This window comes from Neolamprologus brichardi, chromosome 14, assembly GCF_056152115.1.
Source record: "Neolamprologus brichardi isolate AB-2024 chromosome 14, ASM5615211v1, whole genome shotgun sequence".
In the NCBI taxonomy this organism is placed as follows: domain Eukaryota; kingdom Metazoa; phylum Chordata; class Actinopteri; order Cichliformes; family Cichlidae; genus Neolamprologus; species Neolamprologus brichardi.
Window position 1 is genome coordinate 35,114,254 of NC_142117.1, and position 58,200 is coordinate 35,172,453.

The 58,200-nt window shown below is 40.7% G+C and overlaps 1 protein-coding gene across 2 annotated transcripts; it reads left to right on the plus strand.

Moving 5' to 3' along the window:
* The first annotated feature begins 5,858 nt into the window (after window positions 1-5,858).
* On the plus strand, window positions 5,859-48,361 carry pak4 (p21 protein (Cdc42/Rac)-activated kinase 4). Of its 2 annotated transcripts, none has more exons than XM_087851227.1 (11): window positions 5,859-6,017; window positions 30,888-31,115; window positions 31,295-31,500; window positions 32,944-33,148; window positions 33,700-33,933; window positions 34,159-34,617; window positions 35,466-35,599; window positions 37,104-37,230; window positions 43,371-43,496; window positions 43,583-43,717; window positions 45,514-48,361. In XM_087851227.1, exons 2-11 carry the CDS (start codon window positions 30,915-30,917, stop codon window positions 45,667-45,669), a joined length of 1,983 nt encoding a protein of 660 aa, XP_087707353.1. In that variant the 5' UTR covers window positions 5,859-6,017; window positions 30,888-30,914; the 3' UTR covers window positions 45,670-48,361. The 2 variants fall into 2 exon arrangements, with proteins under 2 accessions (XP_087707353.1, XP_087707354.1); XM_087851228.1 differs by lacking the exon at window positions 5,859-6,017 and adding an exon at window positions 18,616-18,862.
* Window positions 48,362-58,200: the final 9,839 nt, after the last annotated feature.

Sequence of the window (58,200 nt, forward strand, 5' to 3'; positions counted from 1 at the left end):
GCTTCTTCCCCCAGGCTATTCGGGCCCTGAACCAGGTGTAGGACTGGACTCTCCCACACACATCACATCACCACACGCACTCTGGTTTTTCTTCTTGCACACGTCCTATAATATATAATTTCTTTTGACAAATAACATCTTACGTAAACTGTTATTTGCACATTTTTACTGTAAATTTCTAAGTTGAAGTGGTAATTTTTTTCTGTAAATCTTACTGTAAACCTACTGTCATTTAATGGTCGGACACTGCACAGCTACAAGCGTTTCACCTCATGTCATACTGTGTATGGTTGTGTGTGTGACAAATAAAATGTGAGTTATTATAACACATTGGAAGCAACTGGGAATGACAGCAGCTCAGCCATGAAGTGGGAGGCCACAGAAAATGACAGAGTGGGGTCAGTGGATGCTGGGAGCGCACGGTCCGCAGAGGTCGCCGACTTTCTACAGTCAGTCGCTACAGAACTCCAAACTTCATGTGGCTTCAGATCAGCTCCAGAACAGTGCATAGTCATGTGATGGGTTTCCATGGCTGAGCAGCTGCATCCAAGCCTTACATCACATGTTGACTGCCACTGGACTCTAGAGCAGTAGAGACGGATTATGGTGTGGAGTCGTTTCTCAGGAGTTGGTTCCAAACAACTTCATGCTCCCAGCTTTGTGGCAGCAGACTGTGCACCAGTGCACCAAGCAAGGTCCATAAAGACATAGACAAGCGAGTTTGGTGTGGAAGAACTTGCCTGCACAGAGTCCTGATCTCAACCTGATGGAAAGCTTTTGGATGAATTAGGGTGAATACTGACAGCCAGGCTTTCTCCTCCAGCATCAGTGTCATAAATACGCTTCTGGAAGAACGGTCAGAATTCCCATAAACACTTCTCAACCTTGTGGAAAGACTTCCCAGAAGTGTTAAAGTTGTTATAGCTGTAAATGGTATGCTGATAACATATGAAACCCTGTGGATTAATAATGGGATGTCACTGAAGCTCATATGCATGTGTAGGCAAAACATTTAACAAATACATCCTTCACAGTTTCAGTTGTGTTTTTAATTGTGCTTCATTGGGGCATTCTTTCTATTTATTTAAATATTTAGCAATATCACCTCAAAATATTTCATTAGTGTCAGAAATAAAATTTTCTGCTCTTTGTTTTGATATATATGCTGTGGGTACAGTATTGTGTTCATTCATCATTTCTTTATATTTTGCCTCCAAGTAGCCAGACTTTCTTGAGGAACAGATCTCCAGGCTTTCAACAACAACAACAACAACAACAACAATATTTGAAAAGGTCTCAATATGCTTTTTGAACTCAGTAAAAGGTTTGGATTTTAAAGAAATATTTCAGGAGCATTCTGAATGTTTTATCTTTTGCAGTATTTATTTTGGATGTATGTGGATTAGCATTTTTTTGCTGAGTTTTTGTTCCTTGTTTGCTTTTAGTGCGTGTTTCATGTTATATTTTTACTTTTGATTGTTTCTTTTCTTACCTTGAAAAATCTTTTTTTTAAACTTTTACACCATAACCATTTCTGTTTTACTGCACAGGCATTTTTCAGAGTACAAATGACAACAATAAATGTCTGATTTTATGGTTTTGCATTTACAGTCTACAGGCAGCTAAACCTGAAATTTGTGACGTGTTATGAAACAGGCCAGACTACATTTTACATTTCATCTTTGTCCAATATACATTTGACCCCCTGTTAAAGTAATTAAATGCCCAGTGAACACTGGAAGGATTGATGATGAAGTCCTGCTTTGTACCATCCACTCAGGGCTTTCATTGCCTCATAAGAGGATGTAAACCAGCGAGGCGGCTCGACAAACTGCTGAGCTGTGGATTCATTTAAGAAAGCTGTTTGAGCAGCTTCACATTTTAATCACAGAGCCCAACCTGCAGTCCCTCAGATGTTGATGCCTTGACTTTCCTCCACACTTCTTTAATGCAGTGAAGCATGAGAAAACCATCTGTTCTCAGTTTAGAAAACACAGCTGAGATCTCGTTAACTATATCTTTTCCCTAAGAGTTAGAAACCACAATGAGAGGAAAAGCAGGAATTTTAAAGGACAAATGTGATTTCGCTGTATAAAAGAAATTAGTAAATATAGATTTATCGATACATGCAGAAGCAAAGCTGGAAAAGAGGAGCATGCTCAGCAAACACACATCGCCCAGGACAAACAAAGCCTGTAAATAAGCTGGAGAGACACCAGAAAATGTGCAAAGTATTGATCCAAATCTGCAATGAGACAAAAAAAAAAGCTGCTACTTAAAATGTAACAAATTTGCTTCCACTGCAGAAATAAATGATCAAAATCTCGCTGAAAGAAACCTCTAGTTATATAAATTTCTCCTAAGGCTGCAAGTGAAGTTATAATCAGCTGATTGCCATTAGAGGTTAGCAGGTTAAGCGATTAATGTAGGTTTTTCCTCAATATATTAATACAGTAAGCAAGACTATCTAAATGGGAAGATGTTTCCACCGAGAAAAAACTCTCAAAGGTGACCTTACCTGCTCATTTCCACCTCGGTGTGTTTAGGTTTCAGGGACATTTAATATGATCACCAACTACTGTAACAGTAAATATATGACAGAAAATAAGGGTGACGTGATAGTTTCATCTCCAGACAATGAAACCGGGAACAGAAGAGGTGTATGTACTTAGTATTGGCAGAAGAAATCTGGTAAATGCATCATATGAAAATTTGCTGTTCAATAATAAAACATTCACAGAAACGTACGTCTTTGAGAGTAAAATAAAACTTCACAGTTTAGTTCACAAATTTCATTATTATTTTGATCATTTCTGAAACTAATAATGACATGACTCTATTAGTGTGTGGGGAACAAAAAGAAAACTGTTCCCTCTCTCATCAGGCCTTTTTGAAAGCCCCTCACCATGATGAGGACGCCACAGAGCAAAGCTTGACAGAGCAGTGTGTGCATTTGACCACTAGGGGTCAATGTTGTGCAGATGAAACTGCAAAGAGACTGAGGCAATATCCTGGCTTTGACAGTGATGAGGGGAATGTGGTTAATGACGTAATGGTGCCGTTTACTTGTTTTTAAACAAGATTACAAATGTTTTTAAAAGTTGCAATTAATTCTTAATGTTAAGTAAAAAATTACATACATTATAGATTTACATTTTTCTTTAGTAGCTAAAGTTGAAAAGTGATACTGCAGAAAAATACGTTCTTCCATCCATCCATCCATTCTCATACAGATCAGCCTGATGCTGGAGCCTGTCACAGGGTGAGAGGCGGAGTACACCCTGGACAGCTGGCCAGTCTATCACAGGATTATTATACATTATTTAATCATTTTATTGAGTTCTGCTTCACTGATGTTGCTGGTTGAGGTCAAGCTATCATAATGTATTTTACCCTGTTGTGTAGTTTAATCTGTAGCAGCACAGGAAATTCTGATGAGATCATCATATACATGGAAACTAATAACTTGCTGCTGAACCATGAGTTTACATGGTTCATGGAATATTTCACTCTTATCATAGACATGATTTTACGTGGAATCAAATATGATCAATCAGTATATACTAGAAAAGATCTGTAATTGACAGTATGTTGTATTTTCTGAAGTAAAACCATTAACTTTATGTTTGTATAGTCAAAAATGTTAGATTTTTTATTATATATAAACTACTAGTTTAACCAACTGGTTTATTTGTGTAGTAAATCGTTTTTTTCACATTATGTATGGACTGAAAATACAAAATATTGCATAAATTACAAAGTAAAATTCAACAGTACTTTTCTATTTTAATTGGATTAATTATTTGGACAGTATTTGAACTTATTATTGGGTGATATTGTTGTTTATACAAATTTAAACATCTTTATTAAATATAAAAAGAAATCTGTAAAAACAGACATTTTTCATGTAACTTTAAAACATCTGTATTTTAATTTACATGACTTTATTTTTTTTAAATACAACAAAAATTTGATTATTATTGTATATTAATTATTCTTTGATTAATACAAAGAGCTTTTTTTGTATCACAGATGTGATATAAAAGCTTAATTTGTTTTTTAAAAGTCTCTGTCTTCAGATGGCAACATAGCAAAATCAGGGCTTTCAGTGGCAGATTAATGAATATGGTTGTTTATGCAGTTCTAATTCATCTTAATGCCAAACAGAGACACCTTCTCTGGGTCGTTCTCGCTGCACTGCGGTGCTGCTCGGCATCACTGGGGTGTTTTTTTCTGGACGGTAAGCATACTGTTGCAGTCCCCTTTAACAAACTCGTGAGCAGCTCTGAACCAGCTGTGATGAAAGTGGGGAATTCACAGATCCCCAGAGTATGCAGATGTGTTATTCTGGGCTAAGGTGAGGATGTTCTGTTTCAGACACAGCTTGTCTGGGCTGTTCTCACTGCAATGCGGTGCTCAAGCTCAGCAGAGAAAAACAGTTCTTCTTTGTGAATGTTTAGCAAACATTTGCTTTAGCTGCTCTAAATTATCCTGAACGATCCCTCTGTTGCCCTGAAGCTTCTTATGGATGATCACCTCCACCTGCAGACTGTCACATATCTGCACTCCTCACTGTGCAGCTAGCTCTCTCCTATCTCTCCGCCCACCTTCCTCGCTTTCCTCATCTCCTACAGCAGCAACAGCTGCAACGCGATGACTTGTCCCTGAACTTATACTGAGGAATGATGTCGCTCCAACTTTGCCTGGCACAGAAAGTCAAATTGCATCCAAATATCTGTTCTCAAGGCTGTAGTCCCACCTATCCATCACCACCTCTGCATCACACAGGGCCCAATAGGAGCCTGGCGCTGTATCAGCAAGTTTTGTTCCCGTCTCTCCCGGTGAATCATCAACCAACCCTATTTGCTGCAGTTTTATTTACTAAAGTTAAGATAAAACCTACCATATGAGCTCATAGTGAGGTTGTTTGTCCCTGTTATTGATTGAATTGTCTCTGTTTTATCGGAATTTACTGCATATTCTACATATTAATGCATGTACGTATGTGTACCTGCATTGCTTGGACATGGTAGATTAAAATAACAAAACAAAACTAGCCACCCCCCAAAAATATATTTGACAACAGCATGGTAAAACTGGAATTTCTGTTTTTGGTGTGGCACCCCAGTATTTTTAGTGGCCCCCTATGAAAAAATTCTGGAGGTGCCCCTGTATGAGACTCCATCAGTCCCACAAATATGACGATTGGCTACATTTGCAAAACAGACTGTTTTGTACCACTGTGTTTAGTCACTGTAACATTAAAAAAACACTCTACTGCCATGAGATCAATACATTTCTTCTGTTACTCCAGCTTCCTCAAACAGTCCAAAGACATGCATGTTAGGTTAGCTGATGATTTTAAAGCAGCTGGATGTAAGGTATATGGAGAGTGCAGAGCAAATCTTTGTCATGCCAAGAAGAAGCCATATGTGATCATATTATTGTGTTACAGCAGCGGGATAAAGAATAAATAGTGCAGTCTACAATAAATAAAGAACAAAGTTAAAGTGCCACAGGCGCATAGTGACGGCCTCTGAGATAATGGAAAATGTTTACATATATAACAGTGATTAAAAAACAAAGAAAATAAGAATAAAAAAAAATAGGTTAAGTTAAAGTAGAGTAAATAGTGAGACTGAGATTGTAAAAGAGAGTAGTGTGATTTGCATTAATAAATAATACGTGCACTACAAATGTAAGAAACAGCTGGGAGGAAGGTACAGTATTAGTCTACCGGTGGGCGGTAATGTTTACCAACCACAAAGAAGAAAAAAAAAAAAGCCGAAGAAGAGTCGTCTCCCGGTAGCCCGTTGCTAACTCGGTTTCCATGGAGATTGGTTTCAGTTTCCCGGATGTTCTAGTTTCCTCTGTTCAACATGGCGTCGGGAAAGTAAGACTTCGGCTAATATCACACAGTTTGCCCTGAAGTTAGTCCGCTCCCGCCCTTCTGATTTTTGGAGAGTTTCCAAATACGTCGCGGGGTCGGCAGAAAAAGTTTTCCTGGGACATCCCTGGTGAGTATCCCCGCGTGGCTCTGACTTCGGTTACCGGACCGTGCTGTGGGTTAGCTTGTGGCGCGTCTCCGCTCCCCGCTGAGCCGCTAACGGAGGCTAGCGTTAGCTGCGCTCTGGTCGGTCCGGCCAGTCCGGGTGTGAAGATACCGGAGCAGCCTCCTTGAGTCTGCTCTCCTTGTGTTTGTGTGTTAGCTGATGAATCACTCAAAGCGTAGACTAAAGCGAATCGTGTCTGAGCTGTGAAAAAAAAAATCTGAGGGCCACTTGTGAAAGTTGTTAAACAATTAAAATGTGAAGCTAACTTTAGGTTCAAACTGTCTTCCTTTTGCTAAGATCTCATAAGCTCACAGGATGGTTCATTTGCACACTCAGGAGACAAACGGGTTCTGGTAACTCTGAGTCTGCTAGTCTGCTTTCCGATAAGTTCAGCTGGTTCCTGATAATCAGGATCACGGTGAACTTCCGTTTTCACCTGTGAAGGAGGACTGAGTTGTTTGTGTGGGCAGGCTAAAGCAGGAAAAGAGGATATTAAGCTGCTCCTTCTCTCTCTGTCGTGCATGAATGAATTCTCCTTTTTAGTCTCTTCCCCCCCCCCCCCGCTTCTTTTCCTCTTGGCTGGCGGATGTCATGTTATGGATTGCATTTGTGTTGTGCTTCATGAGTGTGCAGTAAGAGGAAAGGGGGGTTTGTGTTTGTAAGGTCGTGCGGTTGGTGCTGGGCACACCATACATTCCTGGGATGCCAGAGAAGCTGTATGAAAGGGTCATTCCTCTCTCTCACATATGCACCATTCCCAAACAGCAGCGGGAGCATCTACATCATATATGGCAAAAAATTCATCAGGAATATTCACGTGTTAAGTTGCGAGATGGGATGCAGCTGCAAGACAGCTGATATCCATCTACTAGTAAGTAAGATAAACAGTTAAGTTTATCTGCTGGAGAGTTCAAAGGCAGTGTAATGAAAAGGTGAAAGTCTTTTAAAAAGATGTTAGTGTTTATAGCACAGAAGTGGGAACAGATAACAAGAAAAGTACATTTAAGTAAACTGTGGGTACATGAGGATAGGATTTAGGCCAAAGTCTTTTAACAGTATCAGCTCAGAATTTCACAATCAGTACAGCCATATTGAAAAGTTATATTTTTGTTAGATAGTTGCTAACTGACTAATATCTGTAATTACGACAACTACTACAACTAATGTAATTACAACTAATATCTAAATTACAGCCTCAACTGAATCTGAAAGAAACAAATGGGAAGTTTACTGGAAAAAATTGGAAATGTGTGTGTTTTCTTTGAGTGATTGTTCATTGTGAACAAAAAACACAGCATATGTGCTGAATATGAATCTAACAGTGTTGAGATAACATGGTTTTAAAATACCTTGTTAGGTCCCTGATAATTTTAAAATTATACAAACCAAAGCCCAAAGGGACAGGTGAAAGGAAGTAATTAGCTTTTCTAGCAGAAAATGTTTAAGTTCTGTTTACTTTTTCGGGTTTCCAGAACAGCTTTAATAAAAAGCATCTTCTTCTGTCTGCTGCTAGTTGTAGAAACATTGGAATTGTCTGCTCTGTGGTGAAAAACGAAGAGCCAACTGAGGTAATCAAACAGGAAAAACAGGCTGGCAGGTTAAACAGTGATCCTCACTGACATGATATGTGGACCAGATAAACCAAATCCATGCAGGTCATAGAAGCAGCAGACAATCAACAAGTGGAAAAATAAACGACTTTGTGTGGCAGACAAGGGGCATATAGAGAGTCTGTTGGGAAAGGAGCATAAAGTGTATGCTGCTGTTTGGTTTTTGTTTGTTTTTCCTTAAAGTAGGATATCAGTATTATACTTTATTCTCATCCTGAAAGGAGGCTCCAGTTAGCTCTCCCTGCAGGGTAAAAGAGGGGGTTTTGTGGTACCCTGGAGGTTGCTCAAAAAGCCTTCATCCCAGTATAAATAATCAAAACTGGTCCCAAAAGATGCCGCTTAGTGTTTATTCTGCTTGCTGGCAGGAAACTTATAATACTACCTGGCAGGATAAACACATTTAACAACACTTTTTTACTTTAATTTTACTACTTCATAATAATTTCCTTTGGCTAAGACAACAATAAACCACAATGTCTGTGGGTAGAAGTCTGTTGGGAACCTTTGCTGCATCCATCTCTCCTTCATTTCCTGTCATTTGCCTGCTGGCACTATGTAACAGGGCCAAACCTAAGAGAGCCCTGCCAGTTTCAGTTACCGACTAGCAGTTTCACTGGCTGAAAGGAAACCTGTTCCTGAATTTATTCCCAAGACCATATGATTTATCGAAGTGCTGTGACTCATTACTGATGATGATTGAAATGATGACACAGATCTTTGGGGGGTACAAAACAAAACTAGAACTTTTGGCCTATGGGTCAGAAATGTGTCTGGAGAAGGAAGAATGAACCGACCTATAGTAAAGCATGATCATGGCTCAATGATGTCAGAGACTTCTTTGATTCCTCAGGTAATGCAAAAGCCTACAAAGTACAACAGGCAACATGTAGTAAGTAAAATATCAGAAATCCTGGAAGAAAATGTAATGCTGTCAGTGAGGAATCATTGATGGACCTTTCACTAGTAGTACAGTGACCCAAGCATACCTCAGAATATTGGCTTCGGGTTTCAGAAGAAGTCCTAGATAGTGGCTATCTGAACCATTAATATGGAGAAGCTGTGGTGGGACTTGACTAAGGTAGTTAGAAAGAAGTGTAATTATAGTTACACACTTTGAGGGGCTGTTTTATGCAAAATTTACTAGACAAAGCTAGACAAACTTCTTCCATAATAAAGGCCATTTGGCGGCTATTTCAGTGTGCAATGTAGGCTTTGGTGATAAACCTGCTGGACACTGAATTTATGCCAACAAACCTAATACACAATGGGGCTAAAGATTTTTTGCTTCTAACTGTATTTAGCAGTAAAGAAGAGGCATTCAAAAATATGTCTGATCACTCACTATATGCTACTTTTTTCAAATTCCTCTGCAGTTTCTGTATTTCCTTTGCTCATATTTATAAAGCAAGCTGCAGTACCTAAAATCTACTGAGTTTGAAGGATTCACTCCAAGCAGATTTAAGAGTTTTTCTTGATTCCTGGCCAGTTTTTAGGTGAATCACAGCAGAGGAGTCGAGCCATAAAGGTGGAAATGATCAGAAATCACAGATGACTGTTGACAGATGTGTCCAGCAGGAGACAGAGCTGCTGGCAGGAGGGATGTTGTCATTGCTTTGATGCGAACTGACCAGAAGGGCCCGAATGCAGCTGCTGTTCAGGCTTCTTCTGTAAAGTCCAAACAGCTTTCACAGCGATGTACAAGGTGATGGCTGGAGGCAAAAGGGCAATAACAGGCAGGAGCATGAGGTGTGTAGGGGATTTGTTATTGAGTAAGAAAATGATGGTGTTGGGGGAAAAAAAAATAAAGAAACAATTTTCTGGTGTGGTCTGAGTAAAGGGCAACAGGGTGTCTATTTCAAAAAAGAGATCAGAAAGTTGCAGCCACTATGTTTCCATGTATGAAACTTTGAAGACATGACGGCTGTCTGACACATTTGATTACATTTGACTACAGTCTGCGATGCACGGTTTTCCTTTTTCACTTAGTTCTGATCCTGTGTGATGACTTGAGGTGGAAAAATGAACTTCTGAGCCTTTGAATAGTTGAATTGTAATCAATTCAAATTTTTAAAATGTAGGAAATTAATTTTCTTCATTCATAAATAATCGTGAAGTTCATTAGTCACCAACAGCAATTAAAGCCTCTACAACCCCACATTTTAGTTTGTAATATATAAGAATAATGTGTTAATAAAAAACAACAGTTTTGACCTTTAGTCAACAGAGATAAAAATAGGATACACTCCTCTTATCTTATAACTAATACTATGGCTCAGGCTCAAATTAGCAGAAGAAATGGTTGCCTAAATGTTTAATTGGGTTAAAATCTTTACCCGATGAAATGTACCATTATAGGCTGAGCTTTATAAGGCCATTGCGGAATATAGTAAGTGGAGTAAGTGCCCCCTGTGAAACCAGAAGCCTATGAGAGTGGGAGGTCTTGACTATTTAGAAGTTCTTTGTTTGTATCCACATGTGAAGTTGCAATTACCTCCATTTTCCTTCTGTCCTGTTTGCGTCGTTGCTTGTTGAGTTGATGCTGTAGTGGAAACATTAAAATCTGAGTTTTCTCATGGGGCCTGATCGCACAGATAAAACTGTGTGTGAGAGAGGAATCAGAGTTTAGTGAGTAAAAAGAGGGAGAAAAGGGGGGGGGGGGGGGTGTTTGTGGAGAGGTGAGCTGCAGAGGTAACGGTAAACCAGATTTAGCTGCAGGCTAACAGCCAAATGATCTACCCATACTGAGAAAAAAAAACCCCCAAGACTTTAAAACAAGATCGTTTTAATTCATTAATTTCTCGTTTATAAGCTCTGTTTTTTTGCAAGTATATTTTATAGATCACATTTTATAGATAACAACCACATGTAAAATTTTTGAAACCAAGCTTGAAATCGTGACATCAAGCTGCCAAAAAAGCTTTGGAACAAAAACCTACTTGTATGTAAGGCTTACAGACAAGTTTTTACTCCCTAAACATAACAAGTTAATTTTTTATTAAAAATCTGCTCTGTGTAGGACTCGATCAGCTGTTTGTGGTGTGCTCCACATCCAACTCCAACCACCAAATGCAAATTATCATCTTTAAAAGTGTGATGATGTGGACATTATCAGTACATATGACAGGATTTAGGTGAAAAATCATGTTCAGGGGTGGAAAAAAAGGAAGGGAAGATGAGGGATAGAGGAAAAACAGAAATAATACACTTACATCAGATATTGTAATTCTCGCTGTAACAGGGAAAGAGGTCCAGACTTATTGCATTAGAGGGGGGGAAATCCTCTGTGGAATGACTGAAGGAGCCAAGATCAACAGAGCCCTGTAGGTGCTCAGGAACAGAGGCAAGAACACACGAATAACATGAATAATAATAATCGTCGTCATCATAATAACACAAAAAAAATCAGTATTAAAAAAAATAAAGGGCTCATTTTTGACAGTTTTTGGCGTTCTGTGTCTGTGTCTGGAAAAATTGAAATACTTTACTGTGAGTTTGTTTTGCAATTGATATCATCATTTTTTATCTTTTACACTGAGTGAAGCTTGAAATCTGCATTCTTAGCCACAGTTGAAGACAAAACAGGACTTTAGAGCTTCTTATATCGAGTCTTTTAACCATGGTCAAGCAAAGCGAGTCAGTTTCAGCACCATCTGGCATCATTTTCTGACAGTTTGTTGGTTAAATTGAATTGAATCCCAGCATGCACTTATGTTTGCTCGCACAGTTGTCCTACTTTAAGCTGATAAGGCAAGCTTGCTTATATAGAGATTTTACAAACAATACTGATATTTGTGGATTTTGGCTGTTTTTTTTGTTTGTTTGTTTTTACCTGAGTTGTGCTGGTGTATGGCAGAAGTGCGAGGGCAGACACAAGGGAAAAGCAGATTTTTTTTGTTTTGTTTTTTTTGTTTTTCCACTTGCATAACTTTAGATACTTGGGTGTGTAACATGTTACCTTTGCCATATATGTGATGAAAAATAAGGATAAGCCTGTTAAATCCCATCAAGATGAGAAAACTACATTAGAAATTTAAAATTTGATCTTTTTTAATACAAAGTTTTGAGTTTTTCATAATCCCTTCAGTGGGATTTCTGAGGAAACCACTGAATGTAACTGGAATGCTTTTTTGGCATGGAAATGTCCAAGCTGTCCAAACGTATTATTGGGAGCCTTTGCTTGATTACGGACTACACAGTGGTAACTGGCTGTATTTTCACAGCTAGCGTTAGAAGGATATTTGCCAGCTTCTGATTGCAGTTTCTTACCTCTGCTGAGTTTGGCGGGCGGCTCTCTCCGGTAGACCGTAATTCTTGGATCAGATGAAAGCCGGTCTCGCTAAAGAAAGAGCAGACTGGCATGAAGTTTGGCTTCTTCAGCACACCATCATCTCATTGCCTCTGTTTTCCACAACATGTCGTCATTATGTAATGATGGTGCTGTTCTGAGTCACATGCTTTACACTATACCTCAATGTTTAACACAGCTCTAACACTGAAACAACGCTTTTGTTGATGGGACTGTAGCAAGTTATGATGAGAGTAGTTGAAGCAGAACTATCGTGCTTGCTGAGTCTCAAAGAAAAACACAACGTTCTTAAAAAACTTAAGAAGCCACTCCAGGTTGTCAGACTAGTTGTTAGTAAGCAGTGGTTTTGTGTGTGGTGATCTCTTATCTCTCAGCTAGTTCTGCAGCATAAGTCAACAAACATCAGTGCTGTCTGTACTGCAGGTGCTCGATAGTTTGGGCTCTCGGGAGTTTGCAGCGTGGTTCAACCCTGCAGGCTCTTTGTCACGTTCTGCTGCAATTGGGGAGAAGAGTTAGTGTAAGGCCCTCTGCAACAAAGTTTTAGGCAGCTGGTACATAATCAGGATTGACCTGTTGGGGGACGACTACAAACATGAGTATGATTGGTGCAGTAAAGGCAATAAGTCGTTAACTTAATTTACATCATTCATTTAATTTTTCAGTTATTTCTGATAATTCGATAAACAAAAAATAATAGTAATAAAATAATAGTAATAATGCATAAGTAAATAAAATGTCAACATAACTAGTGAAAAAAGAATCTAATATTGATTGGTGATGATAAGTGTGGTTGGCTGTTTATTAGCATTACTCAAAAAGTTTGGATTAGTGTTTTTTGCTTGGTGGGTCTTGGCTGAACTGGATTAAGTTTCATAGTTGATCGGGATTCCGGAATTTTTTAGTCTTCTTCACCACGATGAGATGAGGCTAAATTGGACATTTTGTGTCATATCTTCACAAATGCAGATGAGATGTGAATAGAGATCATCTTAATGTTAAAAAGAAAATACCACAGACTAATCCCGATCCAGCTATCCTTCTGAATCCAGAAGGATCCTGGATTCATTTTTCTTTTCTTTTTTTATCTGGTGGTCTTAATGAAAAATTTTCATGATGTTGGAACGAGGTTAAATTTTCCTAAACTAAGCTTCCATAAACCTCAGCACTTCTGCATTTGTCAGTGTGTGCTTAGTGAGCAAAGGTCCTTCAGGTGAGTTCACAGCCAAACTAGCTCGTGTTCACAGTGTGTTTGTGCTGGGAGCTAGCTGGTGTGCTCCATGTAGCGCTCTCTATCTCTTTATCATTGACCTTTCCACATTCCACAACCTGCCTCTGGAAGTCAGCCCTCATTGGCTGCAACACTGCATGCTTTGTTTGAAGTTGCTGTCGGGATTGGCAGGTTTGTATGTTCCTGGATCTGATACGTTGAGTGGACTAGTTCCTGCTGTATTTTTACTCTCTGAGGAATGTGCCTTATCCTTATGGAGGCTGACACTTTGTAGTCTGTTGGAAAGCTGATAAAGTGTTGGCTTCACAGCACTCTGAGAAACTCCTGATATAAACTGATCTTGTCTTCTGATGGATAAATGGGTCATGTTATTATGAACCAGCCAACAGACTATTGTCTTGATGCATGCTAAATCATCCAGGTAAGTAAATCCCAAAAGGTTGATTGTGTTGATCTGGACGAAGCGTGTTCAGTGGGAGAAATGCTTCGTCACTCATCCAAGTGACTTCTTCAGTCGCAGCTGACTGCAGGTTTCCCTGTGATCAGTGGTTGTTGATCAATGGTCATGACAATTTGCATGTTAATGATCAAGGAACTGACCTCACAGCCCATTGTTCATTCAGTGGGCTAGTTTCAGTTACTGTGCAAATGTACTGTTTATAAGGTTGAGGAAACTTGCAGTCAGCTGAGACTGAAGAAGTCACTTGGATGAGTGACGAAGCGTTTCTCCCACTGAACACGCTGCGTCCAGATCAACACAATCAACCTTTTGGCAATCGAGTATTTATTAAACTACACACCTTATAATTTCATGATTTAATTGTTCTTAGCTCTGCGCTGATACTACAGAATGCACAAAATAATCTACTTTTAAACTATCTAAATTAGAGTTACATTGTGAAGTCATGGAGGAAAAAACTGTTTCAAAAAGTAAACTGTGTAACGATCAAGGGCATAAACCTGTAGGGTAGTTGTGACTAGAAACTCAAAACATATACATAAAAAAATAACATGATAAACAATGATAAAACTGAGGTTTGACTCTCAGTGTTCATGACAAACTTGTCTTTATTTTTTTTTTCAGTTAATTGTTTTCTTTTGTTTTATTTAGTCTTTGTTTATAGTGATTTAGCTATAATAAAAATGTTTCCATGCAGAATATACTCTTTCAATGTCCTCTGTAGGCAGAATAAATTGTTTATGCTTATGGCCATTTGTTGGCCCAATAATCTTTTAAATTAGCGGGTTATTAAAAAAAACATATTAAAGAAACATATTCATTCAGTTACTAATTACCTTTCATTTGGACTAAAATAACTTGTGCTTATATTATTAGTCATTATTTAGTATGGCAACAAGGCAACCATAAAAACCTGTAGATCAAATTCAATTTTATTTGAGAGGCCGTGCACTTACTAAAAAGTAGAACAATGTGTCTGTAATCATTTTCAGATTTGCCCATTTATGTTCTCGCCCTGAAATCTGTTTATTTCCGTCTTTTGAAACTAAGCAACCATATCACAATTTTTCTATGAGCAGCTTTTAAACGTGTTTTTAAGCAGCAATGTTAACACAATACATAGACAAGATTTTTGTTGAGTCTAAGATAATGTGTCTCATCATGTAGTCTTGACATACTCGGCCTCCGCGAGTCCTCCATGTGTTGATGGTTCTGTTGACATTAGCAGGCAGACGTGGTATTTCGTAGCAGGCTGGACAGCACTAATTTAAACCATACTGGCAGGTCCTGCCATGCCAGAGTGACTCATATTGTCATGTGACAACAAACAACAACAGAAAGAGCATAAAAGTTTCAGCCAGGAAATAGCTCATCGTTCATCCTTTGTTTTAACTTTACTTGGTATTTCAGAGTAAATGAATCCATTTTAGGGCTCAAAGATCATTCAAACTATAGATTTACAATAAACACAACTAATACTTTATTGATTACTTGAGTAAATAAACAGATTAGTTGTGACTGTATGTTGTGTTGACACCAAACACAAAGCCAAGTTTTCACACAGCACATCTGCACACAGTAGCTTTGCAATGAGGCAGACTGAGGTGGACTTCAGCTTCATGTGATGTGAACATGGGCGAATCTGTTTGCGTTAAAAATATAATGCTAAAAAACAGTTAAAGGAACACTTGAACAATTTTAACACTGAGGGCTGGACTCAAAATCACGCCAAAAGGATTGATGATTTTGGTTTCTTGGTGACTTTTTTTTAAATTGAATATTTCATTCATCAAATCCAATCTGAGATTTAAACATTTCCTTTTTTTTTTACAAGTATAGTACAGCTTTGAATATTTTACTTCAGTTTGATTCTTTTTGAACCACTTTTGTGGGCAGATGGAGCGGTGTAGTTCAACCTCACTTTTAAATAGAGAGGATGAGAAAGGAGGGGGCCTGGAGAAAAGTAAGTGAAATTGTAGAACTTCATGATAAGGTCTTCAAATTATGTTACTGTAACTTGATTCCAGCTCTTCTTCGTCCCATTAGCCGTTAGGGGGTTTTATGATTTGATTTTATGGAGCCGGGCCAAACAGTAGTTCATTTTAATCCATTATAATCAGAAAGGCTGGCAAAAGCAGGTAATACTCACTGACCAATGATGTGTGATTTTACAGGTCCTTAGCATAAAGATATTGCACACAAAGTATCCTCCTGTCATCCTTTCTGTCACACTTCAGGAATCTCCCGCCACAGGTAGGGCTGGGCGATATGGCCTAAAATTCATATCGCGATATAATTTGAAGCATGTGTGGTAAGGATATATATCACAATATATTCTTTTCTTCTGTATAACGTATTTTCCACACTATAAGGCACACTTAAAATCCTTTAATTTTCTCAAAAATTGAGAGTGTGCCTTATGTATGAATTCTGGTTGTGCTTACTGACCTCGAACCGATTTGGGCGTGCAGAAATCTGTTAAAAAATGTTTTAGTACAACTTTGGTAAGCCGCACTGCTTGATGGATTGTCAGAGCATTACGGCTGCCGTAGTGAGGAGCTTTGCAGAGTAATCTGGGTCCAAAACTTCGTCCCCTTCAGGCCCCAAAGTCAAACGAACACTAAGAGTTAAAAACGGTCTAAATTCTTTCATCTTTAATTAAATAATCAGCATTGCTGCTTTATCAGGTGTAACAATTAAGTTTTACATCCATGCGTCCACGAAAACAGAATTTATTAAATTTAACGGAGTTAGAAGTTAACAGGAAGTTAGCTTGCTAGTTTCCACCTAAACATTTCATACCATGTTCTGACTGAGAGATTTTTGAAACTAATTAAAACGTACAGCTCTGCTGTCACTTCCAACATAAATGAAGACAGAAAACTAAACAGCAGTGGCGTTCGCAGGGTTACTGAAGTTGGACTACCTGGTATATAATGTTGTGTTACGTGATTGCTAGCGACACAGCTATGTTAGCATAACATTAGCACAGTGAAGCTGGAGGATCAGTGTTGGGGAGTAACGGAATACATGTACCGCCGTTACGTATTTAAAATACAAAATATGAGTAACTGTATTCCGTTACAGTTACCGTTTAAAAAGGTGGTATTTAGAATACAGTTACTTTGTTGAGATAAATGGATTACACGGCGGTACTTCCCTGTTTCATATTGTGGCGGGTCAGGACTGTTTGGGTTTTGTTTGACAGCTACGTTCTGTTGTTCCAGGTGGCAGCGTTACGGTTGCCATGGTTACAGGGTGACGCTCTCTCTGCGTGTTTCCTGGGTGAGAGAGGCCTTTTTGTTGTTGTTGTGCTAAGCTAATAGGCAGAATGCTACCGGTATAGCTCTAAAGAATGTAGCATCATAGGGAGTGTAGTCCGTGCTGCAGGGAGAATGGACTGCCATACCCGTTATGTGTCTGTGAGCACGAGGAGGGAGAAAAAGGAAAAGTACGAGCTGTCATCGAGCAAAAAACGGGAGCTGGAAGCATGTAAATATAATAATAACCACTGCAGCCAAGAAGAGAGCCTGAGGAGCCCAGTTGTAAGTAAGCTATTAAGACTCGACTGTACACCGTGTTCGTGTTTTTCTCTGAAACAGTAAGTTCAGTTGGAGCAGCCTTTCTCTGTCTCTCGCTAGCAAAGTTGACCCAGACAACAAAGTAAAGCTAGTTTTCGGCTATGAGCTGCGGACCTTCAGTAATAGTAATAAATCACATTCATGTAGTTGTAAACAGCATGATAATATATTAAGTAATCCAAAGTATTCAGAATACGTTACTCTCATTGAGTAACGTAACGGAATACGTTACAAAATACATTTTGGGGCATGTATTCTGTAATCTGTAGTGGAATACATTTTAAAAGTAACCTTCCCAACACTGTGGAGGATGAACGCCAACGTTTTATCCACTCGATAAAAGTTAACGTGAGGGATTCTGGTGGTTAGGGACAAATGCAATCGCATAGCAGAATGCTATACACGGGGCAAACTTCAGTCAGGAGAACAACTGAGATTATTCATCCACGATACGAGGTTAGTTATTAATATACTGCAACAACATGGGAATAGAGCAGCCGCGAGAGAATTCAACATTAATGAATCAATGTTACGGAAGTGGAGGAAGCGCAATCTTTGGCTTTCCCCATATTTCAAAAGTGCTTCATCTCTTTGCTATGACTGTCGCCCTCCATAATTTGCAGATGATAATGGTTTTAGCCGCTGCAATGCTTTCGACCAAAACAGGCGCAGCTTGATGACATCATCAACATGCGATAGAGCGATATAGTCAAAATCTCTATCGTTGGCCAAATTTATATCGTTTATATCGCCCACCCCTAGCCACAGGCATATCGTTACCTGTGCTGTCACATGATGTCACTCTGATTATAACAGCACTTGCCCAGTTTCAGCTCTAACCGGTATGACTGCGTTTAAAGGAATCCAGTAATAAAGGCAAACCAATTACCAACATTTAATCTATGGTTTCACTAATAAATACCACATAGTTTACTATTTGAAACTGTTGGTATTTTAAATGATGAACAGTAAAGGTGGACAAAAGAAGATATTTGTTAAACTTTGAAGTGTTTATGGGTAAAAAAACAAGATACTTAAAGTTGAAAAAAAAAAACCCTCGACGTTTGAGTTCAGACTTCCTTGAGTAACAGGGCTTCTGCATCACGTGACACCTCAGGTAACAACACCTGTGACAGCAGATTCCGTGTGTGTGACAGGAAGGAAAGCGTGGGAGTGGAAGAAAAAAGGGGCATTAACGGCTTTTATTTAAAAGCAGGCAGGACATAAAATTGTGAATAGATTCGAGCTTACCCGTGCTAATCTCGCTCTCCCTCTCTCCGTCTCTCTCCCCGTGACGTCATGATACTGGGCCGGGTTTGCTGAAACCATAGGAATGCGACACATTTTGAGTTTTTACGGCCGGGAGCTACAGCGTTCCTGTGTTTGTGTGTGTTTTCACGCTGGCGCTGAGTGTCTTCACTCGTGTCCACTTCGCTGTGTCTTTAAGTAAAGACACAGAGGCGCTTCCTCCGTGGAGCTGAGCTGGATTTCTCCGCGGAAGTAACTTTGCGGCTGCTGCAGGGATCCTCTCCGTGTGCTTTCCCCTCGTCCTCCGCTGCGTTTCCGACATGAGATCAGGTGGATAGTGTGTCCTGCTGGATAAACGGAGTACCTGTGCTTTAAAGTGAGTATCCTCCGCTCTGAACGACGTGTGAAATTTTACGTTTATCGCGTGAAAAGCCACTGAATAAGCGCGCAGCTCCTCGCTGGGTTGTTTGCGCTGGAAAGTTAATCCGAACAACGAAACTCTGTTGTTGAAATCTCCCCGCGTGGATTAACTGTGAGTCAGGAAAAAAGCATAATAACTTTATTGTTTGCCTAGTGAGGAGGGGAGGGGGGCAGTGAGAAAGCAAGCAGCGAGGGATGATTTCCCCCCCCACACACACACACACCACCCGCTGCTCCCATTCAAACCTGTTGCTCACCGCTCATGTTTGCGGCTGTCAGGACAGCTGCTGGACCCCGCTGTCCCGCTCATGTGTCTTTCTCTGCACAAGTGTTGGTGACACATGGAGATAAGAGGGGGAGGATGGCGATTCATTGTGAACCTGTGTTTAGCGGGACCTGAACACAAAACGTGAGGTGCAAGTATAATTTTAGCACTGTTTTATTTTTATTATAAAAATATTAGGCTCCTTCACAAGGGGTAAAATAATGAGTAATAAAACTGTAACTGTAATACAATTTAGATTGAAGGTTCAGGATAAGCAGTTTTTCCCACATGTAAAGCATTTAGGCCTTCCACTGCAGGGAGCTCAGTGGGACTGTGATTTTTAAGGCTTTTTTCAAGTGGGGTTTATATTTAAGTTTAAAATGCTTCTTTCTCTATCACATAGCCAAAAATATCAGGGAAGTGCGGGATTTCTGGTGAGAAAGGTAACCCAGCTGCCTATGTATTTTTCAACTGGAATTATAATTTATTTTCTGTCTTTCTTTTTTAAGTTTGTCCAGGACTCAGAGCCTGACCTTACCTCTCTGAAAGAGAAGCATGAAAAGCCTTAATAATAGTTGTATTAACCTGTTTCAGTCATGGTCTCAAGGTTGTATGGAATTTTGTGCATTTCAGCCACTTATTCTGCTTTATGGAGGGCAAAAAGTGCTACAATAATAGGTGCATGTTCAACACCTCTGTTGCCCCTGCGGTGATGCTGAAGTTTAGACTGTCGTATATAAACTCTGTGTTATGAACAGACTGACGCTGTGAGAGCAGTCAGGAGCTCCAAGGTCACAGTGTGTGCTGTGTCTCTGCACTGCATTTGTAAATCTGAGAAACTTTGGCAGAGAAGTACTGTCCTCTCTCTATCTGTGTGCGTGTGTGTGTGTGCAGTAGTGAGAGTACAGGCTATTAGTTATCAGCCCTGATTCTGCAGAAGAAAGCTAATGAAAGCACACCACAACAACAGTGACAACTACCAGCAAACAGCAGAGGTAATCTGAACCCTGCAGTTCGCTTTTTGGTGCTTCACTCTTTAACCCCCCCCCCCCCCTGTTTTCCATCTCACTCCAGAGTTGTTACCTGTGTATTCAGCTTTGGTGATACAAGGCGTGAGAAATTACCGCCTGACAAACATTCGGGTGAGTTTTTTGTTCTTGCCTGGCAACTCTGTACTCCACCATTTGCATTGGCAGGTTACCAGGTATCATTTAGAGATCATTTAATACCTCAACCCTAGAAAATGTGCATGGCTGTTAAATTTAAAGCGTTTATCAGTCATTGTGGCTTCATGTAGACATGAGAGTTTCTGTGCTTTAATTAAACATATTCCCACGGTCCAACTGCTTTAAGATAGGTCAGCAATATTTGAAGGGGCCTTCAAACTTGTGAAAACCAAATAAAAATATACAGAACTGATCTGATATCTAATTATTTGTAAGTTTTTTTGTTTGAGGGTTGTTGTTTTTTTATAGATTGAGGGACTTTTTTACTCCACATTAGCAAAACTGAATGGTCTTACTTGCAAATGTAACTTTCATATTTTCAGAATTTATTAACTGCAGCACTTTTTCCTTCTTTGGTAAAGCCAGCGAGATTGTGACATTGTTATACATCATTATATCTGCATTTGTGCTTATTTTTAAGTGTTTTATTAATGAAAATAGATATTAGTCTTTAGTTGGTGAAAATGACAATACTGGTTTCTATGCAGGAAGGTCACTGACTAACAAGTTATTACATGGGGTGATGAACATCTGTGCTACTTGGCATAATAGTCTAATTTATAACCCTGCCTTAAAGGTATAGTTTGACTTTCTGAAGTTTATCAACACCTGAGTGCCGTAAGTGCATCCTTAGAAAGTTAGCTATGTGAGGTATGTCTGAATGGAGAAAAACAATTAGCTTGGAGGGAAAAAACTGTAATGCATACAGAGCAGGTGTCCGTAACTAATTATGCCTTTGACTTTCACTAAAGCTTTAAAACGAGGTGGGCCTGCTATAGTAAGAACATGTTAAGGTTAAGGTGTTAACTCCTCGGTTATCTCCTGAGGTCATGTGTGTCTTCAAAATACATTAATTTTAAACTAAGAGGTTCATTTTTTTAACCATTGGCTCGCCCAGAGGTTACCCTTTTTGTGGCATTTTTAAAGGTACTTTCTGTAATTACCCTCTGGGAAAAATATAACATTCACTGGCAGGGGGCAGTGTTTTACCTGTAGGACTGGTGATGTTTCTAGATATGTGTTGCTGGGTTGTTTTGTTTTGTTTTTTTATACTTCTGGTTTCATCTCAGGGAGGCTTTGCATTTTCTTAAATAGAATGAGGTGTTAATGATTTGACTGCTTAAATAATGATGGCATTACCTTGTTTCATCATCTTGTGGTGCAAATTGGTATTGCAGCAAAGTGCTAGTGCGTGGTTGTACTTGATATCTGTTCTTGATATCTCCTCAAGTCATAGTGGCTGTTTCTTCACACCCTGTTGATAGCTTTAGTTAAATTTAGAGAGGAAAAGAATAATACTAATAAAAATTAACTTTATAGTATCTTTCCAATTCAGAATGGTACGAATGTTTCACATATAGGCAAAGCAAAGAGTCGCTGCTACCTGATTAAAAGCAAAATAGACATTTTTGTGTTATTTATGATGAAAAGAAATGCATTTTATACGCAGTAACTTCTTAAAAATCAAAGTCCTGGTGATTTTCCTTTGATCAGGAAGACTTGAACCTAAAATCTGTTTCAGGTGCTATTTAAGATTTTGCTTTATCTTAAATAACCCCTGAAAAATCAGGCTTTTCATAGTGCTCCATCATAAATGGACTGTGACTGCCATTTAGCCAACTGATGCTGTTATAGAAAGAGAGAAGAAGAGAGACATTTGTAAGTTAAATAGAGCCACATCAAACGTATGTCTGCAGTACAATCAGAGGGATCATTCCTAACAAATCCCTCTGTGTACTGTATATTTGGATCTGGTGCCAGTTCAGAAGCAGCCTTTCATAGTGCGGTCCCCGTCATTACACCGCCTCTCGATGTCTCTCAGAGTGCAGACCACCCATGATGTACAATACGTGAAACAGGCCGGAGGACAGCAGCTTCGTCCAGAGCTCATCAGCCCGGCTCTGCCCCACTGACCAGACAGGCTTTCTCACGGTTCAGCCAGGCATACAGCAGAGGAGGTTAAATTAAGGAGGGGGAGGAGATGGAAAACGCTTAAAGGGAAAAGGAGAACAGGGAGATGGAGATATTGAAGGGAATTTTGGGAGCAGATTGAGAGCTAAATGGCGGGTGGTGGGGAGAGAGGATGGTGAGAGATGGATGTTTTATTTTTTTTGCAGTAGGAGGGAGGGGAAAATACAGGGGAGCTGTAACTACACTGATTGTTGTGTTTAGGGAGGGATGTGCTTGTTTTGCTCAGAGAGGACAAATTATAGATGTTTGAGGGGGCGATGCAGTGCAGTCCTGTCCCCCTTTTACCTATTTGTGACAGCCAAACAATCAAGAGCTCAACCAAGCAGAACACTTCCTATCCAGCCCAGCTGTGCCAGCCAGAACACAGTCAGGTCCAGAAATACTGAGCCTAAACAGTTGATGCAGAAAGTCTGGACTTTGTTTTAAAGTCAACTGTGGTGGTGGACAAATATTTATGACCGCACCACGTGCTGCCTAGATGTTAGTTGTCCAGTTTATTTAATCCATTTGCACATGTGAGATTGTTTTGGAGTGATTCAGATCTCTGATCAAATAGGGCTGTGCGATTTGACCAGAATCTCATATCCCGATATATGACATCGATAACGATATAAATCACAAAAATTTAACATGTTCTGTAAATTCTGTGAATCTCGGGCAGCTCCACTTGCGTGAAGTGTTTCCAGCTGGGCGTCGTGTAGCTGGAGTCGAGTGTTTTAACCGATGCATGAAACTATACATTTTCAGACATAAGTTGTAACGGACGCCGTTTTCTTTGTAAGCATTTATTACACGGCGTGCTGCGGGGAAAAGCCTGCTCTAACGTTTGAGTCTAAGGTTAATTTTTTTTTAGCACCTGACGGCTCTTTTTGGCTTCTTATCTGTAAACACCCTGCATACTCTTTCACATGATTCAGTTTATTTTGAAAAGTCTCAAAAGGATCTTGAACTTTATTGTGAAAGGTTTATGTGGAACATAAACAAGTGGACACGCGATGGTTTTACCGTCGTTGTTGCTAACGACAGCGCATAAAAAAAGGAGCTTGTCCGTCAGTAGTGTGGTTATATTAAATATAACAGAAAGAGAGAACTTTAAGAAATTAATATAGCCACTACAGTGACCATCAAAACGACGAAAAAATATTGCCGCAAATGTTTATTTTGCGACACCACGAAACAAACGATAGCGTAAAATGAAACGATAGACGTTTTTATATCGTCATCCGATATATATCGTTATATCAAACAGCCTTATGATCAAACTTGTTGGCAGATTTTACTTGCATACAACGAAATTGCTTTTCAAGCTCAGTTAAAACTTTTACTCACTTCTGGAAAAAAAAAATGCTTGGCTGCTAAATTATGCAGAGCATTCAGTCACTTAGTTATGTTAACCTCTGGTTGAAGTTCATATCTTTTATATATTTTCTGTATTCTCTATTTCACTTTTTTTTTAAACAGTAAAAGCTAGAAGAGTGGTGTGCGATTTGACCAGAATTTGGTCTCCAAACACATTAATTTATATGTTTGTTTTGAGATCAGTGGGCTTTTATAGGCCCAGATGTTAAAGAAATATGCAAAGAAAAATGCAACTTCAGAGAAATGTTTTTGTTTTTGTTTTTTTACTAACAAGCATATTTATTTTTGTGCCAATAGTTTGAGACCTTTTATGAATAGTATAACAAAAATTTTTAATTGTCACTTATGACTTTGTCTTCCAGCATTCATGAAAAAAAGGATAAACAGTCTTTTTTCATTAATTGTATTTATGTTCTTGTTGTTGTTGTTGTTTTGACCCCTTCCTTAAAGCTAAAACTTGTAGTTTAATTCAGATCGTGTCTCTGTGACAGGAGGAGATCCTTCCATCAACAAAATCTGTCAAGAGGAGGTTAAAGATTTCAAAAGGTGAACATGAGGAACAATCTTTCATGGTTTCACCTTCGTCTTTGGAGTTTTCTCCTTTGGTCTGATTTTGGCAGCGCGTAGCTAAGGTGTTGGCAGGCTGTCAGCTGTCTGTCTTGTAATTTAGTTTAAGTTCAGATCCAGTCAAATCAGCTGTTCACTGATCATATATAACAGAAAGTGTGGGTTAAGGCAGTGAGCCTGTATCCCCTTACATAACAGTAGTAGTGTTTTTCCATCAATTTTGGCTGTTTGATAAACAAAAATGTACCCGGTTATTCTTCAGTTTAGTGCACTTGAATGGACCGTTTTTAACACGCTCATTCTGTGTTGTGTGCTGGGATGAATGAGTTACTGACTCATCTCTGTTGTTATTTTGTCCTGACAGGCTCGTGCAGTTATAATCTCCTGATTGAACTGCATGCCTGGACTCACTTGTCCTTTCATGTAAACTTTGTCTTTGCGCCCGTACACTTAGGTTTGTTCATGCAACAGTGAAGCAACCTGTGAGAAGAAGGTTTGCTCTCAAATCAAACGGGATCTCTGAGGTCAGAGCTCCATAATCTGTTTACTGTTTGCCACTCGGCCTTCGATACTTATGAATCTTATCATTTCTTGGCTCTTGAAGGCCGCAGTAAAATCTTGTTTTTTACCCACAGCCATTTGGCTCGGAGCTCCGCATATTTCCAAATACAAGAGGAAGAAAAAGCAGAGGATTTGGAAGCCGCAGGGCTCTTTGATTCAAGGCCAGACTGCCACAAATATGAGATGCTCAATGTCATTATCAGCCCTCACATGTGTTTTTTTGTACTGATTTCCTGTATGTAACAAGCCCCTGTGCTTTGTTGTATATTACAACTTAATCCGTCAGATAACTGTTTGTATTTAAATGTAGGAGTATAAGGTTTGTGTTACTGTAGTGTAGTAATCCTCCTCAGTCTTTTGTCATAACTTTTTATCCTTCCTTTAGGCAGTGCTTTCTTTCAGTTCCTTTCAGTTCAGATGCATTGACTGACTGTTTTGTTGTCTCAGCCCAAACACTAATGATAGGCCTCTGTGGTGATTTATTCTCCTCTCCCTGTTGTCACCAGACTCATTATAACTGGAAAGAGGCATTTATCATCCATGTTGTAACTGTGCTGTTGCAAGTCAGTTGCGAGTCTGTTCTGCAAATGGGAATTAAATCCAGAGTTGGGAGCTGGGTGGGGATTCCAGGGAAAGAAACTGAATATGTGTTCAAGTGTGAAGCAAAATTTTTGAACTGGTCAAAAAAAGTCTGCATGCTTCAGCTTTGCTCACTAAACCTAAAGCAATAAGAGTGGCTGTTGTCACACATGACAGATGCTGTTGTTTGTTTTTTAGCATTATTAGCATTAGCACCAGTGTTAGCTTTCCCTGTCTGCTTGCGAAATGCTGACTTGTTGACCCCGTTTTAAGGTTCTGCAGTTCTTCATGTCGTGTTATTTGAACAGAGGCGAGCTCCCAAAAACTGTTTACTCGGCCCCTCAAAAGTTTTGTGATCAATATTCATGCGTAGTAGGTCTCACAGTTTTCAGTGTGGACAATAAGCTTCCGAGTAAAACAAACCACACAGCAACATATTAATGACAGCATTTGTCCATCAGGGACCCTCAACAGGAACTTTTATTGAGAACAGTTTAACCCTCATCCCACTTTCCTGTTCTGATGTGTTGATATTAGCCTAACCACAGCTCTGTAGTTAGCTAGTCCAACATCACTAACTCCTGAAGTGATCATTTTATTGGAGCTGAAGAAATTTGGACCATTTTGTATTTGTTTACTTTTAGGAACTGAATCAGCGTTTGGAAATGGTGATAGCGACAGACTTCTAATCTAATTCCTCCTGACTTTCTCCAGTCATTCATACAGAGACATAAACATAACAAGCGCTTCTTGTACAGATGTCACTAAAATTCGTAGAAGAGAATAAAAAAATAGGTTAATGACCTTTACAGTTTACATTTTTATAGCTGTCCTGTAACTTCAATGGTTGTTGATATAAGAGATGATGAAGGAAAAATACTTGAATTTAAAGCAAGGAAATATTGACTAAATATAGAAAAACTTAAATTATTTGATTATTTGTGAGATTTCACTGAGCACTGAAAATTATTTCATAGAAATACAGAACAGAGTTTAATTTAAATATATATATTTTTACTTTTCTCTTAAGCTTTGTTCTTATTTACAGTATGAACTGTTAATAAGTCTGTATCTTTCTGTTTTCATCTTAGTTCATCTCTTTTCCAGTGGACTCTGTCTTTGATAATCCTGTTGAGAAAACCGAGAGAACAGCTTTGCATATATAAATCACAGCTGATCTGTCTACCATTCATTTCATTCGATTTTTTATCCTATCAAGAGGAAATAGCCTTTTTCAGACACGTTCATATTACTGGAAATACTTGGTTTGTTTTAAGGGGAAGCTTCCTGGATAGAGTGCAAGGGAGGCAAAACACATGACGCTCGTTTACTCAACCGCTATCTACGCTGTTCTCATATGCACCACATGTCAGGAGCTGTCAGCTTTAAGATCTGCTGCATCCCATCTGACTGTGTTGGGAATTCACCTACCTCAACCTCTCTTAAATAACTGCATACTTGTCCTTAACTTGTGACTTAATAATAATAATAATAATAATAATAATGGATTGCATTTATATAGCGCTTTTCGGGGCCCTCAAAGCGCTTTACAATTCCACTATTCATTCAGTCTCACATTCACACAAGGGTGGAGGCAAGCTTGCTTGGAGTTCCCACTCAAATTCATTGAAGTTTATATTTGTCATGAGTTGCATACATGGCTTTTTGATGGTTGTAATTATCTCTTGTCTTTCATGTTTCTCTTGCTTCCTGCTTCACTTGTCTGACCTCTGGTATCATGCTGTTCTTGACAAATATCCTAGAGGTTATTCTGCAGGTGCCGGGGGTGGGGGGGCGCGACGGACAATAGCAATAGTTTCCAGTTCCTTTATAGCTGTGCTTCCAGTCCAGATGATATATAATCTCTTCAGCATGTTTGAGATTTACCTCAGGGTCTCTCCTAGTTAGACCTCCCCGGGACCTCCTTAGCTTGTTTCTTCTGACACAAAGGAGCAGTGTCTCTACTGCGAGCTCCTCACCCGATCTCTGAGGATTAACCCAGCAGACTCGTTTCTGGTAAACTAACTGGAGCTCATGACTGGGGATACACTGATCCAACTTTTTCCAGTTGAAATGTGATACCAATACCTTGGTTTTGATTATCTGCTGGTACTGACTTCTGATCCAGTGTTAATGTTGAATTAATAAACTTTCTTCCTCACTAGGAGGAAGAGACTGTGAGTCTTTCACTAGGGTGTAAGGAAACATCAAGCTGAGGTTAAAATTTATTTTCCTAAGTAGGTAAAATAAAAGGTATTTATTAATAAAATATTGTAGTAACAACAGGACCAAGAGGAAGCTGCACCGGTTTCTCACACTCCATCTTCCCATCAGTTGTGAATATGATGCTGAGATACTTGAACCTCCTGTGTTTACAGCACCCGCTCATGCCCGGCACACAGGGAACCGTCAACAAGAAATAAATGTTCAATCAACTAATGATTGAACATTTGAAGATCATGAGCATTTCTACTTTGATCCATCATTTAACATTTGCCTGCGCCATTCATCGGCTGCTTTCGCACATCTGGCAAATCGAGTGAGGTTTTAAGATTTGACTGGAATACTTTTTTAAGTCTTTGGGTTTTCCTTTAGTTCTTGATTATTTATATTTTAATTTTGTGTGCTCATTAAAATGCTTACTTTGTAGGTACAGTTAGTTTTTTCTTTGCCGACGTTGATCCTGATTTATTTTTCTGTACTGATGTTCTCTGTCTGTGCTGCGTCGTTGGCTCTGAACCTCTCATTTCTCAGTGTGTTTCTAGGCGGGTCTCACTTCACTTCAAACACTCCTGCTGTGAAAGACTTTATTACCACAGCAGCCTGTGAGCTCAGTAACATGACTCATGCCCTGTTAACTTGTGACCCGCCCAGATCGTCCTCTGAATTGCCTCATCACGCCCTCTATCCCCCCCCATCCTTACATGCCAGCATCTTTTTCATCACTTTGTTTTCAACTTTCTCCTGTTTTTTGTTCTTTTCATGAGCAAATGGAGCGAATGAGCACAGTATTTTGTAGAAAGCAGCTGTTTTTAACAAGCCAGCTGAGTCATTACATCCTCAGAATCCTTCTTGTGCAATGAAGCCGTGTAAGATTTTACTGTCTTACTATAAATATACTACAACTGAATTTTTTCTTAGTCATAGACTCTCGGAGTGGTGATGGTACACAAACCAGCCACACAATGATGTTGTTGGATTCAAACTTTTCCCTATCACTTAAACTGTTCAACTAAACTAATAATTAACACGACTAATAATGAATAACCTGAACTGCAAAAAGACAGTGAGGAGTAATGCCAGTGCTGAGAGGGACCCATCAGGCTCTACCTTCTGTCTTTATATGCAGAGGATCGTTTGCAGCAAATCACAACAACTGATGCTGAATGTTGTTCGCAGAAACAAAAATCACACCGAAGAAAATAAGATTTAGCCTTTTAGATTGTGATATTTGGAGTGGGTATAAATTGATTTGGTTCAGCACATCTGTGAAGTTCAGAAAACATTTACTGTGATTTTAACATTTTTTGCACCGCTTCATTAAGTACATCAAATATGTAATGAGCCCGCAGCTCCACCTCACCTGTCAGTCACCTGCTTTACCTGATTCCCCTGCTTGACTACAGGGAGTGTCTCTTTTCATACTGGATCCAGACTGCTGTTTTCTAACGTATGCTGGTTTTTGTTTCAGTCAACCACAATGGCAGGTGATTTTATTAAGGTCACTAGCTAAGTTTGGACATCTGTCAAACATGAGAAAACATCATTGGCGGGACAGATTGCCAGTTTATTACAGGGCTTTTTTTCCACTTGCACGATCAGTTGAGCCTCACGTGGGCCTGTGCTCATGTTGTCAAGTATCAGGGACACGTGGAGGCTTTTTCTGGGAGCAGGATGGCAGAACCCTCAGCTGAAGTAAAAAGCGAGTGTCAATCCTGAGTGGGGCCTCACAGTCCTTCCAACAAGTTAAATATCGAAAATATTAAACCCACTTCTTTATTCCGTCGTCTTATAGCCCTCTAATATCAGTCCTCGAAGGAAAATGTTGCAGGATGAGATAAAGGGCGTGGGAAAAGTTCTGAGACATCCTCCCACTTGCACACGGTGATAAGTTGAAATCACAATTATTTTTAAGTGATAAGTGCAGAATCGTGTATTTGTCTGTTTTATCTGGCAAAATGTGAGCTGTTAATGACTCACTGCAGAGTATGTACATGACACGCTGCTGCTGCCAAAACTGGCCGTAAATGGCCTGCATTTTGTATAGCGCTTTACTCAGTCCTTAAGGACCCCAAAGTGCTTTACACTACATTCAGTCATTCACACATTCACACATTGGTGATGGCAGCTACATTGTAGCTACAGCTGCCCTGGGGCGCACTGACAGAGGCGACACTGGCGCCACCAGGCCCTCTGACCACCACCAGTAGGCAGACATGGGGTTTGTATCTTGCCCAAGGATATTTGGCATGATATTTGGATATTTGGATATTTGGCATGCAGGGATCGAACCACCGACCTTCTGATTAGTGGCTGACCTGCTCTGCCACCTGAGCTACAGCCACCCCCAAATCACATTTGATTAATGGTTAAAAAGTCACAGGATTTTGAATCATTTGACTCTCGATTAACGTCTGCAAGAGGCCAAAGCAGTACAACGAAAGACGACTCGTTTAGTATGTTTGTTTCAGCCTAATCATGTTTTTAAAAACAAATTGAGTCTGTCTCTCCAAAAACACACAAATTTACACTGACAAGCAAAGCAAAGATTTAATAAATACTTTTTTACCAATAAAAATATCTGCTAAGAAAAAAGCACGAGGGCTCTCAGAGTTGACTGAAAGTACTTTTGCTTTGTCTTAATAGTAACGTTTGGTAGGAAACACCCGGTTATCACCTGCAGATTTCTTGAAACTGTTTGATATTTGAGTTTACTTCTGCCGACCTTGAAGCTCCAGCAATTCTTACTGTGTAGAACACCTTTATTTGACTGATCGGTTTCAGTTTGTGGACTTCATCAGGTTCATCATAAAACAGAGAGCCACATGGGGGAGAGAGAGAAGCGCTTTAAATATGATAAATTAAAAAAAGAAAATTTAAAATAAACAAATGGTGTAACTGAGTGTTTAAAGAACAGGTAAAACAGAACACATGATAAAAGGAGCTTAATCAAACATACGATGCAAATTAAACCTGAGTCATTTTAAAACCATGACAAGAAAATTGAGACTTTTAGCAAGTGATTCATTGAGAAGACTTCATCCACAGCCTCTAAAACCCTTAAATGAGATGTGACTTTTAAAGCTTGACAGCAGTTGTTTTCGAGCGTCGCCGCCTGTGAGCATGCATGTGTGATGTGTTTTACATATTTTACTTGGGAGTTTTACATTTGCATTTTCTCCTTACTGTTACTTTCTGTTAGCCTTCATCCCTTTCCACCTTCCTCCACACAGGTCTGATGCTCGGCCACAGCTGCCATCATGTTTGCCAAAAAGAAGAAGTCTCGTATCCAGATCTCAGCTCCGTCCAACTTTGAGCACCGTGTGCACACGGACTTTGACGAGCAGGAGCAGAAGTTTGTCGGGCTGCCACGGCAATGGCAGTCACTCATCGAAGACACGGCGCAGAGGCCCAAACCCTTTATCGACGCGACCATCATCACTACTGTAGAACCGCGAAAGGTGAGCGAAAATCAGAGATTGAGTTTATCAAACTGATTCTTTAGTGATAGACGATCTAAAAATATTCTCGTGATTATAGTTTTTAGTCATTTTTATACAAAACAAACACGCTGCCAGCCCTGTAACCTGCTAACTTTACAGATTGTAATGTATCCTCCTTTTTTTTAAAAAATCTCCAGACCATCGTACGCGGCAGCAGGATGGGAACAGAGTCTCTAACATGGCTGCTGGATGAGTTCGACACCATGTCCGTGACTCGCTCCAACTCCCTGCGGCGAGGGAGTCCTCCAACACACCCTCGCAGGGACTCGAGCTCTTCAGGAGGAGGTGGAGGGCAGGAGAACGGAGATCCTCAACACAGACACTACTCAGACAGACAAGACAGGTGAGACGATGAACTACAGCTCCCCGTGGAGTGATAATCGTGCACATTTGCCTCGTTCCAGATTCCCCGGAAGTTGGATGCCGGAACTGTTGAGTGAGTTCTGGTAAAGTCGAAAAAACGGAAAAGCAGAGTTTGTTTTGCTTCTTAGCAAGGTAGAGCAATTCGTCCATTACTATTTGGGGCGACTGTGGCTCAGGGGGTTGGAAGGCGTATCTGTAACTGGAAGGTCGCTGGTTCGATCTCCGGGCTCTCTGTCCTGGTTGTTGTGTCCTTGGGCAAGACACGTTACCCTACCGCCTACTGGTGTTGGCATTGTAAAGTGCTTTGGGTGCCTTGAAAAGCGATAAATCCAATCCATTACCAATACAGCATAAAACAAAACACCTACAGCACGTTCATGGATGCATCCTAATCTCTGGACTATCCATAGCTTATTTAGTGAGTCACAAATGCACAACAGTGGCATTACAAGTTTTACATATTTTAATACTGTTTACGTTCACTGCCACCATTTTGGATGTTAACTCGGGTTGATGAGGCTGAGATAAGGGCGTGTTCCAATCCTGACTTCCTCTGGAAGGCACCATTACTCCTACACACCAAACGTTTTCAGGACCAGCTAAAGGAAGCTTACTCATGAGTATTGGATTACTTAATTAGATTAGTTTAAGAAAACTATAAGTCTAAGTCTACAAGTAGGAGTGAAGAAACTTAGTAAATTGTCATGAAATCTAAACTATACTGAAATGATATTGTGTACTTACCATAAATGTTCTTTTATATTTTAAGTAGTTTTTGTGTTAAGTTTCAGTTTTTGATTACTCTGTTTGTTTAGCTTTTGTTTTGTTTTTTATTACGTGGCATTTTTTCAGGTTGTCAGCACAGTCATGTAGACATCCCAGTCTCAATAAACATCTGCAGCAAAGTAAAACTAAAGATATTGTCTGTTTGTTTATTTTTGTATTTTATTTAAGTGCAAGATCTTCTTTCGGATAATTGCTTTTCCATCTTTTTTGGTGGGATAACTAAAATGTATACCACACACCTTTATAGTTTTTTCACTTAACTGAAATGACCTCCGTTTACAAAAAATAATTAAACAGAAAGAAAACTGTACAGGAAATGTCTTTGCTTTCGTTCTTCTTTACACAACCTGCCTAATGAGGCTTCGGTCCTTTTGTTCATTCAGATTTGGCATGTCACCATGACTGTGACTCATCTGTCTTCACTGCAAGCTATGTTTATATCATAAAGTCTATTTTGAACAGACAAACACCCTCTATAATAAACTGTAATCAATAAAAATACTAAAACTCAACATTTTCAAACAATAAAAACTCAACTGGAAACAACTTGAAAATAAATAAAATGCAAATTAATGAAATAATATAAAGTTATTATAAATCTGTTCTGTATTTACATTTGTGTCGATGTGATTTTCAGAGACCGACTCAGACAAGACCAGCAGAGCGGAGGTGACCCCCGCCACCAAGGTCAGCGCGGAGTCCGTCCTCCTCACACAGATGAGGTGATCCAGGGCCGCCCCCAACAGCAGCCCCGGGGTCAAGAGCCCAACAGAGCCCAGAGGGACAGACAAGGCCCCCCTCCTCCCCCTCACAGAGATAGACAGCCTCGGGACAGAGACCAGGTAGACACGGAAGAACCTGGATTCACAGCTGTATTATTATTATTTTTAAGGCTGTTTGATGCTCAGTTCTTGCCCAGTTTTCTTCTGATTGACTCCCCCCTCACAAACAGAAGGCGTCATCACATTTATCCAAAAGTAGGGGAAAAAATGTTGAAACTGAGAGTAATCTGAAGCCTTTTGCTTCACACTGATTGGAAATTTGGGCATGTTTGACATGAACATTATAACAAAAGGTCAGTTGTGGTTCAGTTTGACCCCTTGCTCCTTTAGCCCACATACTCTCGCAAAATAGTGATTCTTATAGAAGTTGCTTAGCCACAGAATTAAACGCTGTATGAATGTGTGTGAGTGGGTGAATGAGGCTTGTAGCACAAAGTGCTTTAAGTGCTCAGAGTAGAAAAGCACTGTGTAAGTGCAATTCCATTCACCATTTATATTAAATATTACAGAAAATAAAAGCGTAACAGGCAGTACAAGCACCTCCTCTCTGTCGGTCTCTCCGTGAGTACTTCCCATTAATTTACTTTCTCTGGATTTTTCCCTCTCCTCAGGATCATGGGGCTCAGCGGGATCAGCCTGGTGACCACAGGCCAAAGTCCAGCTACGTGGCACGGGACAGCAGTCCTCAGTCTCCCAGAGACAAGAGGCCTCTCTCAGGACCCAACATACGCACCCCAAATCTGCCAATGTCTGAGGGAGTGATGAAAACTGCTCAACAAGCCACACGGCCGTTTAACACATACCCGCGGACAGAGAGCGATGGCGGGCGCAGCCCCACTGGACAGGTAGGGGTGGGAACCCTCAGGGAACCAGTGATAAAATCACAGACGTGTCTAAACTGTGCCTGCTGGCAGATCTCCAGATCAGATTTAGCTGCTTTCTTTGTGACGGTTACCATAGCTACATACTAATCCTGACACTCGTGCACCTCACGAGATGTTGGAAGATGTTGTGACAGAAAAGCTTCATTTAGATTTAAGTTTGTGCTTAAGTTTGGCTCTCTTTTCCAGGTGGGTCGACACCATGAGTCCTCACCTCAGAACGGCCCCTCTAGCGGCTCCGTCCGAGGTTCCTCTGGCTCCAAACCCCCTATAAGCCACCCACACCCTCATCACTCTTCCCACCCCATCCTGGCCCCCGAGTCCTCCCAGCTCCCGCACACCCCTCACCCCAACGTTCCAGCCCCACGACCCCCTGTACCCTCTGGGCCCGCTGCATCGGGTGCTCCTCCTCAGGGCCGCTCACCACAGAGGGAACCCCAGAGAGTTTCCCATGAGCAGTTCAGGGCGGCACTGCAGATGGTGGTCGATCCGGGCGATCCGCGGACCTACTTGGATCACTACATTAAGATTGGTGAGGGCTCCACAGGGATTGTGTGTATCGCTACGATGAAAACCACAGGAAAACTGGTCGCCGTGAAGAAGATGGACCTGAGGAAACAACAGCGCAGAGAACTCCTCTTCAACGAGGTAAAAGATCTGTTTGGCAACTTAAAAAGGTCAGAGTTAACATGCCAGATTATGGCAAAAAGTACACAGAAGTAGAGCGTTTGATTATTCCAGTTGGCTCGTTTACTCTGCACTTTTTACTGCACTGATGGCCATTGCCTTAACCAGCTGTGAGGTCACTGATCTCTGGAGATCTGTAATTTATATACTTCTGAAAATTTACACAAGGCAGTGTATGAGGTTTTAGTTGGCTTTTATTTTGAAAAGGGTCTATGGTAAACGTACAAACCCAGAGAAGTTAGGACACTGTGTTAAATCTAAATAAAACCAAAATGCATCCTCAGTCAGATTCAATTATGTTTTTGTATATTTTAAATTTATGAAGTTTGATTCATTTTTAACACAATAAACAATCAAAATTTAACCCAGTTTAATCGGCACGGTTAAACATTGTCAATACAAATGTTGCGTTTGTATTTCAGAGGCATTCAGAAAGCTGGCTGAACCAAAGAGGAGACGAGATCTTTCTGTTTTTTTTAATAGTCTCAAATCTAAAAATAATATTTGATGCTTTCAACATAGATTTTTATGTTAATACATCAGAGTGGTAGGAAATGCGTGAAATCTCTCCCCACACTCGAGTCAAGATAAAACCAATACAGTAAGTAAGAAGTCGCCTTTAGACACGTCTCACGAGCCTGCGCTGCCGCCTGAAGCGTTGTGGGGTTCACGCTCCATCTCGTCTTCACCTCAGTTGCAGATTTCCACCTTGGATTTTAAACATTGGACTCCCTTCGTGAGTGATGAGGCAAGGCTTCAGTGCGATCAAAGTAATGTGATGATCCTTCCTCTCTGTGTGGTAACTGCAGGTGGTGATCATGCGGGACTATCACCATGAGAACGTGGTGGAGATGTATAACAGCTACCTGGTGGGAGATGAACTCTGGGTCGTCATGGAGTTCATGGAGGGAGGAGCGCTCACTGACATCGTGACACACACAAGGTGAGAGAGAAACTTTATACATCAGTCATTTATGCAGCACCTCGCAGTATTAAATGGCTTTAATAATAACAATAATAAGAGTAAAAATGTCTATTCATTTTCTAAATCACTGAGCCATTTCAGGGTTTACTGAGTTCTCCCAGCTGCAATAGTGATATTAATTACCAATATATACACACACTAAACCTTAATTTATGCATATGCAGTGAATAAACATAGAGCCTATGTAAGTATCTGGCACTGATGCAAGCATGTGTGCACATGTTGATCTCCATGTTTGCTGTATGACCAGTAGCGAGGCTGTTCAAGGGTTTATTAGTGATTTAATAAAGTCTCAAAATGAATACAAACTTTAGCTGTAAGGCGGTGAAGTAAAGCAAGAAAAAAGGTGATGTCAGTTTCTGTTAGCTTAGCTCCAGTGGTCAAGCTAATGAGGACTGAATGCTGGAATTTAAGGAGGAGAAAATTAGTTCCAAATTTTTTACTGTATAGATTTGGGTTTTTTGCAATGTTTGCTAGTTGAAAGAAACCAAAATACTTTAGTCATTGTACCCATTATATTCCTTTTTCATATGCTTTAAGCCATTTAAGTCTGCCCCTTATTAAGCTGTTTGTTCACCAGATATGATTTCCGCCATAAGGGGGCGCTGTCTCCTATCTATTCAGCACAGAAACATACTGCATTACATCTATGTCTGTGTCATTTTACATTGTTTTCCACGCAACAGGAGTGAGAGTGTTTGGCAGACTGAATCATTTAAGTCTAAAACACACATAGGAGCTTTTTTTCCTATAAATGTCATAAAGTAAATTTGGATTGGTGTGATGGGAATATTTTAGTCATGTCACGTAAATAATTTCTGTCCCTCTGAAAACATTTAGGTAATACATCATGATGGATGTGCTAGTTTCACCGCCCCCATCTTGCTGTTTTTATATACGGAAATGTTTAACAGTAAAAGACCGATAAGCTGCATGAGCTAATGAAACAGTTCTAGGTCTTATTTACCAAAGGCACTGAAATCTTGCCCAGGCAGGTGGTTATTTTAGGCCTGGAGACTTGCAGTACACTGATAGAAATGATGACGATGAAGAGGAAGCCAATTTGCTCGTTAGTTTACAGAAGTAGGAACATTCAAATTTATTAACATATGACCAGAGAATAGTGAATAGGGTTTAAGCCCCGCTTGTGAAAATGCTAACAAGCTGTGCTGACTGTTGTAGGTCAGAAAATGTGATGTTGTTTAAGTAAACAATGATTTGTTTGCTAATTTTCACAGTTTTCTTAAATGTAATCAGATAATTAAATTTCATGTTATTTGGAACTGACTGTGTTTTGGCTTTAATATCTCTTAAGGTTGTACTAAAAGAGGTCTTGAAGTCTTAAATTGCACTTGTGTTTACATGTAGACACCCTGTGTGATGCGTATTATTGTAGCTCAAGAACTTTTCACTCCTGACTGTGAACTGAATCACAAAAACTGGTGTCTCTATTCGTCTGCAGGATGAATGAGGAGCAGATCGCCACAGTGTGTCTGTCCGTCCTGAAGGCGTTGTCTGTCCTTCACACACAGGGTGTGATCCATAGAGACATAAAGAGCGACTCCATCCTCCTCACTCATGACGGACGGGTATGTACTACACTTCTGTAAGAATCAGTTTAAGTTCCTGTTTTGCAGCGTAACACTCAATAAAACTTCTCTGGAAGGAACAAGCGTTCAGATTTTGTCAGCATTTTCCACAGAATTAAGTTGTATTTCTCTGCCATTACTCTGACATGTGCATCTGTAAATGCAAAAAGACAAAGTCATAGTACTGCATACGCTTTGTGACAATAAATATCAGCAATAATCAGCTGACTTTCATGTCAGTTCCTCTCATGAAAAGAACTTTACGCCCAGCCCTGCAGCCTCAGTGAGCTCCGCACATCAGCGTTTCTGGTTAGAGCGACCCACAGCTCACAGCGGATTTCCAGAGCAGAACAAAAACTATCTTCTGAAGGAATGTGGGGTTTGAGTCACTGAATAAGAGAGCAGCTAAATGCCACTTGGTCATCCTGCCGGCGGGGTCGCGATTGGCAATTGTTAGCTGGTTTGCAGGGACTCACCTTAACAGTAATTTTGAGGGAATTAAAACCTAAACAATGAAGAACTGCTTTAAATCATGTATGAATGTCTGACATGTTATATGTTAATAATCTGACAAGTAAAGTTTTTTCTGTAGAACCAAACAGTTTTTTTTTTTTAATGTTGGAACAACACAAGAGAAACCTCAGCCAGCTGATCGGTCAAAGTTTCACAGGAAGGTGAATCATATAGTTCTGTTTTTAAAACAATGGCCTCACACTTGTGGTTTTGTCAGACCACAACAAAGTTGCTGAGAAAGCACTTTTTTAGCAAAAGACTGTAACAGACCTTTTATCACCAAGCGTCTTCTATTAGTCATACGAAGAAGAGCACAAATATTATAAATCGCAATGTTGTGCATGTCTAAATATAGACTTGCACATGACCGTTGAAGTATCACCAAAGGAGATTCGTTTCCCCTCAGACCCTCGTAGGGCTCGGCGGTGCTTGCAGAGGGCAGGAGAGCTTGTCGATAGACAGAACTCGCTGACCTTCAATCTGAGCGTTGCTGGGGCTGGGACAGCTTGAATTAAAACTTGTCCTCCACTCGATTACGTGGGTCACAGTGACAGAGCCTTCTATGACAGGGGTGTTGTTTCTCTGGTCCTATGATCACTGAGCTCTCCAGCCCCACCCTCAGTTCCCTTACTGGAGTTTGCACAGTGTTTTTAATGTGGTGCACTTTCAGTTTAGCAAGTGTAACCCAGGTTTTTTTTACTATTCAGAAAAGAGCTCACAGCTGCTGGATGTGCTTGTGTAAATGTGTCTGGTCAGTATGGGGTTGTACATAATGGGCAACTTGTGGGCTGCAGTTTTTTGGGGGGAGTTTTTTTGTTTACTCATTTGCATGTTGAGTGTCGGATTAATCTGTCGCAGGAAACCATTTTGAACTAAATAAAACACGTTAAGCGTGAGACTGTCAATTGATGAGGTAGAGCTTTGTGGCCGGCTCACCTCTCCATAGGTCTCTTTAAGGATTAAGACTTTTAGGAGTTTGGGCTCATGCTTGACGTTGAGGTGAAGGCGTTTGGTACTTACTCATGATGGTTAAACTTCATGAAAAAGCCTTGATGTCAAAGCTAACCAAATAAACATGCCCGTGTATGTACTGCACAGGCAGCAGTCACTCGTGTTTTGGTAAAATATAAGAAAACATTCATCCAAATACTGTCAAACTTGTCACTGCCTTTAATCCAGCCTGCACCAGTATACCTGCCACGTTGAAAGTGTACTAGATATAAAGAAAGGGCAGAACAGGCAGATGTAGAGATGACCCTGAAATGTCAAATACGAGGAGTTTTCAAACACTTCAAACAAGGGAAGAGAAGAAATTTCAACCCAGGCCTGTTTTCATATCCATGTAAATCACTTTTATGTAATAATTTCCTTTCCTTTAACAAAAACGCTGACTCTCCTTTTTATTCTTAGTTTTAATTTTAAAATTATTAATAATTAGCTAGTTATACAGTGAGTAAGGTTGAAGTATGACTCTTTTCTATTTAAATGTGAGGGTGGGGGTTTCCCAGTAAACCATTACTTAAGCAGAAGGCACTAACCACTAATATTAATAGCAATATCAGAGGTTTTTTCTGCTGTAGCGCATCACGCTGTCTGCTGTGAGAAAGGACTATGGCATGCGCTCGTAGTGGTGCAGCTTTATCTCTTCTACTTAAATTTTATTTCTCGAGGTGCACAAACTCTGCAGGATGCACTGCAGCCACTGACAAAACCAAGCCCACTTCTTGCATGAGTTAAAATAAAATGGCAGCTAGAAAAAGGAACCAGATGCCTCTTAACCACTGCTGCATCTGAGACAGATGCCCAGTCGCTTCCTGCCTGGTGACAAGCAAGTTTCTACTTTCTACAGAAGATGAAACCACAGTTAAACCAATAAAAAAAGGAACTCATCCTCTGGTGTGTCATAGTGCGCACGCACACACACACACACACACGAACTGTGCCTCTAAAACTGAAGAACTCTGCAGGTTTTGCTGACTTAATGTTTTAATATCACTGCTGCCAGAATTTTCTCACATAGGATCAGTTGATGTAACCGTGATGCTGAATGCGTTCCCTGTGTGTGTTGTAGCTCTCTCATCACATCATGAAAAACAAAATTCTGCAGAAATCCACACACATTTCTTCGTAGAAGACGAGGCTCTATATTGTGTACGATGAAATCAGTTCCTCATCAGAAAGGTTTTTTGTGCTGTTCCTGTAGAGAAGCGGCTGCCGTGTATTTCTGGCGTCGTTACACCTGCAGTTTCTCCTGGCATTGTGATCATCGTCGTTTGGTGGTTTTGTTTGTAATCCTGCTCACGTCTCAGTTAATAGCTCATCAGCACAGAACAACCATTTGCCTTATTATACAGTAAATTATTAAACTGGAGCTCAGCAGTTTGCCATCTTTCCTTTTTTTCATGACCTCATAATCATCTTTGATCTAAATTCACACCCCTTTAGTCAGAAAGTGCAGATTCAGATCACGGATGCTTGGCTGTCTGTAACAGCTGTTAAAGCTGCAATCAAGACCACACGTTTCACTGTAACTCTTCAGCCCTGCAGGGCCGAGTTGGCCCGCCACTTCTTAATTCACGTTTAATAATTAGAATAAATTCCAATGAGAGGAAACCTGCTTATACAGTGTAGTGCGTATATATTATACACAGACGGAGGTCTTTGCTGAGCCTCTTCCGAGAGCGCACTTGCTGTGCAAGTCACACATTTGATGCTTCTGCATAAACCACTTTGCGCTTGATCACATCTGATGAATGCTTGTGGGTTGATGTCTTTATGAGCTGTGGTTTCGCCATCCCCTCGGCCTCCAGATCTATGCATGACCAAGCGTTTGTCTGCAGTGACACCAAAGCGCTTTGTCTACTCTGTCGTGAGACAGATAAAGCACCTGCCAGCTCTGTTTAATCTTCCTGTGAGACTCTGTGTCCACAGTTTGCTGCAGTAGAATAAAATGAGTAAACGAGCGTTAATGTGGCAGAAATGTTTCTATTGTAATGTCTCCAGTAGTGTTTTGGTAGCTCTGACCTTCAGATTGTTTAATTTATTTATTGTATGATGTGTTGGCTAGTTTTTCAAACACTGCAGATTCTACAAACACAAAGTGTTAGTTTATTATTATTAATATTATTTAAATTTCATCTTTGGAGGAAAAAGGCTCTAAGGGAGGGATTATATTTGCTTACTGACACAGATGGACTCCACAGATGAGTCATTCCTATTCTCCTTTTTTCCAAGTAGACTTGGAGTCCATCTGTAGGGTTCGTGTTGAAGTCCTCATGGTCCCAAAATACTGGCGGACACGCAGATGTTTGCATGCAGCCTTGTGCTCAATGTCTGATGAGGAAATTTACATCACTTGAATGCAAAAAGTTTAACACCCACACAACTCATCATCACCATCTGACAAATCTTATTAGTCTAAATACTGAATGCTGTTGAAACTCAACTATATAAAACACTCACCCATACAGCACTAAAACTGAAAGCATAACTTCCATACATGTCTAAAGACTGCAAATGTATGAAGGGTGGCCGGTCCTCTAAATGATTTTCCTTTTTGCTAAAGCATATAGTTAGGGCTGGACCAGGTGACCCTGAATCCTCCCTTAGTTATGCTGCAATAGACGTAGGCTGCCGGGGGATTCCCATGATGCATTGAGTTTTTCCTTTCCAGTCACCTTTCTCACTCACTATGTGTTAATAGACCTCTCTGCATTGAATCATATCTGTTATTAACCTCTGTCTCTCTTCCACAGCATGTCTTTTATCCTGTCTTCCTTCTCTCACCCCAACCGGTCACAGCAGATGGCCCCGCCCCTCCCTGAGCCTGGTTCTGCTGGAGGTTTCTTCCTGTTAAAAGGGAGTTTTTCCTTCCCACTGTCGCCAAAGTGCTTGCTCATAGGGGGTCATATGATTGTTGGGTTTTTCTCTGTATCTATGAAGCGCCTTGAGGCGACTTTTGTTGTGATTTGGCGCTATATAAATAAAATTGAATTGAATTGAATTAAGAATATTTTTCTTTATCAGTGTAATAATAAACAGTATAAACCCCCACAACCTTCTTAGAGGAAACAAGTTTAAGAGTATAACCAAAAATAAATAAATTCTCATCGTTTTATTGCCTGTAAACCAGCCTCATAGTTAAAAACATGGCTCGGGTTAACATGAGTCTAACGTGGCATGTCTAAGGAGTACATTTCCCTGTTGTAAGCAGAGGAAATGTACTCAGAGGATGTCTTGCTCCATCCTAGTGATTAGCTATGCAGTCATTTTATTTCCAGTATCTGTATTAGTAGTTAAAGTTTCAGTAAATAATAAAAATCAAGTCAGAGTGTCATCTGTTAGCACCCTGAATGAACCTAAACGAGTTACAATAAAACATGAAGCACTGATGTGCATGCAGGCTCTGGGGGAAGTAGCGGTCTGCTTATTTGAAAACCGTAGTTTGAAGTTCTCTGGGTGGTCTCGTTCTCTCACGGAGCGCTTCCTGTTGGCAGCTGTGGTGTTTTGGTGCTGGGCTGGGTTTTACTTGCTGCTTGTGGTTTGGCCTGGCAGGGGAAGCAGAATCAGCCAAGCAAGAAGCGTTTCTCGGCAGAGGGGCGAGAGTGTTTGTTGTGTCTGAATGCATCTGCGTGCTGAGCGCTGCATTTGTGTGATGGTTTCATCCTCCTAAAGTAAGGTCAGGCAGCGGGTTTTTGTTCTGGGTTGTGCTGTATCGTCTGCTGGACGTGGAGCTCGGTGACCATCGTGTTCATGTCTGTGTATGGTGGTGTTCACACATGTGCAGTGTGAACCACTTCTCCTAACAGGCCGTTTCATTTCTCTTTATGAGCAATCTGAACCCAGCAGCCAGCACTGTGGCAGACACTCAGCACAAGGCTCAGTGTCTGAGTATGCAGCCATGCAAAAACTTTCTCAGAAAGAGGTGTGGATGGCAGCGATGCCTGACTGACATGAGGTCATGTGTGGTTCATCAGATAAACTGTGTGAATGTTTATTTTTATGCGGCTGAAACAGTAAACCGATAACATTTCTGGCTCTGTCACCAGGAGTCTATTATCTAGTATCCAAACGGTGTTTTACACAGAATCAGATTGTATATGAGTGCATCATGCAGGCAGGAAAGTACACCCACACTTATCTAAACAAATGAATGAATAATTGCACACACACACTTGGGGAACTTCAGACCAGCTGAGCTTAAAGTCACTTCCAAATTCACTTTCAACTCTTATTTGTTAGTTTTTATTGAACTGCGTGAACATGAGGGATGAACCAGGGTATCATCATTGGCTCAGTATCATCCCTTCTTTGGTCAGATTGTGTGGAGAACATCAGACTTCATTCATCTTTTATATACAGTTTACACTCTCACTGTAGGGTGAGTGAATGATATCAAGTCACTAGGTGGGGAAACATGACACAGGAAGTGCTGGAACTAGCTGTTTAGCAACAACAGAGCGTTCAAAATAAGAGCTTTGGGGACTGTCCACAAATGAGACTCAATGAGCACGAGCTGCTCGCTCAAGTAAAGTCTGTTTGAGAAAAGCTGCGGAAAAATGTTTGGTGTTAACAATAATGTTCCTGTTTCTTCTTGTCGTCTTCTCCTCCTTCCTCTCCATCTGCAGGTGAAGCTGTCCGACTTTGGTTTCTGTGCACAGGTGTCTAAGGAAGTGCAGAGAAGGAAGTCTCTGGTTGGAACTCCATACTGGATGGCACCAGAGCTCATATCCAGATTACCTTACGGACCAGAGGTAACACTCAGGCTGTGTTGTCTGTCAGGATAAACCTGTGTTTTTGTCTCCACCCCTCACTGATGGTCTCTCCTCTCTGTGTCCAGGTGGATATCTGGTCTCTGGGTATCATGGTCATAGAGATGGTGGATGGGGAGCCACCGTACTTCAATGAGCCGCCACTCAAAGCCATGAAAATGATTCGAGACAACCTGCCACCCAAACTGAAGAATCTGCACAAGGTAGAGCAACAGAAGAAAGGGCGATAAGCTGAAAACACCAGAAATAAACCAGACAGATCAGCTTTTAACCCTTTAAAGCCGGTCAGAGCAGCACGCTCTGTTTTGCGTAACTATTTTTAAATCCCGGTAGCTCTGCAACCACGTCAGCTAGCGCAATAAATTTTTTTGCATATGAAACCGGAGGAGTTGTACTTACATCTTATGCCATCAGCTTGTCCTCGGTCACAGTTTCCTTCCACATATAGCTTTGCAAAAACTGCATAAAAAGCGCTTGCAGCAACAAAAACATAATATTCCAGAAACACGCTTTGCTGATCCGATCAGCTGTTCGTAACACTTCCTACGTTGGATTAGACATCAGCGCGAACTATCGCTTGTCCGCCATTACCTGCCCGAAACCGGAAGTGACGCCATTTTTGCGGAAATTTAGTTTTTTTACCGTCCGGGCCTCAATGAGCCTATACTGGTGTTTTTAAAAGTTATGTTTGACTTTATGACTTTCTGTGTCATTTCTGGGATGCTTAGGACTCATATCGCACTGCTGGAAATAGTTTATTTTGATGCATATGCTGCTTTTTTGCAAATTTGCACTATAATATTTATTTTCGTTTTTCCTGCAGTATATAAAAATTGGTGTATTTCAAAAATAAAACTATGAAGACACACAAAATAAATTTCCTGTGGTGGGAAACTATTTTGTGCAACTTTTTTGTATTTACAGTTTTGAGGGATAAGCCTCTTAAATTTCTCTAACTAGAAATATATGTTAAAAAAGCAAAAACGATTCTCAATTTTTTTGTAGTTTATTGCACTTTTTTGCAATTTATGTAATTACTATGCACTTAATGCAGACATATTATTAAAATCTAGGCTGTAATGGTTGTATTGATGTATAGCAACTTGAAATGCTCCCAAAAATGGCTCCACAGCATGTAAAAATATAATATAAGCTCTGGCGGACTTGGTTCTATGGTAGGTCTTAAAGGGTTAATAAAACCAGCCTTTGTATGAAACACAGTTGAGTTGGCAGAATTTAGTGTTGCAGTTTCCCCTTAGTGACAGAAACACAATCAAAAGCACAGAAATGTATTTTAGTTTTATATGAAAGCAGAACTTCTGCTTCCACAAGAGGAAGAATGGAGTGGTGGTGTTTATGGCCACTGCTAGCACAGGTGTGATTATAATTTGTCCTTATTTTAATGTTGCATGAGCGAAATGACATGCAAGGTGAAAGGAGTGTTCAGTAATCTGCAACTTTGATTTCTACTTTGTGTCATCAAGCAACAATGACAGAAGTTATCTGTGGCCTGGCTCAGGTCCTGGTGCTGATGCCACCTGAACTAAAGAGTCCCCAAAAGTTGCTTCTGTTCGTCTGGAAGTAGCGTTTTCAGTGGGAGAAACGTTTCGTCACTCATCCAAGTGACTTCTTCAGTCAGCTTCTGTGCAGCTTCCATGTGCCTGAGATGACTGTATCAGGCATGTCTGCTCTCAGGGACATAAAACAGTTTGAGACTGTTTTTGAACTAAAATATTTGAGTCGTTGGCTTGTAACAGTGTTTTTCCTGCCTTTGGCGGCTTGTAACTTCATCGGCATCTAAACACAATCAGTAAACATAAAGTGCAAGCTTCAACTTTTATTCATGTTTTAACAAAACAAGTAAACTGTGAGTAACTAACCAATGTGGTTAAATGAAGCATCTGATTGGTTGTTAGATTAACAGCTGGATGTTTTGGCATCAAGCAATTAAAGTCTTAACTCTAGCATCAGTAACACCTGGATGTCTCTTTTCTCCCAGGTCTCCCCTCTGCTCAAAAGCTTCCTGGACCGGATGTTAGTGCGAGACCCGGCTCAGAGGGCCACCGCCAGCGAGCTTCTCAAGCACCCGTTCCTGTCGAAGGGGGGGCCGCCGTCCTGCATCGTGCCTTTGATGCGGCAGAACAGGATGAAGTGAGATAAGACGCGCCACTAAGACGCCTGGACTCTGGAGATGGTGTTACAGGATACTCCTGCACACACAGGAGTGACCCTCGGAGGTCACAGACAGGAGACGTGAAAACAGGGTGTGCAGGAGTATCCTCTGTGAGTCACTGAACTGCGAGAGTGAATTCCCTAAAACAAACAGAGGCAATAAGGTGGAGTGTGTGTGTGTGTGTGTGTTTCATACATGTGTGTGTGAGCAGCAGAGGAGCCTCCTGCAAACACTTTTACCTGAAGAGCCTCACCTGGAAAGATTAAGAACTGTGGATCTTTTTTTTCTCCTATCTGTGGCCCTTACCTGGATTTGAGGTGTGAAGGTGAGGTTTTGCACACCAGTCTGATGCTTTGAAGGAGCCGAGAGCCCATTGGCTGATTTTTAACATCACTATTGGACAATCTGTAAGCCTATTTTTCTTTCTTTCGTTTTTTTTCCTGCATTCGGAGACTGTCCTCATCACAGCCAGAACTTACTACTGAGAGAGGAAATCTTGTGGCTCCGACTTTATTCTGTAGCCTTAAAAACACTAATTTCCTGTCGTAAACAAGCAAACGTACACTAAGTGAAAAAGTAAACACTGGAGTCGTGGTTTCAGATGAATTTTCTTCTTCTTTTCTCCTGAAGTACAATGAACATAGAGAGCTATATCACTTGTGATGTTATACTATCTCTGTTTTGTGATTGTTTTATTGTTGTTGTAAAGTGTTTCCTGGTTTATTTTAGAGTGAGATGTGATGATTTCTTTTCTTAAGCACTGTTGATGAGAGATAGAAGCTGCACTCCCAGATTTATTTTGTTTTGTAGAGAAAGACCACACACAGCACACACAGCCCCTTAAACCTGGGTCTGAGTGTCTGAGTCACCCCCTGGGTTTGGTTGATTTTCACTCGTGTTTTTAGAACAGTAGGGTTTAAACACTCAACGCTCACTCGACAAACTAGAAAACGAGCCTGACTTGCTGCTCGTTGGCCCGTCGCTGAGCTGTTTTTATTCTGTGGTCCTTTCACGTCTTTGTCCAAAGTTTCCAGCTGCTGACATTGTTCCTCCGCTCGTTTCGTGTTTGATTGCCACTTTGAGTCCACTCTGAAATAAGATAATACGAGGAGTCTTTTATTTATAGGACGATGTTAACACTACTCCACCTCACAAAGTGTCAGCCATGATTAAGAAAAGCAGCTTCGTTGTCGATGAGCTGTGCTGCTCACGCTCCAGCAGAGAGAGTGTCTGTTGGAGATTTAACACTCATGTGAAAATCTGCTTCCAGCTGCTAATAATGTAGAGATGTTTAAAACTAAAGGAAGCACGAGACCTGAGGCCCAGATTTACCCTTTAAGGGACAGATTACCAAAATCAGGCTTGTTCATTTTTCCTCTGGACTGTTTTGCTACTTATGCATCTGGATCATTTTGGTGCGAGTTGTGCAGTTTTGGAGATGTCAGCCTTTGCTTTAATATAATTCAACTAAATGGTTATTAAAGTGCTGCAGAGCTTGCCATCATTTTACCCGGTTACTCAAACGAACAGTTTGTTTCATGGGGGAACTGTTTTTTTTCCAGTGAATAGAAGCATGTGGCCTGCTATCGTTACAGCTCAGCCGAGAGGGAGGACATTAATGTTGTGGTGCAGCGTCTGTTTATTCAGCTCTTTGGCTGCACAGAGAGGAACTGTGCAAATTCAACCAGCACACATGCTTTGGAGTGTTTGCGGCCCTCTAAAAAGCCAACGGGGTTGGGTCAGATGCTGATTGGTTGATAATCTGGCACAGCAAGAGAAGAGAACAGCAATAAAGTTCATCGCAAAGAGGAAGAAATGCAACCAAAAGAAACTGACGAAAGTGGAAAGTTTTCATTCTTTTTAACACTCGGTTTAGCGACAGAGAAGAAAGAGAGGGGGTGTGTTTTGACTTCTGTCACCTAAAAACAGTCAGCTGTTGGACCAACAACAGCACAGAGTTTACCATATTTTTTGGCACCACTCCCTGGTAACAGTACAAGTTTCAATATGTAAATGTGGACCTGCAAGCTCTGCTGGTGCACGACCATTAGCCTCTCGACACGGGCCGCTTACACTTCCTCCTGGAGAATGATACGCTTTCAGATGTGGTTTGGTTGAGAGAAAATAGTTCCTGCATGCATTTTTGTATCAGGCCACTTTTGTTGAGCTTATCGTGCTTTCAGGACTATTTAGTTCCACAATTTTCTAGATCCATGTTCTCCAAACCTGCACAACTCGCACCAAAACAATCTAAAAGGGTAAAGAGCTCTGATGGGTAGAAGAAGAATATGGAAATGTGATTTTTTTTTTTTTTTTTTTTTTTCGGCCTGCCCTTCCTCTTTTAATTTTCTTGCAGCTCATAGAAATCATAACCGTTACCAAATGATGACGACTCAAGTCCCAAGTTCCTCCTTAGGTGGCTGAAATCGACTGACAGTATCACAGTTTGGTAAAAATAAACTAAAACCTAAATATGAAAAAATCGAGATTTCTTTAGTTTCAGTGAAATATCAAAGTAACCCGAGGATTGGGCTGTCTGCACGACCACATTACAGAAAGTGAAACATGCAGACCACTCAGGAAACTGATTTTAACCGAAGAATTTTAAAATAAATAAAGATATAAACTAATAAATGAAAACTACTTATAATAGTTCAGTTTGATTTTTTTTTTTTTTTTTTTTTGGGGGGGGGGGGGGGGGGGGGTGCTTCTGCCCTGGCAATCCTAAGATCAGAAAACAGAAGTCATTCCATGAAAACTTCCGTTCTTCCCGCCTGACCTGCTCAGAATCAGCTGATTTTTCTTCATGTACAATAACTTTAGTATATTTCATGAAGCCGTGCAGAATTTTGTCTTCATGCTGTGAAAACTTTTTCGTCACAGACCATCAAGAGTACAAAACTTTGCACTTTTCACGAAGAGCAAGCCTCCGTTAGGGGCTGTAACTCTGAAAGTATGAAGGTAAAATGTTGCACAGCTTCATTCCATAAACTGAAGTTGGTGTAAAAAAGCAGTCAGCTGATTCTGAGGGGGTCAGGCTGACATTCTCAGACTTAACTACCCGTCTGAGATCTGCGCAGTGTGTGACTGTGAGCAGTCGTTCTTAGGAAGGAAAGCTGTTTCTGCTGTGATCCAGCTCCCTGCAGGGAGACAAACAACCTGCAGACGCATTCCTATCTCGGCCTGTTTCCATTCCTCCTTTGTCTTCCAGTTCAGCCTCCACATCCGACCAGAACTCGGTCAGGTGGCTTTTTATAAACTGCCAACCCAGAATACTTCCAATCGATGGACACAGAGAAACATGTAGCACACTTACAGGTGCCTTCTGCTTTTTGGAAACACTCCTGGAGGTGTGTGATTGGGTGGCCTTTAGCACATTTACTGTACTTGACATAAATGTATTGTTAACCATGCTGACACAGCAGCTGTCTAACTGACATATTTGAAGCTTTGTACAAAGAGCAGCAGCACAGAGTAGAAGCACGTCGAAGCAGGAAGTAGGTTTTAGTTCAAGCTCATTGTTTCCTAACATTGTTTATCATTTCTGCAGAGCTGCGGTTTGAAGATGGTTAAAATGACACCCTCTTTTCCAGCTGCGCAGGACTGCTGGAGTATTTTGCAAGTCCAAAATAACACATCTGAGAAGAGCTGTTTTAACTCCACCCCCTTTAACCCAACTAACTTCTGATTAAGAATAATTGTTGACCCATCCATTTCATTCACTGTCCAGCTCAGTGTTCGAGGCTGTCCCACTTTAATAGGGTGAGAAACGGGAACAGATGTGACAGTTTGGATGACTATTTGACTGCTCAGTGAAAAAATAGTTTTAAATTATACACACCTTCCCTTTTTTTTAGCGATAGACTGTATATAAAAGATGTGTCTGACTGTGCATAAACTGGATAATCAGCATCTGACTCTAAAAATGAAATATTTACAAAAAAAGACCTCTATACAGAGTAGCTGCCCCCTTTTGGACATTTAGAAGAACGCAGGTGTAAAGCTTTGTTTTTGACACTGGATTGCTTCTGTGGTTATCAGATGTGACATCAGTGAGCCTTTATTCTGTTTGCCAATAACAAAAATAAAAGAAGACAACCTGCTCCTGGTGTCCAGGCGGCAGACCAGTAGAGCCTCCGCACTGATGCTGACGTGTGCAACTCCTTAATGAGGTCCAGTGTAACTGGTCTCTGTGGTTTGGGTCAGGGAGCGATCTTTAACAAACCCCAGCTTTAAAAAAACAAACAAAAACAACAGCTTACACAACCCTGGTGATTTTCCTTTGGTTGGAGGTCAAAACATGTTTGGAAGCAGCTGCTCGATATTTGAAACTTCGGCCTCGTTTTCAGGGATTTTTCCAGTCTTAAAACGAGCGTTTATGCACGTGAGAACATGTCAGCAGGGTCTGTGTTGCCTTCTCTGGTAGAAAATTGATTTCAGCTTACTTAAGACCATTTCATAAACAAAAACAGTACGCCTGTGTTAATGACACCCTGGTTTTCTTTGGCACAGGCTAAAACCTGGAATTTCTGCAGGTTTAATATCAAGGAAAGCAGAACCGACCCTGCTTTCATGATGCAGGCTGAAGGATTGTGAGAGCAGCATCACCCCGCACAGTTTCACGGTTTTTCTTCTGTGGTTACATTGAAGATGCAGACTCCGTTAGGCGCCACCTTAACCTCGGGGAAAAGCTTTCTTTCAGCCGCTTTAACCTCTGATCGTGTAATAACGTGTTGAATTTTTAGCTTCAGGAGCTCAGCACTGATCTGCCCATGCCTTCCTGCAGTTTTTCATAAAAGTGGAGGCGGAAAAAGAATAATTTCCACCCCATGAAAACGTGCGTTACGATACTTTCCATGCCCGGGTTTCATCTGCATGTTTTTCTGCTACCACAGGATGAACGTAGGTTAATTGTAAACCTCGTCCCTGCCGCTCTTTTTTTTTTTCCTCCTCTTCAGAAGCATCCGCTCAGTTGAAACGTCTCGCAGGCGTTTTGTACTTTGTCTTCTTGGCAGCTTCCCAGGCTGTAAATTATCATCTGGATGTTGTGGTGAAAAGTGGAGCAGGCTGGTAGTGAGTCATCGAGCGCAAAAGGCGAATGAAATGTCGGACTGGATGACGATCTTTATTTAGTGATTGAAACACTCTGAACTTCGCTGTTCTCTGTTTTGTGTCGGTTTTGATTATCGATCCCACATCAGCCTCTAAATTCAGCTTTAAACTGCACGTTTTCACACTGATTAACACGAAGACTGGCCTCCTGCTAATGCTGCTGCTTCTTGTTGGGTTTTTATTGGCTGTGTTTCCTGCTGAACTTTATTAATCTGTTATAAGTTGCTGGTTAAAATGACTGGATCATACTGGGGGCACTGGAAAAGCAGAATAAGAGTCCAACTCTTAATTGTTTTGAAGCCACATCAGCCACACCATTAAAACCACTTAAACCTCGTCCCTCATACTGGGCAGCTCTGGTCTGTCTGGGCAGGAGGCTTTTTTTTCAGATAGCCAGTGGAAATAGAAGCTTTTATATCGATTTAGAGTAGGACTGCATGTATGGCAGCAGTTCTTTGGGGTCTCTGTGGATCAGGCACCGGGCCGGCTCAGCTTTTAACACATCAGAAGGTCATGGGTTTAAACCCTGGCTGTTTGCTTGCTCTTCCAATGCCTCCTAGGGTTTCTCTGGAAGAACAGTGTAGGCTATCATCTTCCTGGAGGACATCCAGGAGGCTTCCCCAGCAGGAGAGCCTCGTTCACCTGTTCAGCCAAAACCCGTGACCAAGCGTGGATCCGCTGAACCACAAAAGCTGTACACGGTCGTAGCTTCTGCCCTCATTTCTCCTTCTCCTTCTTCATAACGCCTCCAGTCTGTTTTTCTGTGTAAAATGTCTCGCCTGCCCGTCCTCCACGCTTCATCGTGCCTTTCACACACTTTCATCAATGATAAAAAACTGAAAAACAAAAGCAGCAGTCAGAATCGTTTCCTCTTGTTTTGAGATGATGGATGAGTCGCTGCTCCACACGTGCGCTCATTCCAGCGAGTGCAGGAGGCGACATCAGCATCAAACTGTAGTGAAGAAGATTAAATGTAAATATTAATTTAAAAATATTGATTAAATGAATTGATGCAAAAACAAGATTCTCCCAACACTGAGAAACGTGTTTGTTTAACACAACCAAAAGAAATTCTTCAGCTCAACAAGAAGTCAGTGTCCAGCTGTGAGAGACGGCAGCTGTCGGGGAGCAGAACGTGTTCAGGTCACCTGTGAGAGGTTTGAATTTTGTGGCTCACTGACACCTTAACCTAGATTTGCTTTAGTTCGTGCTTTCCGGTTGAATCGGTCACTTCGGTCACTGCGATGCACAGAGAAACTGGCACACACGAGACCAACGTCTTCAGTCTCGTAATTTTTAACTTTGTTCTGCAAATGTTTCACGTGTTTTTCTTGCAGTAGAAACGTCTGGTTCGTGAGTCGAACAGAAACGTCCACGATGAAGGTCTAATATGAAACATTGCAAGTAAATTAAATATGTTTTTGGATGTTAGTGCGCAGGAGTCTGTTCATAGCTGTTTTTAAGTTTTCCTTTCTGTTGTGTGTGGAGTTTCTTTTGTTTTGTTTTTTTAATTGTCCCAAACAGCGGCCCTGATCCCGGGTCAGATCGAGTCCCTTTTAGTCTGGTGACAGTTTTTTGTCGTGTTGTAAAGACGCTCTGTTTTTTGTATCACCCCCGTTTGATCAGCTGTCCTTTATCAATGTGAATCTTGTTCATCTGGTGTGCCAGATGTTGCTTAAGTAGCCGTAACTACGTGTCCGTGGACCAGATTGTACTGCTGTGTGTGCAGACACGTCGCGATTTCATGCCTTAACATTTACAGCCACTACTTGACAGACAACTGACTCTGACGCTGGGACCGCTGGTGATGGGGGAGAAGGACACTTCCATGATGCTTTATCCTCTTCTCATCTCACATATCTGAGGGGTCTTCATCATTTAAACATGCTTAAAGTGACAGCTCTCACTGACATTCCTCACAGACATATGATTGATTGATGGGGCCAGGGAAGAGGTCCGGTCCAAAAGGATTTTTTTCCAGGAAGCAGGGCTGCTAACTTTCAATTTTCCTACAGATCTGTCAGAGACGTCCTGTGGATCATTTTGTTAACAGGGTTCAGGGTTCAGTGCCTTTCTTTGAGGCATCGTTTTTAAAAGTTTTCCTGCTTCTTGGGAAAACTCCTGCAGGACCTTCCTCTGGTTTCCACAGCGAACGAGTAACTGACTGTTCAGATTTCCACTGACTTGTTGAATATCTGATTTTGTTGATGTGTTGTTTTGTCAGACATGCGAGCGACTACCTGCACCGTTTTTGTAAATGTCACTGGTGTTGTAAAAACATAGATTTTACTCTGCAAATTTTACTTTTTTGCAAATACAGTTTTTGTAAAAGATCCACAGAGTCTGTGTGTTTCTTATTTCCTTTCTTCGTGTGCCTGGTGTGTTTGAAATGTTGCTCGTGCATAAATGTGTTTACATGGTGGAAAACAAACACGAGTCAGAGCTTGGCTCAGTTACAGATCAGAGGTTATTACAGAGACACGGACCAGAATTCAGGTGAGAGGTGAAATTTTAAAGATGGCGTCTTCATGCTTTGTTTGGCATGTGGCTCAGTGCAGCTTAACCCTTCCTCTATGACAGCAGCTTGCGGCTCTTCTGGCCACGTCTGAGGTCTCGATGACCTAAATAAGCAAACATGACAGTAAAAAGTTTTTTGTTACATTCTCATTTCTAAACATATGTTACCTGTAAACTGAATTTGAAACATTTAAATTAGTGTGTCAAGCTGGCTCCTCATTCTCGTGCCTAACCTCTGTGGTGGCAGTTAAACAATAACAAACGTAAGCGTCTGTTCCTGAGTCGTCCTTCACTCCACTTGAGTTTGAACTACTCCTCCTCGCATCTTAAAGGCCTGATAGGATCTCATTATCCTAACGCAGCTCTTTGCTCTCAGACTCCAGGCTTAATTATAGGTTCATAGTTTGTAAACATATGTTACAAGTGGCCATGGCTGTGCAGAGATGTTTGAAGGGGCGGGTGCTCAAAGTTAAACAGGGACACATAGAACCAAGCTGAAGAACAACAACCCCGAATCACATCATACTATATCACTGTCTTCAGGTGGGGGACAATGCAAAGCAAACGTAGCCTATGTTTTACCTGATGGGTACAATGTTGCTGCTGATCGTGCTGGAGGACAGGCCTGTGTTGATATAGACATGATGTAGACATTAAATCCACAGGAGAGATGGTAGCTGATTAAACAGGTGTTAGGAGATAATAATGAAATGCAAAGATTGGTGACAGCGCTTAGAACCGTGATCCAGAATTCTTCCCTTATTATTTATTCGTAGTGCGATAATAATAAAGTAATAAGAATTAAAAAATAAAATCATAAATATAAAAATGTATTTATTGACAAAATAATGTATTTATGATGATGATTTGTTTGACTATCCACTCTGTGCAGGCAGAATGCTTATTAAATGTTTAAACTGTAGAGATGTAATAATTCTGTTGCTGTAAAATCAGCATTTTGAGATATTTGGGGCATTGGTTAATCGTAATCATGTGACTGATGCAAGCCAGATCCTTTTATTTAGCAAAAATGTGATTAATAGTTAAATGTTATTGTTGAAGGGCACAGGCAGGAGTCCACATGCACACACAAATTTAAAAAACAAAGTAAAAAAGGGAAAGGGGCTGGTGCCAAAGCCCCCTGCACGTGCCTGCAAGTGACTTTAGCTTGCAACTAAAGGGGAAGTCCACACAAGGAAGATATGCATTAACTGTTTTATTGACAAGCGGTGGAAAGGATCAGTGAATCAGTGGTGACGTATATGAGCAGAAAGTCTGAAGTCCATCAGGCAGGAAGCGAGAAAAACCAGGTCAGCTCAGATACAAACACATTGGCTGTATTCCAATTCACGGTCTGCAGCCTTAAAGGCCGCATTTTAAGGTCGATTACGTCACAGCGACGCGACGAAGGCTGCTCGAAATCCGGTGTTGTGCCAAAAAGTGATTGTCTGCCAAAAAGTGATTTCCAGTGTTTCTGTGTATTTTTTATGTGTAACATCTTTACGTATGTTCGTAAATAGACTTCAGTGAACAGGGTTTACAAAGGGGTTACATAAAGAATTAAAAAATGATCTGTTTTTTAAGTATCTTTACAACTTGTACTTACCAATAGCGTAACCAATCCGCTCCTTTATCCCCACTGAAAATATTTTTACTGAACTATTGTAATATTTGCTGCCATTTCTGCTGTCCTATTGGGCAACTTACTCTTACAAAATACATTTTTAATGTTAACGAGATTTTTTTTTACTGCATAAATAAAGGTTATATAAAAGTCACTGCCAAAAACTGATTGCGTCTTCTATCTTGTTACAAGAATGTTGTTTGTGGCTCAAGATGACTTTATGTCATCCATAAGGGATGCATTTTACATATGTTTAACATATTATAGCCCAACAACTTACTTATAGCACTTTAAATATGAGCAATCGCTTTTTGGCAAATACCGGAAATCAGTTTTTGGCAGACAATCACTTTTTGGCACAACACCGGCCCTCATATGCGTCCTTCATTTCCCTGAATTTTAAGGATGTGGCGGTAGATGAGGGGCGCAAGAAGAGTAAACTTTAAGTAAGTACTGAATATTATGTCACTTATTTATGTGCAAGTGTTTAATAACGAAGATCATTAAAACATTACTGTTGGTCACATGTCAGCAAAGTCATGTGACATTAGTGACGTTTGTACTAACTTGGTTTTAAAGCCTTTACTTTAAAATATACGCTGTTCAATAGCTGAGCTTAATCTTACAGAGAATGATCAAAGCTCATGTAGAAACAAACAAGCAAATGAACAAAAGATTTTCTCCTTCATTTCTGTCAAACAAAGCTGTATGAAACGTTTCCAGCTGTTAGTATCATGGTTGCTAGGCAACCTGGGCAGCGCGACGGAGGCTAGACCGTCCCATTTCACAAGCCTTGCACTTCCGGCCTTAGTGGTCTTTGAGTACGCAGCCCTTGTGGACCGTTAAGGCTGCGTACTTTAAGGCTGCAGACCCTGAATTGGGAATTAATCTGCTCTGCCCACAAGTCACATGACCCAACAAAACAGACTGTGAGGGCTGTCACAAGTAGAATGGGAGGCAGAGCCTTCAGCTGTCAGACCTCTCACTGGTGGAACCAGCTCCCAGTTTGGGTTCAGCAGACCATTACTTGATATATTGTCGTGCTTTTTACAACTACATGAATGTACTATTGCTGTGTGATTTATTACTATTACTGAAGGCTACTCGCCACCAAGCTAACATTGTTAGCAGACTTTTAGACTTGATGGATAGCATTAACAACCTCAGAGGGCCCGGTGGCGCCAGTGTCCGGCGGCCTCGCCTCTGTCAGTGCGCCCCAGGGAAGCTGTGGCTACAATGTAGCTGCCATCACCAGTGTGTGAATGTGTGTGTGAATGGGTGGATGACTGAGTGTAGTGTAAAGCGCTTTGGGGCCCATAGGGACTAAGTAAAGCGCTGTACAAATACAGGCCATTTACCATTTAACAACCTGCTAGCTGCAAATAATCACGTGCAGTTCTGAAAGCATTACCAACTTGATTTTTAAATCTTAATATAAAGTGAGTAACAGTAGGGTGGACATTAGGTAAGGCTGCACTTTTTGCAGTGATCTTGAATTTAAAACTATTTCTGTATCGGTAATATGTTTCTTTCTGTCTGCTTTCAGAACTGCACATGATTATTTGCAGCTAGCAGGTTGTAATGCAGCCTTCAGTAATAGTAATAAATCACAGCAATAGTACATTGAAGATACTGAAGTGGCAAATAACCCAGGTAGCTACCACAACTAAAACAAGGAAGTTGCAATAGGTTAACGTTAGCTGTTTAAAAAGAGCTTACTTCCAGATGTTTCTTTAGATTGGAGCTGGAGTCTTTTGTCTCTGAGAGCAGCTTGGTTGCTGGCAAAAGGAGTTTGCATTGCACAGTCAGATTTCTGGTCAGAGCCTCTTATTGTGTGTTTTGTTTGGATTTCCGGCAATGGTGGAATTACCAAAATTAGAGAGGGGATAGCCTAACATATGAAACAGGAAAAGACCGCCGTGTAATCCATTTATTTCAACAAAGTAACTGTATTCTAATTATCACCTATTTAAGCGGCAACTGTAACGGAATACAGTTACTCATATTTTGTATTTTAAATACGTAACACCGGTACATGTTACTCCCCAACACTGTCTATAGCAGACTCTATAGACTTCAATCCAAACAACTTCCTGTGAAAAGGGAGTTCTTCCTCCCTGCTGTCAAGTGCGGGATTTTCTCCTAGTATTTAAAAAGCAGTTTTATTTTCCTGATTTCTGCCTTCAGAGCTGCTGAGTGTGCCACAGTCACAGTCATCAGTTTATAAGCAGGAAGTCGTACATGGATGATATGCAATTAGTGCAGAGATGTTGCCACAGTGAGGCTAAAATCTGACACATGATAAACTTCTTGTGAGTTTGCTGATGAGCTGATACAGCCACCAGATGAAACCTTGATAAAAAAAATCTCTTGTGCAGCATGCAGGGAGTCAGTGCTGTTTTATTTTTAGTATTTCCGTCAACTCGCCCCGCCGGCACCGTGTTCTGCAGGCTGCGGCTCATCGCTTTTACTGTCAACAGTGAGACTGAAGGGTGGGTTCCTCCAAACAATGACAGCTGTGTTTGTGGTCCCTGTGGGCGTGTGAACCTCAGACAGATGGGAAAGAAGTGAGGGGTTTGCTTGTTTGTATGTTTAGATCTTGTGCTATATTCAAGATGAGTGTGCATCTGTACCTGTTGGGATGGGTTACCTAAAACTTGGAACCAGGTTGTTTTTGAAGTATATAAAAAAAACCTGAATTTGGATACTTGTTATACTTGTTTTTCTTCCTGTATTCATTCTGCTCCTCTCTTCAGTTGAAATGTGGTTGTTCACACACACATTTGTGTGCAAGAAAGCCCATTTTATAAAAGATGAGGCCTGAAAAGTGAAGTTACTTTAACCTGCAGGGGGCGACTCCTCTGATTAGAGACGAGTTTCTGCTTTCGTAATCTGTGACCCCAGTAAACAGTTTCCTGGTGGGTTTACAACCTCAGTCATTAGCTTGAAGCCCTCCTTAGAGCAACCTGATGGTGGATTTGTGAAGTGTGGTCTAATTTGGTCATTAAAGAGCCCCGCTTTACCCGTGCAGGAGAAATCATGTTTCTGATCATCGTGAAAACATCTGGTTTCAAATAAGTTCCAGCACTTCACCTGTGGTTTGCTTGTTTTGACCCTGCGCCCTTGTCTTACTAATGTTACTCACAGTTCCACTAATAGATGACTGTATGAGTGTTGATGTCACATAGTGGTTAGTGAAGCTCTGTCATAAAGATTCAATTTGAAAGTCTTCATCGTTTCCATCTTGATGTTTTAAAACA

What these genes read in the sequence shown, in the direction of transcription:
- pak4 (XM_087851227.1), top strand. Translation starts at nt 30,915, where the DNA reads ATGTTTGCCAAAAAGAAGAAGTCTCGTATCCAGATCTCAGCTCCGTCC. An exon ending in CTACTGTAGAACCGCGAAAG is followed by an intron (nt 31,116 to 31,294) that starts GTGAGCGAAAAT and finishes AAAAATCTCCAG; the next exon opens with ACCATCGTACGCGGCAGCAG. An exon ending in GACATCGTGACACACACAAG is followed by an intron (nt 35,600 to 37,103) that starts GTGAGAGAGAAA and finishes ATTCGTCTGCAG; the next exon opens with GATGAATGAGGAGCAGATCG.